General features: G+C 49.5%; 1 protein-coding gene and 1 pseudogene across 2 annotated transcripts in view; both read left to right on the top strand.

The window, feature by feature from the left end:
• LOC113889029 (tumor necrosis factor receptor superfamily member 10B-like) overlaps window positions 1–4,196 on the top strand; it is a 37,039-nt gene extending 32,843 nt beyond the window's left edge. Inside the window, exon 9 of one of the 2 annotated variants that reach the window (XM_027535914.1) lies at window positions 3,679–4,196. In XM_027535914.1, the coding sequence (XP_027391715.1) occupies window positions 3,679–3,797 (119 nt within the window). In that variant the 3' untranslated portion in view covers window positions 3,798–4,196. Of the gene's footprint in view, window positions 1–1,178; window positions 1,637–3,678 lie in introns of those variants that run through there. The other variant, XM_027535916.1, reaches the window with a different exon arrangement.
• Window positions 4,197–17,974: 13,778 nt separating this feature from the next.
• On the top strand, window positions 17,975–65,087 carry LOC113889028 (annotated as a pseudogene).
• Window positions 65,088–71,296: the final 6,209 nt, after the last annotated feature.

The following is a 71,296-nucleotide window of genomic DNA, read 5'->3' as shown; positions in this document are numbered from 1 at the left end:
TGTTGAGGGGCTTCCCTGGTGGCTCAGATGGTAAAGAATTCGCCTATAATGCAAGAGAACAGGGTTCAGTCCCTGGGTCAGGAAGGTCCCCTGGAGAAGGGAATGGCAACCCACTCCAGTATTCTTGCCTGGAGAATCTCATGGACAGGAGCCTGACAGGCTACAGTCCATGAAGTCACAAAGAATCAGACACACAACTGAGCAACTAACACTACATATTGCAGTGAAAAAAATTCTGAACTTACTTTTAATTGGAGGATAATTGCTTCACAATGTTGTGCTTGTTTCTGCTGTACAGCAACATGAACCAGCCATAGGTGCACATATATCCCCTCCCTCTTGAGCCTTCTTCCAACACCCCCATCCCACCTCCCTTAGGTCATCACAGAGCTCTCTGTGTTATCAAGCCACTTCCCATTAGCTATCTATATTACATATTGAAAGGAAATTTTTTAGAATACTTTGAGTTAGTACCATATTTTATGAAAACTAGTATTGTTATTTTTCATGTTTTCAGTGTAACTGTTAGAGAATATAAACTTGTGTTGGGTGCCCTCCTTATGTACTGTGGATGGTGGTGTGCACAGCATTTCACACACACAGCATTGAATCTGCAGCACAGTCCATGAGGCGGGTGGTGTTTGCTCCATTTTAAGGTTAAATTCTTGCTCGGAGTCTGTCCCCATCGAGCTGTACCGCAGTGTCAGGCGCTGAGGCCGAGCGGGCTCTGAGGCTGGAGACCTTCCTCCCTCCAGGCCTTTGCTTTGTCCCCAGTGCAGAGGTGGCAGCCAGGGGGCCTCACCCTCCTGAGAAAGGCAGGTGCCCTCCTCTGAGGTCTGTTGCCCCTCGCTGTCCCACCCTCTGTCTCCTATCACAGATGCCTTCTCCCTCTGTGACAGCAGTCTCCTCTTCCAGATGGGCCCTCATCCCCTGCTTGGGGCAGGACTCTCTGCTGACCTGGACTGCCCCCAACTGTTCTGGGTGCTGGCGAAGTCCAACGCCCAATGCAGGTGTGGCTTGTTTGCTGCTGGGAAGCAGGTCAGGGGCGCAGAGCAGCAGGCTTACCAGCAGGGGGAGCTCCTCAGGTTCCCATCCTGAAGTCTAGGCCTGAATTGAGGGTCCTTGGCCTTTGTGAAAGCCCGTTCCAACTCTGTCTCTGTGACTTTCCCCCAACCTAGGCCTGAAGCTATTCTTCAGTGACTTTGTGGCTATCTTTTCCTTGTGACTTCTGTGATTCGCTCCTGAGGCAGTTGGGCCTCACATGAAATGAGATCCATGTGACCAGAGAATAGGCCTGGGTCTCTTCGGATGCCTTGTGTGAAATACTGCCAGTCACCAAGAAGGGACAGGGGACCTCAGTCAACACCCCGATGGATGCCTTGGAAATGCTGGGGCAAAGGTTGACAAAAGAGACAGTTCAAGAGTGCCTGCGGAACTCAGGAAAGTATTAACATGTTTATGAAGAAAGTGAGACAGGCTCTGCTGTGCCCTGACCGTTTGAGGACCTCAGTCTTTCAGTTCAGGACACACTGCTAATAGACTTCTAGTTTTTATTTGTATTTGTTTGAAATTTGTCATTCATGTTAGTATGTATGCATTTAATGATGTAACTTATAATGAAGGTGTTAGTCACTGAGTCATGTCCAATTCTTTGCGACCCTATGGACTGTCCCCACCAGGCTCTTCTGTCCATGGGGTTTCTCTAGGCAAGAGTACTGGAGTGGGTTGCCGTTTCCTTCTCCAGGGGATCTTCCCTACCCAGGGATGGAACCTAGGTCTCCTGCACTGCAGGCAGACTCCTTACCGACTGAGCCACCAGGGAGGCCCCATAACTTGTAATATACATCATTAAAGTGCAAACATCTTGTATGTCTTGGTACTTTTATGTTTGTGCATATATTTATATGTGTAGAAAAACATTTTGCAAATATAATTTCTAAGTTTATGTGGGCTACCTGGTTGAGTGCTGGCAATCCAAAGTAATTAGAAATACAAAAGGAGGGCATTCCCTGGCTGTTCAGTGGTTAGGACTCTGCCCTGAGAGCCCTGAGTTCAATCCCTGGTCAGAAAGTAAGATCCCACAAGCCATGAGGCAAAAACAAACAAACAAAAACCTACAAAACAAGAACAGCAATAAAGGAGAGCAAGCCCACTGCTGGGGGAATTTGACCACTTTGGGATTGCCTGGCGACTTCTTCAGGGTCCAGGCTTTAAACATGTCGACTTTATAGTTGGGTGAATATTTGTATTTTTCATAGGCAGATGTTAACAAGTGAGCAGAGAAGGAGGGGAAGTGGCACCCCTGTGCTGTGTCTGGTGACCGTGAACTGGGCTGTCATTCCCCCGGCTTCCTCCTGTTCATCTGGGAGGTTAGGGTGGGATGTGGGTTAGATATGAGTGTCACATAGTTTCTGTGTCACGTCTGCTCTTATCAGTGACCTTCATTGCATCTGGGCTCAAGGAAGAGAGGACAGGGATCTGCCATAGTTTCTGGGAGGAAGAATGGACGGGCTCCTGGGTTATGTTCAGTGTTGGCTTGCTCTGCACTAGATGGGCCCCCCTTGATACTGGTGCTCTGAGCCCAGAATTGCCTTTTTGTGTTTGAATTGGCTGATTAAGGATCTCAGCCTCTCTGTAAGCTTTGACCTTCTGCAGAAAAGACACAGAAATGCTGATTCTTAAATACTGTGAGAACTGACCTAAAATGCCTGCTATATTAGGGTTTTGTATTTTTTTTAATTAAAATTTTTTTTTTTTTTTACTTCTGCTAAACCCTTCTCCATAGTATTCCAGTCACTGCAGGATAATTTAATGGCAGAAGCAATTCTCAGGGAGGTTTTTGGTCTAGTCCATCTCAAGGCTTGTATGTTGTCTTCCCTAAGGTTGATGTGACTGGTGTGGTCAAAACTGGAATTGCCTAAAATGTAGGTACAAATGGATACAGTGTGTGGAGTTCACTTGTGTTTTTAGAAGGGCCGACCCCCGTGGTCTTGGTGCTACATCCCTCTGGCCCTGATGTCCCTCCCTTTCCTGGAAGTCAGGTGTTTCCTGTCTTTGCTGTTCCTTCTGTGCAGGACACTCTGCCTTCATCCCCAGAAGGAGATAGAAATGAATTCTTCAGTGGTTAAGACTCTGCACTCCCAATGCAAGGAGCCCGGGTTCAGTCTCTGGTTGGGAACTGAGATCCCACACACCACAACTAAGCATGTGCTCCGCAACTGAGCCCTTGTGCTGTAGAGCCTGCACATCACAGGAGAGGAGCCTGTGTGCTGCAGTGAAGAGTCTGCACAGCTAAAATAAATAAGATACAATAAAATTTGAAACTGTCACCTACATATTACAAAAAGCATGTGCATTTGTAAAACAGTTTAAAAAAGTAAATAGTCAAGTGTCAGGTCACTTGTCCCTTTCTCAGAAGACTTCCTTGAGTGCCCATTAGAGTATCAGCCTTGTCAGTATTTGTCCTGTATATTCATTTGTACCCATTTATTGTGTGTTTAACTAATGAGAACCTTCAAGAAACGTGAAACTTGACTCCTTTGTTGCTTTCTGATGGGTGCTTAGTCGCTCAGTCGTGTCCGACTCTTTGCGACCCCGTGAACTAAGCCTACCAGACTCCTCTGTCTATGGGATTCTCCAGGCAAGAATACTGGAGTGAGTTGCCATTTCCTACTCCAGGGGATCTTCCTGATCCAGGGATCGAACCCACGTGTCCTGTGTCCCCTTCACTGCAGGCGAGTTCTTTGCCTGTGGAGCCATCCGGGAAGCATTACTGCTTTATGCCAGTGCAAATGTGACCATTTAAAGTTTTACTTGAAGACTGGATGTCTCTTCAGGTTTCTCTTCAGTAATGAATTTGTGACCAAATTAAATATGCAATGTCATATACAAATTTTATAATTTTATGTAAATGTGCAATTTTATGATTTTGAACCAAATAGATATTCGGTGTTATATACAAATTTTGCAGTTTTCTATAAACATGCAATTTAAAGAATTTGTGGCCAAATTAAATACGCAATGTTATATAAAAATTTTATAATTTTATATAAATAAGCAATTGGATGAATTTGTGACCAAATTACATGGCAGTTACATAAAAATTTTGCAATTTTATATAAATATGCAATTTTATGACTTTGTGACCAAATTAAATATGTGATGTTATATACAAATATTAAAATTTTATATATAATTTTATACATTTTGACAAATGTGGAATGTTATAAAAAGTATAAAAACTATCAAGATGTTATGAAATTATATAGTTTTTGATAAATATACAATTTTATAAATTTGTGACCAAATTAAATATGTAATTTTATATAAAAAGAGGCATGTGTGTGTTTTTCCCCCATCCTCTGGTTCTCTGGAGCAGTTCTGAGTGAAGGGTACAGGGATGTGTTCTTGCTGTGTGACCCACTCCTTCCTTCTCCCCTTTATGCCTCAGGCTCATCTTGCATGGGTGTGTCTTCTGCTCTGACTCAAGATTTCCAGATGCCAGATTCCTGGGGGACTGGAATTCAGCCCCTCCTCTGTCCACCTCCTCCCCACTCTTCCCCTGGGAGAGAGGCCCCAGCCTGGCCAGGCTCCTGCACAGCCTCCCCTCTGTGGTGTCTTTGAGTCCTGTCTGGGCCTGCTGGGCTCCCTGGAGGTGCAGACTGGCTCTGACAGAGCTGTTGGGAAGGGCTGGTGGGGCCCTGCGTGCTGGGGTTCTTCTGTGGCCCCTCACTTGTGAGCCTCCTGCCACTCTGGGGCCACCTTCCCCTTCTGTCCCTGCTGTCCTTTCTGCATCCTCATCACAGTGGGTCTGGTGGCTCAGCCCTGCAACCTCATGGAGACCCAACTCCCTTCCCCTGGACCTTAGGGCCTTAGGGAAGGATCCCCCACCCACCTAGATTTCCTGGGGAGCCCCGTGGTCCCAGCCCTGTCCCCTTTCCCAGAGCAAAGGTGCTCATGCAGAGCTGCACACCCCCTGACTGCCCCCACTCCTGCCTGTGAACGATTAATCAGGAGTGGGAAGGAAAATATTTTAGATCACAAATCAGGAAGAAGAGGTGAATGTATAATTACTTGAAAATAAATTCTTGAAAAGCAGTGTTGCCTGTGTGAGACCCCTATATCAGATCACCTAAGTTGTCCTTGAATGGAGAAGACTGACTGGGCCTCCATTTGTTTTTGTGTCTGTTAACACTTTATGAGAAGCTGAAGGGTGGGGGAGGTGAGGGTGTTAGGGGCAATATTATATAATCAACAGGCTTGAGCTTCCCTGGTGGCTTACATGATAAAGAGTCTGCCTGCAATGCAGGAGCCACGGGTCCAATCCCGGGGTCTGGAAGATCTCCTGGAGAAGGAAATGGCAACCCACTCCAGTATTCTTGACTGGAGAATCCCATGGACAGAAGAGCCTGGCAAGTCCCAGTCCATGGGGTCACAAGAAGTCGGACATGACTGAGTGACTAACATTTCACATATGGGATGCATCTGAGCAGTTTTACAGGATAGGTAAGAGCACGTATTAGTGGACATTAACCTAAAACTTAAGAGTTTTAAAACTACAGCCTTATTCTTGTTGTTCAGTCACTCAGTCATGTCCGACTCTTTGTGACCCCATGGACTGCAGCGTGCCAGACTTCCCTGTCCTTCACCATCTCACAGAGTTTGCTCTAACTCATGTCCACTGAGTCGGTGATGCCACCCAACCATCTCATCCTGTCGACCACTTCTTTTCATGCCTTCAATCTTTCCCAGCATCAGAGTCCTTTCAAGTGAGTCAGCTCTTCCCATCAGGTGGACAAAGTACTGGAGCTTCAGCTTCAGCATCAGTCCTTCCAATGAATATTCAGGGTTGATTTCCTTCAAGATTGACTGGTTTGGTCTGCTTGCTGTTCAAGGGACTCTCATGAGTCTTCTCCAACACCACGGTTAAACAAGCATCAGTTCTTCGGTGCTCAGCCTTCTTTATGGTCCTGCTTTCACATCCATACATGACTACTGGAAATACTAGAGCGTTGACCAGACGGATCTTTGTCGGCAAAGTGATGTCTCTGTTTTCTAAAACGGCGTCTAGGTTTGTCACAGCTTTTATTACATCACCATTTCTAATGGTTCAGTGTAGGTTGGTTCTCTGATACTGAGTCTCACCAGACTGGGGCTGTGGTCCCTTCAAGGCCTGAATGGAAAAGGATGTGCTTCCAAGCTTACACATGAGGTGGGGACTGGATTCAGTTCTTGGGGGCAGTTGGCAGGAGGCTGTCCTTTGTCCTTGTGATGTGGGCCTCTCCATTTATTGTTTAGTTGTCACTCAGGCATGTCAGACTCTTTGTAATCCCGTGGACTGTAACCTACCAGGCTCCTGCTGCTGCTGCTGCTAAGTCACTTTAGTCGTGTCCGACTCTGTGCAACCCCATAGACGGCAGCCCAGCAGGCTGCCCCGTCTCTGGGATTCTCCAGGCAAGAACACTGGAGTGGGTTGCCATTTCCTTCTCCAATGCATGCAAGTGAAAAGTGAAAGTGAAGTCGCTCAGTCGTGTCCTACCCTCAGTGACCCCATGGACTGCAGCCTTCCAGGCTCCTCCATCCATGGGATTCTCCAGGCAAGAGTACTGGAGTGGGTTGCCATGCCTTCCTCCAGGGGATCTTTCTGATTCAGGGATTGAACTGGCATCTCTTAGGTCTCTAGCAATGACAAGCATGTTCATTACCCTCAATGCCACCAGGGAAGCCCGGGCCTCTCCATAGAGCTGAACAAAACATGGCAGCTTGTTTCATCCGAGCAAGTGAGCAACGTGGCGAGGGGGGCTGGGGTGTGGGAGCGGGGAGGAGTCATCATCCTTTTACCCTGATCTTGAGACATCCCACTGCTTCTGTTGATCCATTTCTTGGTATTTTGTCTGAAATTCTGACAGGTCTGAGATCCTACTTGCGAGTTAACGAGTTACCTTACCACAGTTATTTATGTGAGTCTTTATGAGTGTGCATGTATACCTGGGTAGCATGTATATACCAGTATACAAGTGTATATGTATGCATACAAACATACATGCTAGCCAACTGTGCACACACCATCCTGTCGTGAGATCTGGATCAAGGATCAGACTGTTTCGTTGCCGAGTAAACATAGCCTTGGTTCCTCACAGCGGGAGAGGGTGGAGGCAGGTGCACCTGTGTGTGCAGTGGGGTTTATGCATCAATTCCAGGTTATGAAACTCAGAGCTTAAATAGATGGCTGACACATCTACTCCTGCTCTCCTCCTCAGTAAGAAAGATCCTGTATTTTCTTCTGGAATTGAAACAAAGTCTCTTCTGGAGGAAAGAAGCCTAGAATGTGAGTACACGGCCGTGATCGGCAGGGGACAACCGCTAGTCCCTACAGGGCAGTAGCCAACCTCTCTCTTCTAAGGCATGTCAACCATTTGTGCTTGTTGCATGCTAAGTCGCTTCAGTCATGCCTAACTCTTTGCAACCTTATGGCCCTTAGCCCACCAGGCTTCTTTGTTCATGGGATTCGCCAGGCAAGAATACTGGAGTGGGTTGCCATGCTCTCTTCCAGAGGATCTTCTTGGCCCAGAAATGGAACCAGCATCTCTTAGGTCTCCTGAACTGACAGGGAGGGTTCTTTACCACAAGCACCACCTGAAAAGTCCTGCTAACCAATCAGCCTTTAAGCAAAGTTGCCCACAATCTTTGCTCAAAAAACTTAAACTTTAAGCAAATCTGAAAAATATCATGTCCATTTTATAAATTGAAGATAATAGGATTAAAGGCCAGAAATTTGTCCCCAGTAGTAAAGATAAGCAGGGTGCACACAGTCCCTCTGCCTGGATGTTAAACATTCACTCTATGGAATTTCATTAAATACATATAAACTTTTAAAGATTTTTTGACATCCCCCAATAGTTTGAGTTGGACAAATAGAAAATACAAAACTCAGTTTTTGGAATAGATTTCCACAAGAACATGAAGTGACTTTTCACCCATCTCTTTCCTGGGTCCTGAGTCATCTTTGCCTGTTTTTTCTTGACTCCTCAGACTCAGGTTTTACCATGTCTCAGCACTTGACTGCTCTTCCTCTGGTTTCTTTTGTCTTTTCTGTCCCCTTGGGCACACCTCATGCTCTCCCTGCTGAATCACAGCAAAAGGTCTCTGGCTTTGACAGCTCTCTCTGTCCTCCATTATGCTATGATCCCACAGGAGTCTGGAATCTTCCTGATGCAAACCACTTCCCAGGATTTCCACCCCTCCCTCCCTGGAGAGTGTCCGGACAATGTCTTATTAAGCACTTGGCTTTTGCTCCGTTCTATGAGTTGCTGAAACCATTTCCACACTAATGACCATTTTAGTCTACCTATTAGCCTTCTTAAACAGTCATGGATTATAGAGACATTTGGGCTTCCCCGCTGGCTCAGATGGTGAGGAATCTGCCTGCAATGCAGGAGACCTGGGTTCAATCCCCGGGTTGGGAAGATCCCCTGGAGAAGGGAATGGCAACCCATTCCGATGTTCTTGTCTGGAGAATCCCCTGGACAGAGGACCCTGGCAAGCTACAGTTCGTGGGTTGCAAAGAGTTGGACACAACTGAGTGACTAACATACATATAGACATTTATGTGACAAAATGTTTTTGTAGTATTATTCAAATGTCAAAAACTTCAAAATAATTAAAATGTTCCCAATGGGATTCTGGATAAGTTACTGGTGTTAGACCTATTACAGTATTTTAGGGAGTTATCAAAAGTAACATTGTAGCAAAATAATTAATGAAATGAAAAAAATGTTTTTAAAAAGTGTTTAAAAATGTTAAGAGGAAAAAACAAGATTATTAATAGTATTTACCTGTGGTGGTTTTAAGGAAGGTGCACAAATTCTTTGATCTTTTTCTTTCATGATATATTGCTGAACATGGGGTGCAATTAGTGACTCATCTGTAATCATCAGGACATGGCAGAGGTGGCTATACATGACCAGCTGCTAGAACTGGGCTCTCCCTTCCAGATCGAAGGGCCAGCAACAAGCCAGCACAGCAAACAAGTCCTCAGGACTGCGCAGTAACCATCTTTTAGGGCACGCAGCCATGTCAAAGGGGTCCATGTCCACGTAGGGCATTTGGCCCAGAGTCAAAAGCTAGCTCCCACAGCATCACTCTGAAGGCCCACGGATCACTGACACTGGAGAACTCATTATTAACCAGACTTTCAAGGGCCGTCCACCAAACCCACCTGTTTTCATTGTCCCCCAGGCAATGACATAGTCCATGGGGAACAAGTCTCTGCAGACGGCATTGTCTGCGATCTTAACTTGAAGTATATCCCCAGCGATACAGTTCCTAACAGCCACATCTTGGTGGATGACTTCCCTGCTGGACAGACAGCTCATTCCTCAGGCAATCTGAACAGTCATGTGAACCAAGTCTTGTTGAGAAACTGCCTGTGGATTATGGGCCTCTACTAATTGGCACTGCCGTAAAAACAATCTAAGATTCCCCCAGTTCATGTAAGCCAGTATCCCCATGGGCTTTTCTCCTTCTATACACATCCTGGTGATAGGAAGAAGATTTCTGTGATGAAGACCTCATAGCTTACAACTCTCAGTGAGCATCATTATCACCTGAATTTCAGAAGCTTGATCTTTAACTGTTTTTACAAATACTTGCTTTTCTTTATTTGGATCTTTTTCTTTTTTTCCTTTAGCCACAGACTTTATTGTTTGAATATTTGCAACTATTATTCTATACACTTTTAATTTCTTCCAAAACGCTATGCTCCATATTGCTAGGTCACTTCACTCTCCATTTTATTCTACATTTCCATCAAGCAGTGTTTCCCCAAATCGCAATCTGCCTGATTGTGTGTTGTTGTTGTTCAGTTGCTAAGTTGTGTCTGTCTCTTTGTGATGCCATGGACTGTAGGCCCCCAGGCTCCTCTGACCATGAGATTTCCCAGGCAAGAATACTAGAGTGGGTTGCCATTCCTTCTCCATATTTGGATCTTTTTCATCTACTAAAACCCCATGGAAAATATGCTCAAAAGTACCTTATTGAAGTTCATCTTTTAGAATTATCCTCTCCCTGGATATTGCAATACCCTTCACCTTAGCGTTGGCCTCCAAAAGAGTGACACTTCTCAGGTCATTCTTCTGTCTTCTGTCTTCAGAACCCTTCTTGAGTGCAAATAAAAACAAAAAACCAAACTCTGTTGCTATGTCAGATTCGATATCATCAACATAGTTCAGAAGTGACAATGCAAAGCAATTTTTTAAACAAAAGCATGTTTATTATGCAATCTCAGACAAAGTGCAATCAGGAGGGAACCTGATTATACTTTAAAAGAAAATGCACTCAGGAGTGAGTCTGGAATCAGAAGCAGCTTTGGTATTTGTTGGACTGTGATCCTCAGCCACTTTTGCCAAAACACGCAGAATGGATGGGTCTGGTGCCCTGTCTGCTGGGCTGCAGGCCCAATTTCTTAACACAGGGCAGATTAACTGGGCCAACCACCCCCGTGCTCAGTGGGCAAAGCTAATCACTCTCCTGTCCTCGTGGGGCCAGCGGGAGGGACTGACTGAAGACAAAGCACCGTGGGTTACACTTCAGAGGGGTGTGCTGCAGGAGGACGGTGCCGGTTTTACTGATTGCAGCCCCATCCACTTCTTGTTCCATCTTCCTGGCTTCCTCCAGTTCTCCTGGATTTAACACCAATTAACCTCAACTTTGGCCCCTTACCTAGATTTCTCAAGAATTTGATCTGGCTATAAATAGGAAGAGGAAAAAAATAAATAAGAAAACCTTTTTGCTGTGCTCAAAGACTCTGCATAACCATCCTGCTTTTAAAAAACAGAGTATAGCACCAGAACACTACATCTTATTCCCTTTCATTTCCTTTTATAATCGTTGAAAATCTCATGAGGTGCTTTGGCCAAAAGTCAAGCTTGTTCTAGACCCGTGACTACCCTATAAAGCCACAATTACACGAAGGCTCTGCAGAGCTCCACCTTCTCACCCCAGGACACAAACCCCAGTTCCTAGCTAGAGACCTGGGCTACGATGCATTTCTTGGTCAGCCTGCTCTCTTACCTTCTTCTAAGCAAAAGCAGGAAATCTGGAAATGAGTTTTCTAAAATAAAGCAAGGCACGTTCAGGAGATGGTTAAAATGGCAATAATTTCATACTAATTATTTTTCTAGATCATTTGAGGTGCTGGAGAAGACTCATGAGAGTCCTTTGGACAACAAGGATTTCGGCCAACTGATGGGAAGAACTGACTCATTGGAAAAGACCCTGATCCTGGGAAAGATTGAGGGCGGGAGGAGAAGGGAGTGACAGAGGATGAGATGCTTGGATGGCATCACCAACTCAGTGGACATGAGTTTGAGCAGACTCTGGGAGATAGTGAAGGACAGGGAAGCCTGGCATGCTGCCGTGCATGGGGTAACAGAGTCGGACACAACTGAGTGACGGAACAACAGCAACAAATAAGGATTAAAGTCATGGACATTGGATGCTCAGTATATGGGACCATTGAATAAATTCACTCTGTTACTGTTGAATCACTGTGATTACTGCAAATGTAGAAACTGCCTGGAATTCCCCTTTCAAAAAAAAAATTTTTTTTTTAGGACTTCGATGTTGGGCCTGTGGTTAAGCATCCACCTGCCAATGCAGGGGAGACAGGTTCTGTCCTTGGTCCAGGGATATCCCACATGCCATGGGGCGACTACGCCAGTGTGCCATAACTACTGAAGCCCACACGCTCTGCAGCCCATGCTTCAGAACAAGAGAATCCACATCAATGAGAAGCCGGTACATTGTATCTAGATAAAGCCTGAGCATAGCAATAAGATCCAGTGCAGCCAAAAATAAATAAATATGTGAAAAAATAAAAAAAAGATTAGTTCATGTCTAAAAAAAAATTTAGCATTGTTCAAGGAAATGCTTGCTTACAAGCATTTGGTTTGCTGGGAGAAATAATTACACTAAAGTAAATTTTATCATATTAAAAAGGCCTCTCTTATAAACAGGGTCAAACATTGTATATTTTAAAATAATATTTATTATATGTTTTGTTAGATATATTTGCTGCAGAAGATTAAAATGATACATATATATAGAAACCTCACTGTTTTTCCATCATCTAGACATAGCACTCTCAGCACATTCAGTTCAGTTCAATTCAGTCGCTCAGTCATGTCCGACTCTTTGGGACCCCATGAATCGAAGCACGCCAGACCTCCCTGTCCATCACCAACTCCGAGAGTTCACCCAAACTCATGTCCACTGAGTCCGTGATGCCATCCAGCCATCTCATCCTCTGTCGTCCCCTTCTCCTCTTGCCCCCAATCCCTCCCAGCACCAGATTTTTTTCCAGTGAGTCAACTCTTCGCATGAGGTGGCCAAAATATTGGAGTTTCAGCTTCAGCATCAGTCCCTCCAATGAACACCCAGGACTGACCTCCTTTAGGATGGACTGGTTGGATCTCCTTGAAGCCCAAGGGACTCTCAAGAGTCTTCTCCAACATCACAGTTCAAAAGCATCAATTCTTCAGCGCTCAGCTTTCTTCACAGTCCAATTCTCACATCCATACCTGACCACTAAAAAAACCATAGCCTTGACTAGGTTTTTCTAGTAGTTATGTATGGATGTAAGAGTCGGACTATAAAAAATGCTGAGCACAGAATTGATGCTTTTGAACTGTGGTGTTGGAGAAGACTCTTGAGAGTCCCTTGAACTGCAAGAGATCCAACCAGTCCATCCTAAAGGAAATCAGTCCTGGGTGTTCATTGGAAGGACTGATGTTGAAACTGAAACTCCAATATTTTGGCCATGTGCTGCGAAGAGCTGACTCGTTTGAAAAGACCCTGATGTTGGGAAAGATTGAAGGCAGGAGAAGGGGACGACAGAGGATGAGATGGTTAGATGGCATCACCAACTCAATGGACATGAGTTTGGGTAAACTCCAGGAGTTAGTGATGGACAGAGAGGTCTGGCGTGCTGTGGTTCATGGGGTTGCATAGAGTCAGACACGACTGAGCCACTGAAATGAACTGAACTGAACTGAATAGATACACAGATGTAGAGGAAGGACTCGTGAACTCAGCTGGAGAAGGAGAGGGTGGGACGAATTGAGAGAGTAGCATTGAAACATAGCCACTACCATATGCAAAATAGCAAGCTAGTGGGAAGTTTCTATGTAATACAAGGAGCCCATCATGGAGCTCTGTGATGACCTAGAGGGTGGGATAGCGGGAAGTGGGAGGCAGGCTCACCAAAGAGTGGATAATATCCTTATGGCTTATTTGTCTTGTTGTATGAGGAAAACCAACCAAACATTGTAAAGCAGTTATTCTTTGATTAAAAATAAATAAATACAATCTGAAAACTATCATTCAACACATCTGTACTGTCATCTAAAGCTATATGGGATCATCTTCTATTCCTAGTTATTTTTCCACTATAAGTGCTTCGAAATGTCATTAAAGGTTTTGAAAATATGATTTTAATAGCCACAAAGTATTGTTTAAAATATCATACATAAATAATGAAATTTCAGTCTCAACATAGAAACATAATACCAAAAAAGGTTTCCATTTTAAACTAAAGCTTGCATTTTAATTCAGCTTAATGAGAATTCCTCTGAAGATCTAAAATTCTTAGGAAAAGTAAATTATGTGGAGTCCTTCTTGCTTTCATCTGTTATGCCTTATTGTCATTTATTTCTAAGGACTCTTGGACTTTTGACATTTTGCCTTTGACTGTAATTTTTGACTGAGATAAAGTCTTAAATTTAGATATTAAGAATGTCAAGAAGCAGTCTTGTAAGTGTGAATCACTCAGTCATGCCCAGTTATTTGTGACCCATGGACTGTAGCCCACCAGGTCCTCTGTCCAGAGAATTTTCCAGGCAAGAATATTGGAGTGGGTAGCCATTCCTTTCTTGAGCGGATCTTCCTGGCCTAGGGGTCAAACCCAGGTCTCCCGGATTGCAGGTAGATTCTTTACTATATGAACCACCAGAGAACCCTGACCCTGGTGGACATGGATGTAAAAATCCTCAAAAGAATATTAGCAAACCAAATTGATGAATACATTAAAGAATCATACACTATGATCAAATGTAAGTCATTCTGTGCCTTCAAGCATGATTTATTATCTGTACATCAATCACTGTGATACACAATATGAGCAAAATTAAGAATAAAATCACATGATCTTCGCAATAATTGCAGAAAAAGCTTTTGACAAAGGGAAACATCAATTTTGATACAATCTCTCAATACAGTGGTTATACATGGAACATGCTAAAGGGTACATAAGACAAGCCCACAGCTAACATCCAGCTCAGTGGCAAAGAGGTGAAAAGTGAAAGTGAAGTCCGTCAGTTGTGCCCGACTCTTGGCGACCCCCCTACCAGGGATTTTCCAGGCAAGAGTATGGAGTGGGTTGCCATTTCCTTCTCCAGGGGATCTTCCCAGCCCAGGGATCGAACCTGGGTCTCCCACATTGTAGGCAGACGCTTTACCATCTGAGCCAACAGGGGTTTCCCTAAAAGATTAGGAAAAAACAAGGATGTCCACTCTCACCAGTCTTGTTCAACATAGTAGTGGAAGTGTCCTACCCAGAGGAACTAGGCGAGAAAAGGAAATTAAAGGCATCAGATTAAAGGAAAAGATGAAGTTACACTGTCACTATTCGATTACGACAGGATTTATATGAAACCCTAAAAACTCCACCAGTAACAACTATTAAAACTAATAAACTCAGCAATATAGCAAGATATGAACCATCAGAGAGAGAACAAAACAGTCCCATATACAAATGCATCCAAAACAAAAAAAATACTGAAATAAATTTAACCAAGGGGCAGAAGCACCTGTACAGTCATGGGCTCCAAGACATAGAGTCTGGGTTCAAATCCCAGCTCACCTGCTGACCTGCAGAGTGACCCAGGGCAAATTGCACAATGATCTGAGTCTCAACATGTTCAACTGTAAAATGGACACAAACCCAGTATCTCCTCCCAGGGCTGTGAAGCTCCAAGGAAATGCTTATTTAGGCCTGGGGGTTGGAGTGTCTCCAGGAACCTCTCCTTGTATGAAACTCCTCTAGAACTGGGCTCTCCTGATCCTGTGGGTGAGGGTCAAGGGTAGAGCCTGGGAACCAAACGGGACTGGACAAGGACGAGGACAAAAATATACTAGCTCTGTGTCAATGAGGGAAGCCACCTCCTTTCCAGATCTCAGAGTGGGGTCTGCACTGAGGGCCCAGTGGATACACAATCAGAAGTGATAACTCCGAACCCTCCACAGCAGCGATGGAGCCTTCCTGGCAAGAACCTTCTCTCTGGTCCAGGCTCCAGTGTGATGTGGTGCTACTCCCTGAGTTCTCCATGTCTCCACCAGGCAAAAAGCTCTCAGGAGCTGGAGGTCTATTAAACCACAGGTGCCTGAGTGTCAGAATGACACAAGGACTAACAACATTGAAAATTAGCTATATAAAAAAAAATGACAGAAGTACAGATGAGGCAGGGGATGAGAAGCAGAAGGATTGACTACCTCTCAAGCTGTTAGCAGAAATATCTCCACACTATCTCAGCAGAGCCCACAGGAGGAAAATATAATGGAAAAGCAGGCTATGGGTATATCTCTACACTGCTGGACCCAGAGACCCAAGTCCCAATCCACCAACATTGTTCTGCGTATCCAGACACGGAGAGGAAGAAACACAGACCTTGCCTTAGGAAGTCTCAGCCAGACTTAATATTGGGGTTGCTGAGCCTAGTTACATGGTCACTATGGACTCAGACCCTCCTCCATGCTCACATTCTCTGTTCTCGCAGAAACATAACACGGTTCACTACGGAGAACCCTCTGAGGGTACTTGTGTATACTAGAGACTGGCAATGGTGAAATGCAAAGAGAAGACACAGAAATGGAAATATGCCTCTGTGGCGCTCTACAAATTAAAAAAATTCTGAAGTTCTTGATACTTGGCATTTTAAAAAAAGCTTCTTAATATGTAAACCCAGAAAGGACAGTTCCAGGAGAAAGGACAAAGGAATCGTCCCATTGGGACAATTTGGTATCCATATGGAAAAGTAAGTTGGATCCCTACCTCACAAAACACCACCAAACCAATTAGACACACACTAAGAACCAACATGATATCTGATCCTATCACTTCATGGCAAATAGATGGGGAAACAGTGTCAGACTGTATTTTGGGGGGCTCCAAAATCACTGCAGATGGTGACTGCAGCCATGAAATTAGAAGACGCTTACTCCTTGGAAGAAAAGTTATGACCACCTAGATAGCATATCGGAGAAGGCAATGGCACCCCACTCCAGTACTCTCGCCTGGAAAATCCCATGGATGGGGGAGCCTGGTAGGCTGCAGTCCTTGGGGTTGCTAAGAGTTGGACACGACTGAGCGAATTCACTTTCACTTTTTACTTTCATGCATTGGAGAAGGAAATAGCAACCCACTCCAGTGTTCTTGCCTGGAGAATCCCAGGGATGGGGGAGCCTGGTGGGCTGCCGTCTATGGGTTCGCACAGAGTCGGACACGACTGAAGCGACTTAGCAGGAGCAGCAGCAGCAGATAGCATATTGAAAAGCAGAGACATTACTTAGCCAACAAAGTCCGTCTAGTCAAGGCTATGGTTTTTCCAGTGGTCATGTATGGATGTGAGAATTGGACTGTAAAGAAAGTTGAGTGCCGAAGAATTGATGCTTTGGAACTGTGGTGTTGGAGAAGACTCTTGAGAGTCCCTTGGACTGCAAGGAGATCCAACCAGTCCATTCTAAAGGAGATCAGCCCTGGGTGTTCTTTGGAAGGAATGATGCTAAAGCTGAAACTCCAGTACTTTGGCCAACTAATGCGAAGAGTTGACTCATTGGAAAAGACCCTGATGCTGGGAGGGATTGGGGGCAGGAGGAGAAGGGGACGACAGAGGATGAGATGGCTGGATGGCATCACGGACTCAATGGATGTGAGCTTGAGTGAACTCCGGGAGATGGTGATGGACAGGGAGGCCTGGTGTCCTGTGATTCATGGGGTTGCAAAGAGTCGGACACGACTGGGCGACTGAACTGAACTGAAGAACCAACAATTGAAAGAAAAACTTTACAAAATTCCGAACAATTTTTGATGAAGGAATATCTTTTCTTTCAGTTGAGGTATTGTTGATTTACAATAATTTGTTTGTTTAAGATGTACAGCAAAGTGATTCACTGATTTCGCCTCTCAGGTGCTTCCTTGGACAAAACTCATTCCCTTTGGGAGGCCCGTGGGCCATCCCTCGACTCACAACAGCTAAGAATCCTGAATACGCAAAGCAGCATGTGGTGGTGCTTGTGGGGGTTTTAGACTGAAGAAATTATTCTAACATGACAGAAGAAACAAGGCCAGAGGTTAAGAGAGGATCTCCAAACCTATCGTCCAACAGGAGGACCTGCTCCCTTGAATGTGGGTGCGTGAAACGGCACTTGGGAAGGGAAGAGGTGTGTCATGAATATTGTGCGTGCAGAGGACGAAGTGGTGTGTAGAGAGGATGCGCAGGCACGTCCCAGGACACTGAGCACAAAGACACAGTGACTGGACTCTCAGCCCTGCTCTGGGGGTATCGCACGGTCTCCACCGCTGACACAGGGGGAGCAGCTCACACGTGTCCTGAAGAGTATGGTCACATGACCTGGCCCTGGCCAATCGGTGTGTTCTCTCCCCCCTGGCCACCGTGATTGGCTCAGCACTGGTGCGATGACCAATCGGGGCCCAGGGCCGGGCCTCAGGCGGGAATCAAGGGAAGAGGAGCTGGCCTTCTGCCAGAAGGGGTGGGGCTGGGTGGGGTCAGGCTACAGCAGTGGGAGGGGCGTGAGGTCAGCCTGGGGCAGTTGGTGGCCTTCCTGAGCCCATCAGGGCAGAGCTGCTGGCCTGAGAATGAGGCCACTGCTGAGCCCAGGGTTTGAGAGCGCCGGTTCCTGCTGTGGTCCCGGAGCTCCACCTGAAAGCGGAGGGAAGCCGTCTGCCTGTGAGTCCTCTCCTGCTTGTCTGTCAGATTGTTTGAACCGCGCTGGGTTTTCTGTCCAGCTGGCTACGTGGAGACCCTGGAAATGCAACTGTGTGGGTTTTGGCTGGCTTCAGGGAAGAAATGCCAGGTGACACTTGGAGACTCCAGTTTAATCTGGATTCAGGTCATATCTCTTGAAAGTGAAGTGAAAGTCCCTCATTCGGGTAAGATTCTTGTGACCCCATAGGCTATACAGTTCATGGAATTCTCCAGGCCAGAATACTGGCGTGGGTAGCCTTTCCCTTCTCCAGGGGATCTTCCCAGTCCAGGGATTGAACCCAGGTCTCCCACATTGCAGGCAGAGTCTTTACCAGCTGAGCCACAAGAAAAGCCAGAATACTGGAGTGGGTAGCCTGTCCCTTCTGCAGTGGATCAGGATTCCCAACCCAGGAATCAGACCGGGAACTCCTGCATGGCAGGAGGAGTCTTTACCAGCTGAGCTATCAGGGAAGCCCAGTATCTCTTAAGGCCAGCTATTCATTGATATCTCTTAAGGCCAGCTATTAATTGTAGGATTACCCTAATTAGTCCTCACAGGATTAAGGCAGCAACCTGCTAAGGTAGCAATCGATGTCTTTTTTCTAGAGGACAAAACTGGGGCTCAAAGAAGGGGGTAACAGGTAACACAGCTACAGCAAGGAAGTGTGTACCTAGACAAAATCCCCAGATCCTGCTGTTAGAACTCAGGAAAGCCATATGGTGTGGCCTGACAGGGGCTAAGGCACCCAGCCCACACTGGATACTGTGGGGACCTGACTTGCTAAGTGCCTTCTGGCAGCTCTGAGACTCACAAAAGCAATTTGCACTGAAGAGAGGAAGGATACCTCCCTTCATCCACCCCACCACACCCTCCAGGTACTCCCACACCCTGCCCCCTTTCTCTTGCTTTGTGAGGGAATAAGAGTCACACTCATGTGACCACATTGGCTGCCCACTGTGCACGAGCTACCAACTGGAGCTGCTACAGGAGAGGCCACGAGCCTTTGCCCCTGAGTACCTCTCTTTCCTTTGCAGTGTGGGGGCCCTCCTCCACACCTGCACACCAGAGGCCTTTTCTGAGACATGTAGGGACCCTCCCTCAGTTTGTAACAGGTTACATCCATCGCTGTCCTTTCAGTGCCTCCCTTGAAACTCAGCTCATGAGCTCCTTTGTTTACATCACGGCCCACCTGGCTGCCACAGGAGGGACTGAGCTGACAATGAATCCAAAGCTCAGATCTCACAGCCGGGAATCTGTGCAGAAAGGACCTGATTATTCACACTGTAGAGGCTGTAGTAGGTTCCAGGGATCCGTAACCAGGGCTTGGGCCAAAGTGACTCCACAGCTGTTTTAATGCCTGGGGAGGGTTCTGGCTATAGTGGGGGTGTGGTGAATCTCCTGAGGTTCTGAAGGCCCCCTGTGTGCAGGTTCATGGTGCAGAGAGAAGAGAAGGCGGAGTCCTTCCCTGGAGGTGGTCACAGCTTATGGTCAAGCCAGACAGGCAGGCAGGGCACGATAGCACCTGAGCTGCCTTCATGAGTGAATGGTGTGGGGGCAGAGGAAGAGCATCAGGTCTGCTCCCTTATGTGGTGCCCAGGGCAGGTTGTCACCAGAGTAAACACTATGGTGATGACCATCACTCCCGTCTGCAAAGGGTTTACCTTGGTGTGTGTCTACATCTGAGCAGTCAGGCCGTCTCTAAACTACACTGGCCGTGGGCATTGCCTCTGCTTAGAACTTGATATGGTTCATCTCTTCCTTACTGAACATTCATTGCCAAGAGGGTTTTTGGGCCACAAGGATGTTGGGTTGTTCTCTAGCTTTGTCTGATGAGGAATGCTTTTCCAGTTGTTGGTGTGGTTTGTTTTTCCAGCTCTCTTTCCTGGCTTATTTTGTGAATTTGTTTCTGCCAGAGGAAGAGCTTCGGATCTGCCTTCTGGCTGAGATGTGACACTTACAACAGCAGCACTGACCTGGATATCATGACCATATTTGCCAAAAGGGCTTTGTTTTGCAGAAGACATCTTGAAAGTACCTACACTGTCCTTTCAGATACCCAAAGGCTATTTGAAATGAAATAAAAAACAAGAATTCTCAAGTTTAGTCTTACAATATGTGGGGAGTCAGAAAAATCCCCGGAGAAGGGAAACACTACCCACTCCAGTATTCTGGCCTAGAGAATTCCTTGGAGTGTATAGTCCATGGGGTCGCAAAGAATCAGACAAAATCGGATGACTGAACACCAACAGCCATGAAGTTTCACCATTTGTCAAAAAGAGATACCAACAGTATTTGCACAACTGTGTGCATGTTCAGTTGCTCATTCGTGTCCAACTCTTTGCAGCCCTGTGGACTGTAGCATCGAAGATCCTCTATCCATGGAATTTTTCAGGCAAGAATACTGAAATGGGTTGCCATTTCCTCCTCCAGGGGATCTTCCCCACCCAGGGATTGAACCCAGGTCTCCTGCGTTTCCTGCATTGGCTGGCGGGTTCTTTTCTGCTGAACCACCTGGGAAACAAGTCAGTACATCACTGGGTTATCCTAAAGTACTTAACTTAGAGTCTGGCACTCAGGTCATTCTCACTGGTGATGTGAATATTCAGTCATATCATTATTGCTCATATGATAATGGAATGGCCATGCTCACAAAGGAGAAAGAATAGCCTTTCCAAGTCCATTTAAATCCTTCACCACACATACGTTCTTTAAAACTTCTGACTTTGAAATAAACATCAAGCATAAAGACATTGGTTATGGCCACCAGGAAAGATCGAGTTGTACTAATCAGTGACGAGGCTTCTTCCAGTTCCAACATGCATGCGTTGTTTCCCCAGCACCACCCAACACTTCTGTGACAGCAGCTGGGGGTCCTGCAACTTAACTCAGTGTGGACACTGCCTATCTGGGGGTAGTTCCAGACCCCACAGGTTAAAGGCCCAGCCCTACAAGACCTTCCCCCCACTCCAACCATCATTTGCAAGCCCAGATTGTCACCTGCGCTCTGACCCACCGGCTACCCGTTCAGAGGTTCTAATGACTTTGGGTTCTATTAATTTGTCGAGTGGTCACGGAACTCAGAGAAACATGTTGCCTAGTAGATCACAGCCTTATTGCAAAAGGTAATAAACTCAGAAACAGCAGATGGAGGGGTATCCCTCCATATATATCCCTCCACACATACACAGGACAAGGTGTGTGTGTGGGAGGCATGGAACTTCACACTCTCTGAGCCTCACTTTCCCCAAATTTGCCTGTGTTCATCAACCCAGAAGCTGCCCAGACTCTGTTTGGGGGTTTTTATGGAGGAGTCATCACACAAGCACAATTGATTAAATCACTGGCTGTTGGTGATTGCTTCAAGCAGAAGCCCTTCTGGCTTTCCCAGACATGGTGGGCGGGGGCAGGGGAGGGACTGAAAGTTCCAATCCTCTAACCATGTGCTTAGTTACCCTGGCAAGCAGCACCCCTCTTTGGAAAGCAGGCCCTCTTTGAAAAGTCACCTCATTCACCTAACAAGAGACACCTTGTCTGCTCTCCCCACTTAGGTAATTCCCAGAGTTTTAGGAGCTCTGTGCCAGGACCGGGGGACAAAGGTCAAAAATGTATTTCTTATTATTAATACAAATCACAAGATCACAGTGACCCCAAATTTCAGTGATGATTTGGTTCTGTAGCCTTAAAAGTTTTTCAGCGGTTGATTGGACCTTTTTTAAAAAAAACTTTGGGGCCACATCTCAAGGCATGCGGTGATCTTAGTTCCCCAGCCAGGGATTGTACCCACACTCCCTGCATTGGAAGGCAGAGTGTTAACCGCTGGACCACCAGGGAAGTCCCTGATTGGGCCCTTTTTAGGTGAAACTGTTATCGTGGCATAACTAAATGGTTTAAGATTTCAAAAAGCTGGAGCTGAGCATGAGCCATCTTCCTGTGGTGTCTTCAGATCATTACCGATTTTTCCATGGCTCCTGCAATCCCTAGCTTTGCCCTGAGATGAGTCAGGCCCCAGGAAGCCTGTTGCCTGCCCCTGCTGGAGACCAGAGTCTCTTCAGGGGCCGGCTGGGCACAGGCAGCGTGCGTGGTGTGTGCGGGTCCACACCAGCCCGATTAGCGGAGAGATGTCCTGGGATGACTCATTCCCGGGTGTGCTCTGATTCCAAGAAGTGAGAGGGTTTGGGGAACAAGATAGCCTCGGGAGAAGCCCAGCCACACGACCTTGCCCACTGTGAGACAAACTTGGGCTTATGAGTGCTTCCCCAGGGAGAAAGAAATCCACGGATTCCACTGGATCCTCAAACAATGACCCCCAAAAGATGAAGAGTCTTAAAGTGGGATTTCTCAGCCTTGGTGTTGTTGGCGTTTAAGATCTTGCAGCATTCATAAATGCAACTGAAAATGTCCCCAGATGTCACCAGTGTCCCCTGGGCCCAAACATGAGGGCCAGCTGGACAGGCTGGACCAGGAGCAGGGATGAATGAAATGAAAGTTGCTCCGTCGTGTCTAACTCTTGGAGACCCCATGGGCTACACACAGTCAATGGAATTCTCCAGGCCAGAATACTGGAGTGGGTAGTCTTTCCCTTCACCAGGGGATCTTCCCAACGCAGGGATCGAACCCAGGTCTCCTGCATTGCAGGCAGATTCTTTACCCGCTAGCCCCAAGGGAGGCCCAAGGGAAGCCCAGGAGCAGGGGTAGGGGGATGCAAAAGGACAGTGAAGCAAGAGGAATGGGGGCAGATAAGCAAGTCTGCCCTCCTGAAATGTCTGCTGGCCCGGTCGTCTGCAGTTCTGACTGGGCAGGGTGTGGAGGTCACAGAGGCTCAGAGGTGTGTGACCCCCTTTGCTCCCCCTGGGCCAGCAGGTGTGTGAGGCTGACCCGCTCCGAGGCAACATGGGCTTCGAGCCCCACACAGATGGGGCCTCTGTGTGCAGCGTGAGACTTTCTCCCGAGTCAGGAGGTTTATTGTTGAGAAGACATCCCATGATGACCAGGGGAAGACTGGCCTGGATGAGGTAGCGGTCGATTGGTGGATCTTAGGGACACAGAACATTGAGTGTCCCAGGTGGGGCTTCTGATACCGACGACCACAAAGTGGGGTGGCAGGAAGGCTTAAAACAATACTAATTGATTCTCTCCCAGTTCTGGGGGCCAGAAGTCTAAAGTCAAGGGTCAGCAGGACTGGGCCCCCTGACCTGGGCTCTGGAGGAGCATCGCTCCCAACTCTTCCAGTTTCTGGGGCTCCAGGTGTTCCTGGGTTTGTGGCCACATCCCCCCAGCCTCCGCTTCCTCCTCACACGGCCTCCTTCTCTCTGTGTGTCTCTCCTCTTCTTATAAAGACACCCATCATCCTGCATAAGGCCCACCTAATCCACTGTAACCTTATCTAACTTGATTTCATCGGCAAAGACCCCATTTCCAAAAAAAGGCCCCCTGGCAAATATGGGGAGTTGGGATGTGGGTGTCTCTTTTGGAGGGCATCATTCGTCCCGCCACAAAGCTGAGCCTTTACACACAAGCGGTTATCCCAGGAATGGGGGGAACTCACACGGGACCCCTCGAGTACAGCCATGGGTGGGGGAGGCACAGCACGTGGTTGGAGGGCTGAGAAGGGCAGGTGGTCTGGCGGGGACCAAGCCTCGGCCTGGCTGCCTCGGTGTAGGGTTCCGGGGTGTGCACGGAAGCCCCTGAGGTCATCAAGATGCAGGTTCTGACTTTTAGCAGGTCTAGGAGTGCCCCACAGTGCGCTTCTCACCTGCTCCCAGGGTGTATAAACTGATGACCCTGGTCCATGCTTAGAGGTGCGAGGAGCATGCAGGCCTGTTTCCCAGGAGCTGTCAGAAACTTCCCAAGGAGGCCCCCCCGTACAGTGTCCACGCAAGTCCCCGATCCCCTGTCCAGTGCCCCAGAGGTACCCCAGACAGAGACCTGTACACAACACTGGGTGCCCGGGCCAGGAACCCAGTGGAGGGGGAAGTGGTGGGTCTGGAAGAAACGTGCTCATAACTTTGCGTATAGGACAGATGGAGGCTGAGCCTGGCCGACTGGCTGTGACCACAGGTGATCCACTTGCCCCCCACCCTCCGCCAGGCACCATGGGCCCAGAGGAACTCAGCTTAAAAATTGCTTCCCCAGCCACCCACAAGAGGGGCCCTCATTGTCAAATTAGGATCTGACACCTTGATCCAGAAGACGGCCCCCAAAGTCAGTTTCACACATGAAGGTCCAGGAGGGGTGTCATGTCAGAGACCCCTGGGACAGCAGACAGGATGGAAATGGTGGGGAAAGGTCCTGGAGGCAGGTGGCCCAGGCCTGCCTTCTGCAGAAGCGCCTCTTCCGCCCAGCCCCCACTGCTCTGTCCCTCCGATGGCGGTGGTGTTAGCAGCCAGGGTTCCCAGGAAACGGACAAGAGCAGCTTGTGGCCAACATGTTTCCTTGTAACTGAAACCCATCAGCATTTTTCAAGCGTGAACTCAAAGCCAGGGCATTATTTATGTTCACTGGTAATTGCCGAAAAGGCCACACAGGAAACTCCTGGCTGTGTACTGGGGGTGACCGAGGCCCGCACCTCCCTGATGTTGAACTTGACTCCAGATTTGGCAGAATTGTTAAGGCTGCAGACACGTGAACCCTACAAGGTCAGTTTGCTTTCAAGCTGCCGTTCAGGGCTCGCCACCGCACCCCAGGGCTGGCAGGCTGTAGTTTCTCCTCATTCCTCCCCGGAGCTGGTGTGGGCCGTGGCGGTATCTGTTTCCCGTCTTCGTGGATATTGTTTTTTAAAAGCAAGCGAGCAACTGCCTGCTGGAGGATGGGAGCTGCCTCCACACCAGACTCCAGAATGGCTGGTCAGGCGGTGAGGGGACCTGAGCTCCCAGGGAGACTCAGACCACCCACAGCCCCTCTGAGGCCACGTGTGTGGGTCCAGACCCAGCCTGGCCACTTCCTGGGGGCTGAGCAGCCTCAGGCAAGTGGCTTCCCTACTTGGGACCTTGGTTCTTCCATCTTAGAATGGAGGGGCGTTCATCTGCTGGGGCATGGGAAGGGTTGCCATGGACATGGGACAGGGGAGAGGGGGATGTTTCTTGCAGTTTCCAGCTGAGGCCTTGTGGGCATGAGCTGGTGTCTGAGCCAGTTCCTAGACATGGCTGTGTGGTGATGAGCATGGAGTTGAGGGGCAGGGGTCCCTCCTCATAGCCTGGACATTGGGGTGGGGGTTCTCGACTTGGAGGCACCTCAAGTCTAATTTCAACAACTCCGTCTGTAAGGATAATGCAGCAACAGATGTTCTCGGGGACTTGTCAGCCTGGATGCAAAGCCCCATCCCCACCCCACCTTCTGTGGGCATCCTGACCTGACTTGTGGTACAGGGGTCAGATCCCTTTACTGAGGGAAGGAACTGAGGCTCTGAGAGGTGGGGCAAGGAGATCAAGGCCACTGGGCCGGACGGGTAGAGCCAGCACTTGAACCTGGGTGCTGGGTCCTCATGTCAAGACTCTTCGTCCTGAACCATGAGAACTGGACTATAGAGAGTGCTGAGTACCAAATAATTGATGCTTTTGAACTTTGGAGTTGGAGAAGACTCTTGAGAGTCCCTTGGACTGCAAGGACATCAAACCAGTCAATCCTAAAGGAAATCAACCCTGAATATTCATTGGAAGGACTGATGCTGAACCTGAAGCTCCAGTACTTTGGCCAACTGGTGTGAAGAGCTGACTCATTGGAAGACCCTGATGCTGGGAAAGATCGAGGGCAGGAGGAAAAGGGGGTGTCAGAGGATGAGATGGTTGGATGGCATCACTGAGTCCATGGACATGAGTTTGAGTGAGCTCTGGGAGGTGGTGAAGTACAGGGAAGCCTGGTGTGTTGCAGTCCATGGGGTCTCCAAGAGTTGGATGTGACTTAGTGACTGAACAACAATAAAATGTGGTCTTCAGCCCCCATCTCACTCCTACCCCCAGGCTTAATGCCTATGCCATGAGCCTCTCCTACAGTGAGGTTTCAGGGGCCATTGTCTAGTCCCGAAGCTATTCATATCTCTATTCATAATTCCACCGTTACACATTCATTTCTTCGGCCATAACGTTTTTATATCTCTTGAGTCTTAAGTGCTGAGGCTTTTATACACCCCACCTGGCTTCCTTTGGGCCTCTCTTGGTTTTGTGGAAGCGTACTTGTTATAAACTGGAGAAGGAAATGGCAAAGTTATAAAGTGAATTCTGGACATGTTATAAGAGTCTTGTCTTTAAAGTTCCCAAGGACGGCTCTTCCCGGTCCCAGGTAGTCGGGCTGACATCTGTGCTCCTCTGGTTGCGGTTGTGACATCCTCCCATGTCTCTAGGCCGGTTGTGTGCCAGAGTCAGCTCTTTCTGGCTCATCAGGAATTCTGCCAGCTGGGTGTTAACCCTTTGGTACATGAAACAGGCCACGGCGGAAGTATTTACACCACGGAAATTGGCAAATGACGCAGCTACAGATCAGGGTTGGTTTTTCTTCCTGGAGAGCAGGGGGTTGGGCAGGGGGCTGCATACGTTATCAGCATGCCCCTGCTGTGTGGCCACGTGTCTCCTTTTCCTGAAGAGGTCAAGTGTCTTCAAACGTGTCTGTTGTATTTTCGCTTCTCGTTATGACACTTTTTTATTGCTGCCCATTCTGTTTGGTTCTCTTCCAAGTTGGCTGTGTCATTTTCTTTAATGGTTTCCTGTCCTGTGCAGGACCTTTCTATCTTGAGGTTTATTTCTCTAAATAAGGTGAGCTTAGCTGATTGATTAGATTTATTATCCATCAGATCCTCTCAGAATCCCAAAGCTGAGGGGTTCACTTCTGCTGGTTCTCCTCCAGCTGTCTTTCATCCTGGTGTGCCTGGCGCTCTTCCACAATGGCTGCCACCCTTCCGTAACCCGTGGGGCAGTTCCCAAGCCTGGGAAGAAGATGTCCTTATCCAGAAAGACTTGGCACTTGCATTCTCCACTCATCTGAGGGTGTTATGGATAGGATCACCTTGAACCAAGGTGATATGCCTGGACCCACTGGGGTCCTCACCCGCTCCTTCTCCTGCTCAGCACCAGAACCACCTTCCTTGTAATTCCAGCGGCTGGAGAAGGGAGGTGGTTTCTGGGTCACCTGAAAGTGTCGTCTCCTGGGAGTCCAGCTCCATGGGGAGGGAGGTGTCTTCTGTTAGACTCCTCCTCTTGGGCAGTTGCTCCTCTGGGCCTTCTCAGGTCTTCAGCAACTTGAAGGCGTGACACTTTTTTGTTGTTGTTGTTTTCCATGAGAGTGTGGATCTGAGTAACCTACCCACCAATCATCAAAGCAGACTGTGAATGAATACATGTCTTTTATTCCTTCAACAAGCCAGGCCTTGGGAGCTAGACCCTATGCCGAAGCTGAGGGGTAAATCCGCCCCAGCCAGTCCTGCAGCCCCAGCTCCCTCAGAGACTGCCTTCTGGGTCCTGGCTCACTGGAGACAGTCGAGGGTACCACATCCAGGATGTGTAGAAGGCATGCTTATGCCAGCACCCCATGTGACTGCTCCTCCTGGGCGGTGCAGACATGGTCAGCAGAAACCACGGTGCAGAAATGCCTCCCTGCAGACCCTTGCCCAGGGACTGAGCACTTTTCTGTCCCCTTCGGGAGCCGTCCAGGTGGAGGGCAGGCGTGAGGAAGTCAGGGTCAGCCCCCAGTGGCAGTCCCAGCCTGCCGCCTCGTCCACGAGTATTAAAATGAACCTGAGGATGCTGCCGAGGTTGGGGAAGGACTGCAGGAGCATCCTCGGCCAGCACACAGTAGGAGCTCAGCAGGACTGTCCCCCCAGCCCCCTGGATCACTCAGCAAATATCATCAACCAAGGCTCCTGTGAGATGTTAAAGTGACCCAGAAAGGGCCCCTGTCTTCCTACTCCGGGAACTGGAAATAGGGTGGTCCTGGAGCCGATCAGGAGAAGGAGGGGGTGAGGCCCACCCCGTGCCAGACGCTCTCCCTCTTGGGGGACCCGTCGGTCACCTAAGCAGACAGACCCAGCCTGGAACCAGCATTCCAGCTCACACCCATGTGGGACCCCAGTGCCAACAGGAAGAGCAGGCAGGACCCAGGGCTGCCAAGAATGAACCCAGTCATTAGGGACTGACCAGGCATCACGTGCCTTCAACACATGTGCGGAGAACATGACCTCTCCCACAGAGCAGCCCTGGCATCAGAGACCCTCCGAGTGGTGGTATTATCCTTGGAGCTGAGGAAGCCGAGAGCACAGGGGGGAAGTTGACCAGGCCCCTGTGGTGGTCAGAAGTCTGGCCCAGGCCTCCCACCTGGCTCCGTGGCTTCCTGGCCCGGCGGTGCTCGGGAGCCGTCCTGTGTGTCCCTGCTGTGCACACACGCTCCCCACAGCTCCTGCTGGACCATGAGCCGGGGAGGGGTGCACACACAGGATGCCGTGGGGGCGCCCCCACCACCCTCGGGCCTGAGACTCGGCACCCCTAATTCCCTGATGGCAGTGACGGGGCCCTCTGGGGTGGGTGGCAGCTGTGGGGTCAGGATGGGCTGGGGAAGTGTGCTGCCCAGGAGCCCTCTAGGGGCAGCTAGGGACGCCAGGCTCGGCCTCACTGAGGCCAAACTTCCAACAACCTAGGTGGCTGCCCTTCAGCAGAGATGGGTGACCGTGACGCACAACACGCCGGCTCAGGCAATCGTGGGGACGAAGAGGGAACCTTGGCATCCTAGACCACCAGGAATCCCCCACAGGGACGTTTTTGCTTGCCCTGTGAGTCCCTTCTTCCTTCTAAAAGGAAAGTGCCAGGAACAACTGTGGTGAGGTCGCTGTTCCAGTGAGTTGAGCCGGGAGCAGAGGTTTAACCCCGTCCAGTCTACACTGGGCGAGCCTCCCCCCTCCCCTCCCCCACCTCGGACGGCACCATCCTGGTCACTCTTCTGGGCCTTCTTGGCTCTTTAGGAACTTTAAGGTGTGGTGTTTGTTATTTCTTGTCTTGGTCCAGCATTTGGTGGCGGTCCATTGCAAGGGCCCTGACCCTGTCCCCTCCCCGAGCCCCTTGGCCCTCCCCATGCCCACGCCAAGGCTCGAGGCCCCTGCGGTTCTGTGGCCTCCAGACTCCCCACCCGAGGGGCCAGTCCAGACAGAAGCCACCGCTCTGGGGCTTCCAGCTGGGGGAGGGGACCAGCATCTTATTGTTTCTTCCTCCCGGGAACAGACTGCTGTCAGGCTAGGCACCAGGGTTTAAAACATCCTATATGTGTAAGAACGAGGACATCCCATATGTCCACTGAGTCCCACGACCCTGTCCCGATCCTGCCAGATGTTTTTCTGGGAGGGACCCTGTCGCTCACGTAAACAGCTGAGCGTGTTTTCCCAGGGATGTGGCCTGGGCACTGCTTCATGACTAGTGTCGAGAGAAATCTCCATGGACTCGGAGGAATATATTTTGGGTCTTTGCGTGTGGTTGAACAGAGCACACAGAAAGAAATGGGAGCTGTAACAGGAAAGACCGGGTTGGCCGTGTGGGGCCATCCACGGTCATTCCCAGGGCCCCATGTGGTCATCCCTGCGCCAGGAGCCCCAGGCTAGAGGCATTGCTGCTTCTTGTCTCGGTGCCACAAGGCTTCCTATGGTAGGGGAAGCGGCCTCCAGCTTCTTTGCAAAGAGAGTCTGTGCAGGGGTAGTCTTAGTGGCCTCAAGGTCATGGAGAGGTGGCATAGCCCCAGCCACGGGGTGGGCGGGGTTGCTGAGAGCACCAATATCTCCCCCCAACTGTGAAGCAAGTCACGAATGGCAAAGATTTGCAGAGGAGCAATAGGTGGTCTCTGAGAGGCTGAGTCACTCGCCAGAGACAACACAGCAGCAGACTGGGACTCCGACCCAGGTCGTTTAAACCACGGCTCCCTCCTGTGCCCATCTGACCTGCCCCTTGAGGGCAGCAGGAAGATCTGGGCTCTCCTGGCCTGAGCGGCCATGCCTGCCTCCCTTCATCCATCCTGAGATGTGTCCATTCCCAAACCATGTGCTGTTTCCCCCAGCCCTGGGCCATCATGTCAGGCTCCAGGCTCCCTGCAGGTGAGCGCCACACCCACCAGCACACCTTGGAGCCCTGCTCATTTGGTCCCTGTGCCCGAGTGTCATCCTAACTGTCTTCTTAAGGCAGCCTTAGGACTGAAGTCCTGGAGCCCTGCTTCTTTGAAGCTCCCTGCACCAAGCCCAGTCAGGCTCTGCCCGGGGGCTTCATGACCAGTATGCTGGGCTGAGTGGTGGCCCCGAAAGCCATCCATCCTTCTGCAGCCCACAAAGATGACCTTATTCCGATGAAAAGTCTCGGCAGGAAGTAAGTTACTGACCACTGCACCAGATCACCCGGGACGCATGAGGACCCTAAATCCAATGACGGATATGCTTGGAAGAGAAGAGGGAATGATTTGAAGCACAGAGCCACCCAGGGGAGAAGGTTTGTGCAGATGGATGCAGAGGTCGGGGTGATGTGGCCACAAGCCCAGGGAGGCCTGGGGTCCCCCAAGAGCTGGACCAGGCCAGAGGGACCCTCCCCTGGAGCCTCTGGAGGGAGCTGAGCCCTGCCCACACCTTGATCACAGGTTTCTGACTCCAGACCTGGGGGCGAATGAGTTTGTGTTAAAACTGTCCAGTCTGTGGCCAGTGGCTGCAGCCACCCCTGGATACTGAGAGTGAACTTGCCGGCTCCAAGGTGAGAACAGTGGCAGGACCGGCCCCCCGCCCCACACACAGAGACACACAACCTTGTCATGAGGTTAAATGCGTTAATACGCACAGATGCCTGAATCAGGGACTGACACTTGGATCTTAGCCCCCTTCACCTCTTCCTCCTCGTCATCATCACTGTCATTGTTAGAGGCCCTCATCCACTCGTTCAGTGGACACGAGGTGCTCGTGCACGGCCCCAGAGTGTGCAGCGAGGCCAACAAGCTGGGAGGCTCCGCACAGGACTCACCCTGCCTGCTGGGTGAGTGGCCCGCACGGGGCCTGTGCAGTGACACGGAGGCCCTGGGAGAGGCTGAATCCTCTGGTCGTGGGAGTCACGGGGGCCTCAGCATCAGAGGTGGAGGGGTGAGCCAGGTTCATCCACGGGGGTGCAGCCCTTCACTCAAAGTGGGGGAAGAACGCCATGTGTCACCCAGTGTCCGGGAGGCTCCCCTTGCCCTGGTGGGCTGTGGGCACAGCCTTGGATGACCAGGAGTCTGCACCTCAGTAGGGGCTGAGGCTGGCACTGAGTGAATCTTCAGTGAGGTTTTTTCCTTAAAAACCATCCTAAGTGACTTTGGCTCCATTGCTTTTTGCCAGAAACCTACAATGATCCCAAGAACTTTGTACACTCCAAGAGTGGTGACTGGATGTGGAGCCCAGCACAGACCCAAGTCAGTCCTGCCCTGAGTCCCACGGGCCAGCCACACCATCCCCCTTCCATGGCCTGGCTTTATTCTGCCAGGACCTTCAGAATGGTGGAAAGGCAAGTGTGGCCTCAAGCTGGGGGTGCCCAGCGTGGGCTCCTAGCCCCTGGGAGTTCCCTTGGGACATCTGGTGGACCATAGTCCCCACTGCCGTCGGGCAGCTCTGTCTCGGGGAATGTTGTGTTTCTTTGCTTTTCTTTGTGATGCAGCACCCCAGTTACTCTCGGGGCAATTGGGAAGTCTGCTGGTGTTACATGCTCCTGCCTTAGATGGGGAACATTATTGCTGCATTGACGCTGCTCACTCCATACTGGGAATCTGTTAAACACAAACGGCAAGCGGAACAGAGAAAAACAGAAAAAGAAAAATGGAGAGTTGCTTGGTTGCTTCAGGTCTCACCTGTGATTAAGACTGTGTACAGCCTGCACATGAACCCGAGTTCCCACACCTGCCAGCTATAAGGTGCCAGGCCCTGATTTTAGAACCCTAGCTTCACTAAGGAGTCACTGACAGATACAGTTTTTGTGTATTTCAGGTCTACATTGTGATGACTTGATGCCCATAGAACCATGGAATGATTGCCCAACATATGCATCGCCTCACACAGTTAACTCTGTGTGTGTGTATCTTTAATGTTCTTATAATCCATGGAGAAGGCAATGGCACCCCACTCCAGTACTCTTGCCTGAAGAATCCCATGGACGGAGGAGCCTGGTGGGCTACAGTCCCTGGGGTCTCTAAGAGTCGGACACGACTGAGTGACTTCACTTTCACTTTTCACTTTCATGCATTGGAGAAGGAAATGGCAACCCACTCCGGTGTTCTTGCCTGGAGAATCCCAGGGACGGGGGAGCCTGCTGGGCTGCTGTCGACACAACTGAAGCAACTTGCAGCAGCAGCAGCAGCAGCAGATGGAGCTGGATGCCATGATCTTCATTTTTTGAATGTTGAGTTTTATGCCAGCTTTTTCACTCTCCTCTTTCACTTTCATTAAGAGGCTCTTTAGTTTCAGCCCCTGGAGGCATTTCTTATTCCCCTTTCTGTCTTTTCTCCACCATGAGGGGCCCATTTATAGTTTTTAACAATGTAGTTTAACAACAGGCTCCTTCAATATATTCTATACTTTTTTCCTTCTTATATATATATATTTAACCTATCTATCCTTCAGTTCACTGATCCTCTCTGCAGCTACGTCCAATTTGATGTTAAGCCCAAAGACTGAGTTCTTAAATTCAGTCACTGTTATTTGAAAGTTCTAGAATCGGTTTTGATTCTCAGACGTTTTTCCTTTTGTCAAGTATATTTTTGAACTGGTGAAGTTTGCATCTGATACCTCTAGCATACCTCTGATGTGCTGATATACATCTGATACCTCTGGATCTGTTTCAGTTCTTTTTCTCTTTCCTGTTTGTTGTTACACCCTTTTTGCTTTTTTTGGTTGCATGTTGGACATTATCTATGGAAAACCCTAGAGTTTCTGGTGATGCTGTCTTCTCCAGAGGTTCCTCTGAGGCAGACCTCTAGTGGGGACAGAGCTGTCTGTTCACTCAGGGCCTGAGTGACTTGAGGCTGGGGTGTCCTTGCAAGCTGAGTCTCAGCAGCCTTCACCCACCTTTCCCCTGACCGCAGGGAGGAGCCCTCCAGCGTGTCCGTCTGGAAGCCTGGGGTGCTTCCCGTGGCCTCCCCCGCCCCCTTCTCGCCCAGTCCTGAAGCCCACCATCTGCCTCCCGAGCACCAAGAGGTGATTGATACTCAGCGCTCAGCCGGTTTGGGCAGAGTGTTGGGTATGTTTTCTGTGCCTCCCTTTTCTTGGGGAGCTTAGTCTCTAACATCCGGACTGACTTATCAGGCCTGAGCTCGAATTTTTGTCTTCCCAGCCCAAGGAACCATCCAGAGCTGTGTTAGCCAGTACCCTCTACTTGACTTTTTCCCTGCCTTTTCTTCCCAGAGTCAGCTTTGTTCAGATGCCCCAAGGGAAGGAGTGGCCCTCTCAGTGTCCAGCTCCCTCACTGGGCTTTTTTGAAATCTTGGATTGTGGCTGCCTAAGGACCTCTTTTTAAAATGTATTTAGCTTCTGTAGCTCTTGGTAGGCTGACCCACAAGCTGCCTGCGTCTGTAACTGCAAGTGGGGAAGCCCTAGGTGTCTTCTCTCATCTGAAGCCACATGTAAAATTCACAGTAATTATATTGATCATCTTTGATACCGGGGAAAACAAGAACCAGAGGTCCTCGCTTAGTACCCACGGTTGTGTTTCTGATCAGAATCCCCAGCTTCCCCGGGCTGTGTCAGCGCCACTTGAACTTGGGAAGAAGGTGGAGCAAGCGGCCCATGCGGCCTGGGGACAGAGGAGCCGGTCTGCCCTCCTCCCCTGCCCCTGACGGCCCAGGGCAGGCCTTTCGATGACGGGCTGCTGGTGGTCGAGGAGAAGGCTGAAGAGCCAGGGGTTGTGTGAACTGTATTCTGTGACGTGGTCACGTGTGTGTTTTCTTTTTCAGTTTGAAAAAATGACTGCTTTTAGTCTTCCCTCCAGTTTGACTTTAAGGTTGAAAATGAAGATTTTATTCTTAAAGTTGAGCACAGTGATTTTACAGTCTTTTTGAAAGCAACAGTTGAGGTTTTAAAAAGACATCTCAGAGAACTCCAGCAGATAAAGCGAAACAAAAAGAGAATGTGTTCAGGGTGAACTGCGGGTGGGACCCCAAACTGTACTCTGTCCCTCCCAGAGTCCGTAATTGCTGAGAGGGGTGGATATAGGGCCCCAAGCACCCTGGGGACCGAGGTCCTCAAGTGACAGCTGAGGTCCCGGCTGAGCCAGGAGCAGTGTGGCCTGTGCCCTGGTGAGTGGAGAGCCTTGAGGCTGGGAGTGGGGCCAGGAGAGGGGGTGGGAGACTCGGGCGCGGAGGGAGGGGCAGCACCTGGCGGGGTCTGGGAGGCGCTGGCTGTCGCGGCTCGAGGCAGGGACACCCCTGAACCTCCACCGTGCAGCCCCCCAGGGGCAGAGTTGTCTGGCATCCCAGGGTCGAAGTTAAGAGGGCGAGTTCGCAGCAGATTGATGGAACTCCTGTACCCACTGTGGGTTCATTTTAAGTGCCTGGAGCGAGATTGGTCAAGCCCTTGCTGAGCTCGAGTGAGGGAGTCAGTCAGGGAGGACCGAGCTCAGGGTGAGAGTGAGGGGCAGCTAGCATGCTGAGTCCTCCTCACCTGAGTGGGTTCTGGGGACACCCTTGAGTTCAGGGGTGCCCTTTCAGTAGCCTCACTGGAGGCTTGTTTGCGGGGTGAAGGAGGCAGAAGCCCACTTAGAAGACGTGCTCATTCCTAGTGGTGGTGCTTTCTGAAGCAGTTTATATTATTTGGTTCGACTGTGAACCAGTATCCTTGCAGGGTTATGTTTGACGGTGGGCCTGAGCTGTGGGCACGGCTTTCCTTCTCCCACACACCACACTCACCTGACGTCTTTTTGGCAGCCCCTCCCCCCTCTCTGCACCCCTGATGGTGGGCTTGAGCCCAGCCCCCCTGTTACCATGGAGCCCTTGTGACTGAGTGGGTTCCAGGTTCCGGGCTCCTGGGAGACATGCTGGAGGCAGAGCCTTCGTGCCATTTCTTCTAGAGACAGCAGTGCTGATGGTCATAGTGTGAAAGCGGTGTGTGTGAGAGTGGTGTGTGAGAGCGTTGTGTGCGAGAGTGGTGTGTGAGATCGGTGTCTGAGAGCGGTGTGTGTGAGAGCAGTGGTCGTGGTGTGAATAGTGGTGGTCGTAGTGTGAGGTCGGTGGTGATAGCTCCGGTGCTGAGCTATCTAACCGTGAAACAGCAGTTGCCCCCGAGTGGGGGACTGCCCCCATCCGCGAGGATGGGTCGCAGAAGGGCCCGCCTATGGGCACTTTTCCAGTGCTGCAACCCCAAGCGAAGGCCAAGACAAGAAAGACCTCGGCCTCGGCCCAAGTTCTGGAAGCGGAGTGGACTGACGTGAGAGCAGCCGGGGGCTGGGCCCGTCGGATTGGCCCTTACCCGGTAAAGCACTGGGGCTGTGTTTCATTTTGTTTGCATGGCTGTGGGCCCTGCCGGGGGTCCCTGCCAGCCAGGGCGTTTTGCCCTTCTGGGCAGGATCCACCCCAGCAGGTTGACCTTGTAGGTGGTTGTGCAGGTGCTGCGTGGAGGATGGCCGGGGGCCCCACCAGAAGGGAAACGCTGGCTGGAGGAGTCACTGGGGCACGTGGATTGAGCTATAGAGTCAGTCCTTGAAGCAGAAAGGCTAAGCCCCTTAACGTCTCCCTTCTTCCAAAGAAGGGATACACTGGCTGGAGGAGTCTCTGGGGCATGTGGATTGAGCTATAGAGTCAGTCCTTGAAGCAGAAATGCTAAGCCCCTTATCGTCTCCCATCTTACAAAACACAGAACAGTGTGTCCAGTATTTTAATGACGGCTACCTACTGCTTACATGTATAACATATACCCTCATAGCTTCACATGTCTACTACATGCCTCTTACAAGTGTTGGGCACTGTTCTAGGTGCTGAATACTCAGTGTGTAGTAGGGGATATGCAGCCCAGGATTTTTTTATGTGTGCGAAGAAAAAGAGAAGGATGAAAGATGCCGTGTGGTTCAGTTTGAGCAAGTTCACCACATGGACGGCACCACGTGCACGAAAATTGTGATAAAATACATAAAACATGAATTTAACCTTTTAACCAGTTTATTGAATGACTGGGTGACTTCAGTAGAGTCAGGCTAACAGATGGCTGTGGGGTGCCATCAGCCTTTTTCCCAGAGGAACACTCCAAAGCCTGGTGGCCTTGTAGATCTTCCCTTTCTTCTGCCCTCTCCCCAGTGGTTCTAGGTCACTGGTCTGTGTGTTGTTTAAGAACCTCTTTGTCCAGTTTGTTGTTAGGTTTATGTTTAGGAAAGTTTCTCAGACTTCCCTGGGTCTTGAGAAGGCAGGCTTGGATTCCGGGTTCTCCCCTGCCGCATGCCTGCCAGGTCAAGGTGGAGGCTAAAGGCCGGTCTGAGTTGTGGTGGTCTGTGTGGTCTTGGGGTCAGCGGACCCCTCTTCTCCGGAGGAGCAGGGAGACCCTCTGTGTGGAGCCTGGAGAGACTTGACAGGGTCAGTCTTCAGTCTCGCTCTGTTTTTAATTTGTGTTTGCATTTAGTTACTTACTCATTTAACTGTTTTCTAGGAGTTGGCATCCCCTACGGAAGAACTCAGTGCATGCCGAGAGCAGCTTCTAGCAAGAGAAAAAGAGATAGCCGAAATGAGAGCCGAAAGGAACAACACCAGGGTCAGTAGGGGGATTCTCACGTGTTGACAGTTGCCCCGCGGGGGTCACCACTGGGTTCCGTGTTGCTGTCTTTAAACTCTGTCTGGTTTTCAAGTCATTTTTCACATCTTCCCACTGAGCAGACCGGGGTGGATCCGATCAGGGTTCTCATACTTTGCTTCAAATTTATGATGAGAGCTAATATAATTTTAGTACATTTGAGGGGGGAGTTCTCTTAACTTACATTTTTGTCCATGCTACAGTGTGTGTGAGGTCGTAGTTCCCCGAACAGGGATTAAAACTCAGGACCCCTGCACAAGTGTGGAGTCTTAACTACTAGGCCACTGGGGAAGTCCACTCTAACTTTAGACTGAACTGGCAGGATTCCAACTTGCCTTAGCATGGTTTTGGTGTTAGCATGAGGTTGAGAAGAGTTATCGGCCCTGAATTCAAGTATGAGGTTGAAGGTGCTCCTTTGGCCCTGCCCTGCAGCTGCTGCTGGAACACCTAGAATGCCTGGTTTCCCAATATGTGCCATCGCTCCGGATGACGATGGGCAAGCAGCAGGCGCGGTCCCCAGCCGGCATGAAGAGCGAGGTGGAGGTGCTCAAGGCACTGAAATCACTGTTTGAGCACCACAAGGCCCTGGACGAGAAGGTACCAGCCACCCGGCCGTCCTGGATTTGTACACTTGCTGCCTCGTTAGGGGGATGATGCATGTATTTATGTAACTAGTTGACTTTTGAGCTTCTTGAATTCTTGTAAATACATTTTTTCTGTAAGAAGTCAGAATTTTATATGGTTAAAAAGTGTTGCCTGTGTACATGCTCAGTCATGTCCAAGTCTTTGCGACCCTGTGGACTGTAGCCCACCACACTCCTCTCTCCCTGGGACTTCCCAGGCAAGAATACTGGAGTGGGTGGCCATCTTCTACTCCAGGGGATCTTCCCGACCCAAGGATCGAACCTGCCCTCTTGCATTGGCAGGTGGATTCTTTACCACTGATCCACCTGGGAAGCCCCAGGTAAAAAGTATTAGTTGGCATAAATGTCTCAAGATTTATTATATTCTGTATATCAATTTGCAATTAAAAACTAGGTAATAGAATTATTTTAGGAACATTTTTTTTCCTAACTTAAATTTAAAGCTGTTAATAAGCAGATCTTCTTGACGTTAAGGTCAATGAGATGCATTAAATGTCTTCTGTTACAGTAGCCGTGTATTGGGGTGAGTGTACACTAAGAAGTGCACTAAAGTATATACACACTTCAACACACAGTGACTCGGCCCCTTTTATTTCAGTTGAGAGTGATTACGAGGAGCACTTGAAAGGTGTAGTTTGTTAGAAGAAGAATTAGGTGCCACACATAAAGAGAGAGTTTGATCAGTCATCGTGTAATTTCAGTGAAGGGTTTGTCATTTGTATCCTTTCATTTAAAAAATAGTATGAAGGCTGTAGTGGACGTCAGATGTTATTTATCTTTCTGATTGAGGACCCTCCCACTTGGGTTATTTTAATGACTAGTAAACTAGACTTGTGGCTCAGAGCTGCAGGATCTCTTAAGTACCCCTTTGTCCAGTAGAAGACAAATTCTGACTCTAATCACCTGGTTCTCTTTGGGATGGATAGCATCACCATGTATTTTCTTTTTATGCTGTATTTTCAGTTTTGAGTTGAGTTTTTCCAAATGGAGTTTTGCTGTCTTTACTTCTTTCTTTATTCTGATTCAAACTTTTGGTTTTAGCTGATGATTCTTAAAGAGAAGAAAAACCCAGAAAAGATACTGATGGACGGGGTGCTTGATATAAATCCCAAGCAAGAAAACATGCCAAGTGCCAATGGAAAGGCAAGTCCTCAGTCTCACTCTCTGTCTGGTTCTCGTCTTACCATCCAGTCTGTGCGGGGCTGTTGGGACCTCTCACCAAAGCACCATGTAGTTCTGTGCGACTGTGAGGGTCGTGTGAGCTCCAGAGCGCAGAAGGCAGTTTTGACCTCACCAGTTGCCCGGAAGTGCTGTGTTCCCTCCCTCCCAAAACAAGGCTGTCTAAGGCTTCCTTTCCCCCTTAGAGAACCCGTGACGGCTCTCTGGCTCGGGTGATCCAGCTCCAGGAAATCATAAACAACCAGTTGCGAGATCAGAGCCAGATGAAGGAGCTCCTGGCAGCCCTCTCTGCGCAGGTGACAGACCTAGAGGAGGACCTGGACATGGCCAGGAAGGATCTCCTCAAGTCTGAGGAATTCAACGTGAAACTACAGCGGGACGTCCGCGAAGTGAGTGATGGTGGACGTGTCTGTCGTCCTGAGGTGGGATGTGGGTCCCTTGTTCTCCCGGTGGTCTCAGCCTTGGGATGGCTGCGTGAGCAAGAGCAGAGCTCTGGCGAGACCACGACTGGTGGCCTCCCTGCCTCTGCGTCGAGGTCTCGGGGTAGAAGAGGCCTGGTCCAGACGGTCCATTGCAGTGGACCAACATAAGGGCAGCCCTAGCGCTGTGCTGCAGCCTGGGTGTGGACTGCTCGTTTCTACAAGTTCTAGGGGCCTAGTGTGTTCCTTTTTAAAAATTCATTCATCCGTTCATTCATTGATTTGTATAGTTGCTTTACACTGCTGTGTCAATTTCTGCTGTACAGCAAAGTGAATCAATCATATATATATATATATGTACACACACATATCTCCTTCTTTTTTAGATTTCCTAGCCATTAACTTCACCACAGAGCACTGAGTAGAGCTCCCTGTGCTGTACAGTAGGCCCTTACTCACTGTTGACTTTATGCACAGTATCAGTAGTGTATGTGTCAACCCCAGTCTCCCAGTTCATCCCCCTACCTGCCTGTTGAATGTATTCCCGATGATGCTGAAATTTCCTTCTGATTCACTCAGGCGAGTCTGGTGACGTCTGTGGAGCCCGTTCTCTCGGAGAGATGGGAGCATGCTGTGTGGGCTCTGCTGAGGCAGCTTGCCTGGCCATCTTCTCTAGTTTTCTGAGGTTCCGCTCCTTGAAGGGATGTGTGACAGTGACACCGGCGGTCAGAAAAGACGAGTGGCCTTTGCTCACCCTCAGATCCTCAGGCCCGTGCTGTGTAACCATGTAGAATCATGTTTCTGGTGGTCATGTCTGCGGGTGTCATGATTTATGAGAAACTACCTAACAGTCATTGTGAAAACAGAAGAGTGCTGGGAGCTCAGGCCTCCTCCTGTGAGCCTCAGCTTTCCTTTGTACACAGGCAGACAGTGCCCACCCTGCCCCACCCCTCCACCGTGAGACCGTCTCAGAGAGAACCCCTCCAACATGTGTTCCAGCAGGTGTACTTGTTTAGTAGCTTGGTGTGAGTAATTCTGTGTGAGAACTCAAAACAGAAGTATTTGCACATATTTGTATAACCTGTTCACATTACTCTGGCAATAGGAGGAGATTAGGTGGCAGAGTTTAATATGTAGAGAATTCTGGAAAAAGCGTTTTTAAGACCTTTCACTTTTAATGTTAGGACAACACTGGTTACTTAGTGACTACGGAGGGACCTGAAGTGGATTTTGAGCTGGCAGACGGGAGTTGCACCAGCAGCAAGTTCTGGTCCTGGTGTGAGCATTTCAGACATGTGGTGTAACTCTGCTTTAGAAGAACTAGGCTTGAGAAGGCTGCTTCCAGTTGTGTTACACTTTGACTTCTGTTTCCACTCATTGATACTCTTACTTTAATTTTGAGGAAATTGCATGAGATTTTTTCCAACTTTTACCCGAGGAAATGAGCCTCAGAGCTCCCTGTTGGAGCTGTTGAAGGTCCCTCCGTGTTCTGGGTCAAGCCCGCCTGTATGGTGTAGGAGACAGAGGTCCTCATTTCATGCCAGATCCCTTCCCTCCTGGAATTCTTGCAATGACAGGGTAGTTTAGTGTACTTTTTGTTTGCTGTTTGGGTTTATTATGTAGAAAAGAAGCTTGGTAAATCGAGTGGCCAGACAGACATTAAGACAGATGGGTGCCATCGTGGCAAATGTGACATTTGAGGTAGGCGCGTTTTTGCTCACGTCTAAGAAAACTGCCATGTCTAGGAGTTTAATTTTGAGGATGCTAATTTTATGTTTGATTTGAAACTTAGGATTTAGTCCAGCATTTTTACTCTTAAGTGTGCTGGAGTATTCCACGATAATGACTTACTTTTCTCCTCTGTAATGCCCGGTGTAGGCCATGGCCCAGAAGGAGGACGTGGAGAAGAGAATCACGACACTTGAGAAACGCTACCTCACCGCACAGCGCGAAGCCTCCTCTGTGCATGACCTTGATGATAAACCTGAAAAGGAAATCACAAATAAGGATTCTCTGCATCGACAGGTAATGGCCTTTACTGACCTGTGTCTGACTTTTATAGTAGTGAATACTGAAGAAGGAAGGTAAAGACCTTTTCATGTGACTCCCATGTTGGAAATCAAGTCCCAGTGTAAAGTTCTTATGACCCGAAAATACTGTGTTCAAAAGTGTGGATGTACATCATGATAAATCAACTGTACTGAAAGGAAATCCAATGTTTAAAAATTGAGGGTGACTGCAACTTACAGGTTTGAATGATTTGGGATTTGGTTTAACCATGTTGTGGAATTCCACTCCTGACGCTTTTGTTTTACTTGAATCTGTTGGCTTGTTAGCATTTTTCCTGAAAGAGCAGAGAGCAGCAGGGAACTTCATGGCAGCTGGCTGCCTGTTGGGAACTGGGGTCAAAAGGCAGGGTTAGAGCTCCAGTCTGATTAGGGTTGGTACTTCCTATGGTTGGGTGAGCTTTACTCGCTCCTGTTCCCATGTCATCTCAGATAATCAGGACTTACCCAGGAAAACCAAATCTGGCTTCTCCAAAACAAAGTGAGTCAGTCTGGTGTGTGACAAAGTGTATCATTGGCCCCACCACAAAAATAGAATACTAGAAAGCCATTGAAATTTATGATGTGGAATGCTAAGTAAGAACATTACGATATACAAAATAATGGCTGTAAAAGGCAGATCAGAAAATACCACGTACCATATGCTTTTGTTTTCTGAGGGTTTTAAAGCATATCATATTGTTTATGTATGTACATAGAGTAATACATACAGAGAAAACATAAGAAAGCTGCTTAGAAACAAATGCTAACCTCTCAGGAACCCAAGCGTATAGATACTTTAATTTTTTTTCCTTTTCAAAAAAGAATCTGTCTAAATGTTCTACATTGAAAGTTTTTCAGAGTAAGAAGATCTGTTAAAAGAATAATCGTGCATTTACAAATATTAGTTGACTGGCATTTCACCAGGCACACTCTGATCAGATCTGTGTTTCAGAGGAGATGAAAGCCATGTTTTGGCTTACAAGCCCGTGGCCATCTGCGGTCGGTAGGGTTCCCTTCAAATGATGATTCTGGTGATGTTTTAAGAAGGGTCAGTACTGAACCCTTATTCCCTTAACTTGTCAATAAGAATGAATACGCTTCTACAGATAACTGATCTTCTTTAATATATAAGAACTTTTTTTTTAAGACTTCTTTGGGGACGTTTAGGAAAAGCAGATACTCTGGCAGGAGGTGTTCTGCCCACTGAGACCAAGCCCAGGAACACTGAGAGAAAAATTACCGTGACGCAGCTCACGAAACAGAACTAATCCAGTAGAGACGTGCATTTAGGTTTTGTCTCAGCTTACTAAAAACAGCAGAGGCTACACCACTTGGCCTGTTTGGATGCTCTGCTCTCCCTTTGTAGGAGGAGGATGAAAACCGACCATTGCAGGAGCACCTGGAGCTGGAGGAGCAGAAGCTGCAGCAGACGCTGCTGAGGGCGGAGACGCTGCCTGAAGTGGAGGCTGAGCTGGCTCAGCTGGTGGCTGCGCTCTCCAAGGTGCTGCTCTGGGTCCCTGGGGGGCGGGCGGGGGAGGGCCTGTTCCATGCTGTCCCACCGTGCCCCTCCCCGTGCTGCTCAGTCCACAAAGGAGCGCCGACGCGGGGGGCGTGCTGCCCGGCGGGAATGGGAGCGCGCCCTGAGTGTCAGACAGTCCCCGCTCCCGTGTCATCGTTCCGTTGATTTCCCTCCAGTTTTGTCCCATGTTCTGTGTGTCCCCAGGATACTTCAGCTCCGAGTCACTGCTGCTCAGAGTTCAGTCAGCAACTCAAAGCCTAGCAGGATAGAGAGCTAGAAAAATCCCATTCTCGTTTAAGAGATGGCCAAAATAGCTCTGTAATGAACACAGGTTTAAGTCTTTATTCATACGTTGTTGAGTAAGTCACAGCGGGGCATGGTGCAGACCCGGGGCCCCACTCCCAGCTTGCAGTCCCCGGGAGCCCGCGGCTGAGAGGCCATGTCCCGGAGACGTGGCGCTGCTGGGGGCATGGTCCCCATAGCCAGCCAGCCACCCCGTCCCTCTGATGGGAAAGGTGTGGCCCCGCACTGTTGGTGGGTACTGGCTGGGCATGGAGAGGTGGGCCTGTGCGGGCGCGGCTGTCCGGAGCGTTGCCCGGAGCTCAGTGAGCAGCTGAGGGGCTGGCCAGTCGTGGGAGGCCAGTGGTGTCGTGTGCTGGCAAACCCAACCAGAACAGGGTCACTAACAGCCGCCAGGGGGCACCCTTCTGCCTGTGATCTTCCTCTCAAGGGTTGGTTTCTTCTCTCCCCTGACATCTCTGCTGTCTGTCCTGGGTCGGCCTTGTAGTCTGAACTTTGGTCTTCCGGAAGCTCTGTCACTAAGGAGGCTAAACTGTTGGAACTTATCTCCCAGCTTAGGAAGGTAGAACGTGTGTTCTTGTGAGTCCCGTGCTTGCCACTGCCCTGCCCGCGCTGGCTCAGCACAGACAGTCTGAGGAGGGGGTGCAGCGGCCGCGGGTGTGGGGCCCGGGGCGGGGACGAGCACGTCTCCTCTCACGAGCCGGTCACCAGCACCCTCCGTCACCCACGTGTCACACGCGAAGCCGCGCTGGCTGCTTGAGCAGGCGTGCGGGCGTGCCCCCCACGAACCCGGGGCCAGTGGTCTGCACAGAGCATAGCCCGCTTGCGTCAGGACAGGGTCGTTGCGAGAGGAGCTGACGCTGTTCTTGGCCGACAGGTGGAAGAGAGACACCATAACATCAAGGAGAGGCTGCGCCAGATGGAGGCCCAACTGGAGGAGAAGAACAAGGAGCTGCTGTGGGTGCGTGTGCTGATGGGGAGGCCGCGTCTGGGCCAGAGATGCGGCTTGGGCGGGGGCCGCCGCTCCCGTCTCTGCCATTGAGTGTGTGTGTGTAGCCCTGTCTGCTGATCCAGGCACCCAACCTCGGGAGCAGGGCCAGATGTGGTCACCCGTAGGCTGGGGCCAGGGGGTCCCCACGTTCAAAGAGGCTGCTTGTTGCTCTGAACAGCCAGGCCGGGGAGCTGCTCGGGATACAGTTGGACCTTACGAGTGCCCCTCAGACAAACCCGAGGGTGCCAGCCCGAGGCTCATTGGTGCCCAGGTGTGGAGGTGTTTGCCTCGGACGTGTTGCTGGAGTCCCACATGCCCGACTGCTGGTCCAGACATGGTGTGTGTGTGTAGAATGGCTGCTCCTATGCAGGAGGAGAACCGTAGTTCCGTTGTGACAGAAGGCCCATCAGGAATGGGCGATGGTGGGGGCTCGCATCAGAGAGTCCTGAGAGAGGTTTCCCAGAAGGGTTGGCCACACGGTGATACAGACCATTCAGGAAATGGAGTGGGGATCCCAGGTCCAGCCTCAAGTGTCAGTACTGTCCCCACCATACCTGTGTTCTTGGGGCTGACTGCAGAGCCTCACACGCGGGCTCCCAGGGGGCTGTGGTTCTGACTCCCATCATGAGACCTGCAGTGAGGCTCCCTCCCTGCTTAGGCAGAGAGGTCAAGTTCTCCCAATCAGGGATGCACTTCCTTACTTTCAGAACTGCTACTCAGAGGCTGCTGAGATTGGGATGCTGTTTATGACTAAGCCAATTCAAAGTCAAGTTTTGTTTTGCTTTAAAAATATTGGAATGCCGATGCCTTATTGGGGAAGCTGTGACAGGTTTTATTTCCGTGGGCTCAAAAAGGGGTGGCCGAGCCCTGGGGAGGGGTCGTGACAAAGACAGAGGGCAAGGGTACTGGCCACGGGGGATAGGGAGCCGGCAGGCCAGCACCTCGAGGCTGCCCCTCGGTTGCTTTGAGGTCATGTCTGGGAAATCAAGGCAGGACCTGGGTGAGAGTGGGGCAGTGGGGGGAGACTTGTGGAGAGAAGGGTGTGAGAGCGGGAGGGCGGCACGGGGCCCAGCAGGCACTCTCCCGTGCGTCTCAGATGACAGAGCCGCCCTCGCGGTGTGAGGGGCCATCCCCAGAACAGCCCGAGGGCCTGTGCCCCGAGAGGAGAGCCGCAGAGGGGCTGGCCCTCCCGTCCCCTGGCTGCCCCTGCTCGCTCCTGTCTGTGCGTGTTCAGACCAGCCTGGGAAACGGAGGGCTGGGAACCCGCGAGGACGGCACTTCCCGGTGAACTAGTACCAGTGATGACTGCTGAGGGGGACCCAGCGGCTGCAGAGCTGAAGGATTTTTTTCTAATTTTCCTTCAGCCTGGCTGACAAGAAGCATGGATGTATTTTTTTAATGTTCGGTTTTTGTCTCTGACTCCATCAGCCCACCCTTGTGAATAACCTCATAGGATTGCCTTCCGTCCACACTAAGACCTGAGTGTCACCGGGCCATCTAGGAACTGGATTCTCCTCCTGCCCGTTTCTTCAGTGCTGCTCGCTTAAGAGATGGCAGTGTCTCATAAGCATGGCCCATTTGTCCAAAGTCAGGGCTTCCATGTAAAATTGTGTTCAGTTCCTGACAGACTTGAGCTGCCCAGAATGTCGCTGACGAGACGTGGTCCTCTCGTGCCCAGGTGCAGCCCCTGAAGGATCAGGACCGGGAGCACGGGCGGCAAGCCAGCGTGCTAGCCAACGTGGCCCAGGCGTTCGAGAGTGACGAGGGCACGTCTGACAGCGAGGGCGACGGGGTCACCCTCTTCAGCTCGGCCGCTCTGCTGTCGCCCAGCGGGCAGGCCGATGCCGAGACTCTGGCCGTGATGATTCAGGAGCAGCTGGACAAGATCAACGAAGAGATCTGGTGGGTGCACCTGAGCCCAACTCCCCGGAAACTCAGTTTCTCTGAAGAGCTGTCTTCTGCTTAGAGAAGTCTGAGTGTTCCATAGTAAGAAAACTGACTTCAGGTCTGCTTCAAGAAGTTTCCGTTCTGAGATTGCCCTTGATTATAGAGCTCAGTCAGCCAGGGCATTCTGTCCAACGTGTGGTGTCAGCACTCTGTGGGGGGTCGTTGTGGGGTGTCCCCCTCTCAGCTCTGGGCCCCAAGGTGGGTGAGGTGCCGAGGTGGTGTCCCCTGCGGCCCGTGCACCCTCTGGCACTGAGGGTTCGTCCTCATGTGTCCCTCGGAGCCTCCCACGTTCTGGTGAAAAGCCACCTGGAACAGAAAAGCTGGGGTTCTGGGGTTGGCAAATTCCCACTCAGATCTGCATTTCCTTTTTAACTTAATACAGTGTGAAGATTGGCTTGTTGTAAGATAGTGATATGTTACTGTATGTCACTCTCAGGACATGTGTTTGAGTTTTTCTCATCAGTATATATAAAGTGTTTTCTTTAGACACAGTCTTGGCAGTTCTAACAGTTTACAAAACAGGATAGAACCCAAAGGCCCGCCTCGTGGTGAGCAGGGGGCCTTGGGTCTGGGTGCAGCCGGGTGGCTGGGGGCCCCGAGGCCCGCCTGGTGCCACACCCGCGCACCTGTGCCTCCTGTCCCGAGTTCACATTCAGAGTGGCCGCAGGCCGGTGGCCCTGCACAGGGCCTGGCAGAGCTGCTGCTCAGATTGTTCTCGTCCCGTCAGCCCTGGCCGAGGTGCCCGTTCCTGCCGGTCGAGTGCGGGGGGCTCGGGCAAAAGGCAGGGGTGAATGCCACAACCAGCAAACACAGATGTGCTACCTGCACTTTTGACGCCGAGACAGACTGCTTTATGGGCCGTGTTTGAGCACAGACAAGCTCAGAAAGACTGTCTTTTGCATCCCCATAGGAAATTTGGAATGGTTATATATTAATATTTTTATTTTTACAGCAAGTTGTCAGGTAAAAGTGATTTTTCCTTATGCAACAAGTTGACTTGATGTAAATGGTAAATTCTGTCCATCAACTTGTCAACACTGAAAAACTTTCAAGATGTATAAGTAGAAGTGAAACTGGAGAGTTTACTACCTGTAAGGATCTTGTATTTTAATTTGAAAAGCATTTTATTTGCAAAATCATGTATTTAACCTGTATATAAAATCATCCACGACACATTAGGGGAGAAGAGCAGTAACTGAATTCTAGGTTAATGCAGCACATTGACATGAATCCAGAAACTCACACAAAGCTGGTGGAAAACTTCAAGTGATGCGTTTGTACATATACAACCTTAAAAAAAAAATTAAAAGATCACCTCAGCACTTCATCTGGTCTGGAGACTCGTGTTTAGAAACTCTAGCTTGCTCGTGAATCGCTGTTTTGGTTATACAGAGTTCCTGATTCCCAATGGAAAAGACTTGAGGCACTGACGTGCATCTCTGCCCTGAGAGCAGGGAAGGTAAAGGTTGTCAACTTCAGGTATCTCCTCACACGGAGAGAGTCGCCACCCAGACCCCATCAGAATGGTAGAGTAAATAAGTGAAATCAAACGTGAATGATCAGGGGCCACTTTGTAAGACTGAATGATAAATTATTCTAAGTTAGAGAATATTCCAAAGAGGGAAAGTTGAACCTTTTTGCTGAGATGTTAATTGAGCAACTGTTCGTGGAATTTGCTAATCGTGACACAGAATGCAAGCCCAAATTTGTTGTCCAGACACATTCCTCTGCTGACAAAGGCAGGTGATGATTTTCTTCTATTTTAGGTTGATCCAAGAAAAGAAGGAGAACACGGAGCAGCGGGCCGAGGGGATTGAGAGCAGGGTGGGCACGGGGAGCTCAAGCAACCTTCGTCGTTTTAAATCCTTGAACTCCCTCAACCTGAATGCCACCTCCTCGCATGCCGGCTCCTGCCCGCCCAGCAGAGGGTGCTCCAAGCCCCGAAGGAGGCGGCACAGCCTGGCGTGGAAGGTAGACAAGCTGGGCATCATGACTCTGGTATGTGTCGGCCTCCTCCCTGCCGCGTCCCTCCCCGAGCACACTACTTTTCTTTTGTTTGTTTGTTTTTTCTCTTTTTACCCAGAAGAAAGTCAGGTACATTTGCTACGCTCAGAGGTCTAAGATTTTTAAAACTGCCTAGTCTTTCATCGGGCTTCCCTAGTGGCTCAGACGGTAAAACATCTGTCTGCAATGCAGGAGACCCGGGTTCGATCCCTGGGTTGGGAAGATGCCCTGGAGAAGGAAATGGCAGCCCACTCCAGTATTCTTGCCTGGAAAATCCCATGGACCGCGGAGCCTGGTAGGCCACTGTCCATGGGGTCGCAAAGAGTCGGACACAACTGAGCGAAATCATTCCATAATCGCACAGCGACAAATTAGTCTTGATATTTGGACCACCGGCTTAGCACGTCATCATGAACTCAGCCAGAGCCTGCCTCTGTAACGCTGGGCCTGGCCTGTGCTGGACACAGCAGCTGCAGGACGTTGCTGTTCTCAGGGAGCAGACCGCTTCGTGAGAGTAACCGTAGGCAGCTCTCACTGCACGTGGAAACCGGGCGGCACATTTCCTACTGGGGATGCCTGGCTGCAGGGTGCAGGGCATGCGGCGGGAACCAAACCAAGAATCTACACTGGTCTTGCTGATGGGCCTGGCCGCGCGCTCAGGCCAGCTCTGCGTGTGAAACCAGGTTAAAAGCCCGGTGCCCCAGGGCCCCAGGGAAGAGGTCGGGCTTCTTCACTCTTCCGAGTCTGAAAACAGGATGACGACCTAGGGCTTTTGGTGACAGAGTGTGCAGCTCTAAAGCACGTGTTCCACCTTTCTTCCATGTTTAGCTTAGGTTTTGTGAGTGCATTGCTGTTTACCCCATGAAATCATGTTTACAGCACTCTGCTTTGTCACTGCACTTGTATTATCCCTTTTTTTGTTGTTACCACCCATTTCATGTTAGCTGCATTGTTAGTCAGCATATAATTAAATTAACTGTGAATCATTTTAGCGGCATGTGAAGTGGTAACTAGTCCATTTTGTGGTCTTTGGAGACACTGTTTTTCTAATTTGCATCTTTGGCTAATTAGTTGATATTTAAAATTCTTTGACGATTTCTCTGTGGTTTCATGCTTGATTTCCTTCCGAGGATTTGTAAAAGAACAGTTCTGTATATTTTGTCCTGTTGTTGGAGTTCTCTGACGGTGTGTCTGCTTTCATCATTGGTTTTGATTTCCTGGCTCATCCTGTTGTCTGCTTAGTGGTTGTCAATCCAGACCCCAGCTTCCCACCACTGCCCCCCTCGCCCCCCAGGCTGTAGTTTACCCATCCATCTCCCCTTCCCCGTCCTCCCACCTGCTCTGGTCATAGCAGTGTTGTGGGTGCACTTAGTCGGGTTTGTGCTTTGTCTTCATGTCTCATTAAATGGTGTTTTCCCCCCAGAGCAGTAAGTTTGAATTAGCCTATCACTATGCATTTACAAGCATAATGTAGATGGATCCTCAACTACATATCATGTGTAATTCATAAATGAGATTATCCTTACCTATAGAAATGATCTTCTTAAGTGTAGAATTAATGGACTTTTGACACAATATCCTTTCTGTTTTGGTGCTTGTATTTAAGACTATAAATCTCATCAGCTTTTGCACAGTTAATGTTTCTACTAGACTCTTTAAAAAACTATCTTCTATGGTGAATAAAATGTAAAGACTGCACCTGCTATTATGCTAGCTTCCATTCTTACATATTTTCACAGGGAACCTACTTTAATAAATTTATTTTGAGAAATTTTACATCAAATTCTAGGTAAGCATTTTACATTAATATCCAATAGGTGGTTAGATTTGTTCAGTGTTAAAATAGGTATTATGGTAACTTCCTCATCAGTTAAATCACTATTTTAAAGTATAACATCTTTTTTATTAAGAGAAACTAACTTATAGAGAAGTTCAGCTGAGAATAGACAACTGTTAAGGCCCTTTATTGTAGAGAATGCTGTGCTTTAATAAATCATGATGTTGTAATAGAACTGTATCTTCCTGAGTAATAATTTATAGTGTTTCTCTAGTAAATCTTGAATAGCTTATTTCACTTCTGTGGTCAAAAAAAATGTTCTGTTTCTAGTTACACGTTGTCTAAATCTTCATCTCACTTCTGTGTTTGCCATCGTTTTGGCTATACTGTGTTTGTCTATGCCGATTCTTGAAGTTTTAGCTTCAAAGTCACAATACATCTGGTTTCTCTTCCTTTCTTTGCATGCATCAATCAGCCTAGTGATTTAAGGAAGCATTGTTGAAAGGTAAACTATTTAGTAATTTAGCATGCCTTTGTTTCTCTGTGAAGTATTAGAGAGTCCTTATCATTTTATGTGAATGAACACTGTGTTTATGTACTGGTGAAGAACTGACATTTTAATGGAAGTAATGAAACTCACCCACCACTTAAAATATGTTGATGGTTCTGTTGGAAATAGGTCATTCGTTGGGACGATTGTAACAGTTTGCCTCTATCCCACTTGTTTGCCTTCTAATCATCTCATGCTTATTTATAGTAGACATAGTATTATTTATTATTTTTAAAATTTTCTTTACTTATTTTTTTGGCCATGCTGCACAGCTTATGGGATCTTAGTTCCCCAACCAGGGATCAGACCGGTGTCCCGGCAGTGAAAGTGCCAAGTCCTAATGTCTGGACTACCATGGAATCTCCGCTTAGAGTTTTTTTAAAACAAATGACTGACTCAGAGCCATAGATGTTAGATTTGGAGGAAGCCAATTTAATGATGGTGGGTAGCAGTGTGCAGGAGACTCTGTGCACCAGGCACCGTGTCAAATGCTTTCCAAGTCTGTCATCTAATCCCGCAGACACCCAGGTGAGGTCCAGGCTGCTGTTATCCCTATTCAGCAGACATGGACACTAAGGCTTAGAGAGGCCGGGCACCGTGCCCAGGCTCGCACACCCAGTAGCAAATGTATAAAGGAGACCTGTCTGGACCCCAAAGGGGTTAATCTGTTCCCCACACTGTTGCCACCACTGTCTCCTGTCTTCAGACCCAGGACCAGCGGAAAAGCTGGGAGTCCAGGCGAGATCATTTTTTTTTTAATTAGTTTATTTTTTAATTGAAGGATAATTGCTTTACAGAACTTTGTTCTTTTCTGTCAAACCTCAACATGAACCATCCATAGGTACACATACATCCCTTCCCTTTTGACCCTCCCTCCCGTCTCCCTCCCCATCCCACCCCTCTAGGTTGAAACAAATCAGTTCTAAGTGAAGACCTAGGACGGAGGAGCCTGGTAGGCTGCAGTCCATGGGGTCGCTACGAGCCGGACACGACTGAGCGACTTCACTTTCACTTTTCACTTTCATGCATTGGAGAAGGAAATGGCAACCCACTCCAGTGTTCTTGCCTGGAGAATCCCAGGGACGGGGGAGCCTGGTGGGCTGCCGTCTATGGGGTCACACAGAGTCGGACACGACTGAAGTGACTTAGCAGCAGCAGTTTACTTTATGTAAACCACAGTGAGCAAATTACACTCAAACTGCATGTAAGCACTTCAGTGTGTAGCCCCCAGTCTGTATCTTTCTGAGAAAGACAAGCCAGACACGTGGTGTTCGCATGCAGGGGTTAGGTACCTTTTCTACACTTCACTTGTTGTCATAGGTTCAGTAACCTGCATCATCACTAAACATGATCTTGGGTGGTGGTACAAGCTGTTTCCTTTTCTCCTTCAAACAGAAAGGTCTGGACGGCTTTGCTGAGAGGTTTCTTACTGTTGCTAGTGGTTCTCCTGAGCAGCATCTGGCGATGAACACAGTCCTTTCATCAGGGCAGTTCATGCCATGCAGGGTTCACAGTGCTGGCGTGGCTCCGCTGTCCTGCCTGGCAGGGCCATCTGGTCGCTGGATTCAAGGGAGAGTGGAGCCTGGCTGCAGGGAGGCTCCAGGCCAGGATCTGTGCACTCAGTAGGGTGTTCTCGCTGCCCCACGGCCCCACTTCTCTTGAACAAGACAGTCCTTTAAGATGGCATTAAGCTAGAACAACACATTTTTTTGTACTTGGTGGATAGCATCGCTACTATGTTTTCAAATAAGTTTCTGGTTATAATGTAAAGCCTGTGTGATTGCCTTTTTCGACACAGTCTATCGTTAGCCAGTTTCACACTTACCTCACTCCCTCAGCTGCCGCCTTTACCGGAAGAGGTACAAGATGACAAGACCGCCATCAAATGTGAAGCCTCGACCCCCGCCGTGCTGCGGTTCCTTCGGCTAGACCGGCTGGACAGGGGGTCACCGCACAGAGCCAGCTACGAGGACATCAGGGACGCCCGCAAGTAAGGGGCCTGCGCGCCTCGTCGTCAGTCTCAGGAGCCCTGCGCCTCTTGTCTTCAAAGAGTTGCAGAGATGATTGTAAAGGAATCCCACTGGATTCAGTGCCTGTGTTTAGTGGTGAACTTCAGGTGCTGGGGTAGAAGAGCTCAGTGACCTCAGTGATTTTAGAAAACATCCGTCTCTACGTATGGACTCCTGTGGGAGATTTCTTCCTGCTCTTGCTAGAGCTCTGCCCGGCCTGGGTGCATTCCTGATGGTTACGGCTCCATGCCTCTTGGATTTGCTCTTGAGGGTCCCTCCCTTTTTCTCAGGGGTCTCCTCTCAGGAGACTGTCTGTCACCTCCTGTGACTGACCCTGTCCTCATTCAGACCCCCACCTGCTGAGCTCCCGTTGTGAGCCAGGCAGCACTCGATGGAGGGCACATGTGGTCACCTGACCAGCAGCCCTGCACGGTGACCATCACTCTCCTGCCACGGCCGGGGACGGTCACCCTGCGGGAAGCGGGGGGAACTGCCCAGAGCAGGGGAGCTCGCCTTCTCTGGGAGGGTCATCACCTGCCGAGCAGCGACCCTGAGGGAGGGTTGGAGAGCCCTCTGCACCAGCTCGTCTGCAGTGAAGCCCTCCTCAGGGGAGAGCTCCAGGCAGAGAATCTCAGCTTCCTGGGGCCGTTGTTTGTGGCCGGAAGCCTGCATTGCTCGTGTGGCGTGTGGTTGGTGAAGGAGACTCCACTGTCTGCTGCGAGGTTGAGGCGCGGGTGTTGCTGGGTGGCCGGTTCTATCAGTAGGTCTTGTGGACGGGTGTGTGTTTGCCCAGGGCGCCGGTTAAAGGTTGTTTTCTCTCCCCAAAGCTTGACAGGCTCTCAGGACGGCCCCAGGGGCAACCCCAGCAGCAGCAGCAGCAGCCAGGACTCGCTGCAGAAAGCCCCAAAGAAGAAGGGCATCAAGTCCTCCATCGGCCATTTGTTTGGCAAGAAGGAGAAGGGCCGGCCTGGACACCCCGGCAAGGAGGCGCTAGGACCAGGTGGGTGCTTCACCGTTCAGAGGGAGGAGGGTCTGCATGCATGTCCCTTCTGTGTCTCCCCCGCTGTCCCCACGAGGCCCCTGTCACTCACGCTGGGTGTCCTCCTGGAAGGAGCAGAGGAGGCATCTGTCTTCTTTAGGGTCCGAGATGATCGGATCAGTTGATGAATGGATGTGTGGATGGATGGAAGAATTAAGAGTTAAAGGATGGATGGATTAGTGAGTGGATGGATGGATGAACAGATGGTTGGCCAGATGGGTGGATGAACAGAGCGTGGAATGAATATTGCAGATGTTTATACTCCAGTGCTAGAAACATACTCTACGAATTGATTGAGTAGGACCTGGGCAATGATTGTTTCCTCCAGAACAGTGACAAGTGTTTGGAAATGGCCTAAGTGCTCATCAGTGAGGGGTGAGGTAAAATCTGTGGACACCCCACAAGGAACAGTACCTCTCCTTCCTGCCCCTTTCCCCATCCCCAGGAGCTCATCAGGGGTTCTGCCCATGCTACCTACTCCATCCCACAACCACGCAGGTCCTCCTGACGTCTCCTCATCACACAGTGTTATCATCAGGCCGCCGTCTCACTCGGCTTCATCTCCTTAAGAACAGGATATGTTCCTGCCTCTTCAGCCAGAGATTTGTTGAGTGTCTTGTTTGTGCTGGGTGTGGGATTTATAAGGGTAAGTAAAACAGATATGGTCTGGAGTACAGTTAAGTGAGAAGAGAGAAAAAGGAGCAGATTATTAAATGCTATCCTTATTATTAATAAATATAACGCTGAGATGGATGGTGCATTGATTATATACCAGATGCTGTGTGTGCCCCTTACCAAACAGGTGCTGCCACCTCCCGATTTACAGAGGAGGAGACAGTGATGGTCATGCGGTTAGGGAGTGGTGAGGGCAGGTTCACACCCATGCAGTGGGACCATGCACTTTGCCGAGCCCCAGCCACCTCTCTGGTGGATGCAACAGGAATGAGATGGTTCTATGGCATCGCTGATTCGATGGACATGAGTTTGAGCAAACTCCAGGAGATAGTGAATTACAGGAAAGCCTGGAGTGCTGCAGTCCGTGGAGTGGCAAAGAGTCGGACACAACTGAGCGACTGAACTAAAACCTGAGTGTGTGCTGAACTGCTTCAGTCGTGTCTGACTCTCTGTGACCCCAGGGACTGTAGCCCACTAGCTCCTCTGTCCATGGGATTCTCCAGGCAAGAAGACTGGGAGTGGGTTGCCATGCCCTCCTCCAGGGGCATCGAACCCACATCTCTCATTATCTCTTGCAGTGGCAGGCAGGATCTTTACCGCTAGAACCACCTGGAAAGCCCCAGTGAACGCTGACAACTAGGAAATGCAGAAAATAAGGGCTGCTCCTAAGTTAAACTGGAAGAGCAGCAAGCACAGTGTGTAAAGAGGAAAACACACGATGACCGACAACAGTGCTGACAGAAACAAGCAGGGATGCGTTCACCCACATCAAGAAAATGTGCCATTCGGAACAGGAGCCCTTGGAGGGACAGTTGGAACCGGAATGAAAACTGAGGCCATGGTAGGCAGTGCCCACTCACACGGCCCGAGTGGAGTGGTGTCACTCACCGGGCTTTCTGCGTCCCCAGAGCTGCTGGCAGTAACATCTGGGCGCTGAGGCCGAGCAACGTCCCCGAGTGAGCTAAGGCACCCCTGCTCTCCTTCCAGTGCTGCTGCGGGGCCCTCTGTGGGCGGCCACCCTCATCCCCTGCTCTGCCACCCACTGGGGCCCGACTGTTCCCCTGGGATCCTTTCAGCCCTTGAGCTTGTGTGTTCCCAGCCCTCTGCCACACCGGACTGGGATGCAACTCAGGACTTGGGCTTGAGATATCGAGGAGACCGTGAATCTGGAAGGACACAGCCCTGGGGCCCTCGAGTGACCACGTGAGAGAGCTGGAGAGCAAAGCCCCCTCAGGGAGGAAGCAGAGCTTTGAAACATGCCCACACCCACCGCTGCCTCCGGCACAAGTGCCTCTCCTTTGCCTCTCCTTGGCCTGAAACAGACCCCAGCTGCTACTGCTGCTCCGCAGGTGATTGCTAAAGATGCACCTCCTGCAAGAGCTATTGTCCTGCTGCTCTGGGGCTGCCTAAGTGTGCTCAGGAGTGTCAGACAAGTGGGGCTGCCACGCCTGATGCTGGGGGAGGGCCTGATGCTGGACTAGGGCCTGATGCTGGGGGAGGTCCTGATCTTGGACTAGGGCCTGATGCTGGAGGAGGGCTGATGCTGGGGAGGGCCTGATGCTTGGGGAGGGTCTGATGCTGGACTATGGCCTGATGCTGGGGGTAAACGTCTGATGCTGGCGGGAAGGTGTGATGATGGTGGGCAGCCTGCTCCCAGATGTACGCAGAGTTATGATTATAAATATGAGAAATCTTTTTTTCATACTTTCCTGACCACCTTGCTATGTTCTTTTTTTCTGAAGCATAATTCTGTGCAATATAGATTTGATTTCTGCCATACATCAACATGAATTAGCCATAGGTGTACATATGTCCCCTCCCTCTTGAATCTCCCTCCCACCTCCCTTTGCTACATTCTTGTCTCTATGCATATATGAATAATAAAGACTTGACTAAAATAACATCAAAAGCTCCCACACACAAGCATGCACACGCACACTCGCTAGTGCATCATTCGGGTCCGCGTCAGGGTTGCCCTCGGCCACCCCGCCCTGGGATCCACGGTGAGCCTTGACACCTGCACTTTGTTCCCACCCTGGGCCCGCTGCCCACGCCTCAGTAGCAGAGGGGCCTTGTCCCCGCAGATGCTGAAGTGATGAAGCCTCTTGTCTCTGGAGCCAAGGGTACAAACACCTAGTCGGTCGTCCTTTGGGGACACCTATACTTCTGCCTTCTAGCCTTTCCATTGTATCCATCCGTTTCTCTTAACAGAATGTCCGTGTGATGACACGGGCTCCCATTACCAGCTCTGGTCTGTTCTCATTGAGAGTACAGCTTACCCTCGGCACTCTTTATTGGCAGCAGGAAATTTTGCTCCAGTACTTTATTGAAGCAGTGAGTGCAGTGAAGTCGCTCAGTCGTGTCTGACTCTTTGCGACCCTGTGGACTGTAGCCCGCCAGGCTCCTCTGTCCATGGGATTCTCCAAGCAAGAATGCTGGAGTGGGTTGCCATTTCCTTCTCCAGGGGATCTTCCCAACCCAGGGATCGAACACGGGTCTCCGGCATTGCAGGCAGACGCTTTATCCTCTGAGTCACCAGGGAAGCTCTGACTTTATTGAAAGAAAGCAATAAATAATACTGTGATTAAAATAGTTCAAAAGTAGACTGTACATACTTTGTCACATATTCAGGAAGATCACAAAAGATTAATAGAAAAACAGAATGGTAACAATGAATTGTACAAGGAAATTAAAGGCAGAACCCACATGTAGAGAGACATGCTGTCTCTGTCTACCGAGATATCAGCTGCATAAGGCACCATGATCTGAACGCATCTCTTACTAGCTTTTTTAATGTGCTGCTGAAAAAGTAAAAGTTACATTTGCTACTTATACTATCCAAAATGGCTATGTCATCAAAATCTAAAAATGTACGCCTAGGTCCATTCTTTAAACATGTTTACAAACAGATGTAAAAAGATGATTTACATAAGAAAAATAAGGCCTTTGTCAGAGCTGCACTATGCTGTCTGTCTGTCCGGGATGTGGTGCCCTCACTGTTCAGCTCGATGGCTCCGCAGCGGGTGCAGGGCACCGCGGTTGGTCCTCGAAGAGTCTCACCGGAGGCGAGGGATCCAGGGCCACAGAGACTAGGTTACCGGAGAGATTTTCATAGTCGTCTTCTAGTCATCCTTTCAGCCCAAATTTCATTAGAAGCTCACATTTAACACCCAGTACTTTTAAATCGCTTCACACTGCAGACAAAAAGCATTTCTTCCTAGAAAAAAAGTACAGTTTAGGTCAGTCGTTAAAATACAACAATTTGTTGAAATTAAGTTCGCTCATTTCAGAGTGATTGTTGGACAGCTTGGTTACATTCTGGAAGGATAATGCACACCGTGTCATGATGATTTTACAATCGCAGTAAAACCCCTTCTCTCATGGTTTAACATTTAAAAATTAAACAAGAATAATTACAATAAATGCATCATTTATAAAAGCCCTATATTTGTTCATAGGATTTATACAGACAAGCATTACAGTACATACATTTGAAAGACTAAAATCAGGTATCAGAACATGAACTGATCTGAAAGGAGATTCATAGCCCAGATATACAAGACAAAGTAAATATATAAATGAAGTCATAAGTTTACATAAATATAAGAAACATTAAATTTTAAAATATTTCCTCTATGGTATTCATGAATTTTTCACTAATTAAAAACTCTGTAATAAAATATCTTAGGGTCCATATACAAGTATTAACAGATTAACGATTGCATTGAGTTCAAAATGTAGTCTTTGTCATATTCTGGACACTGTATAGTCACCTGCAGAATTAGTGCAGGTAAACTGGAAACAAACAGACGAGTCAGTCCTGGGACGGCGACTGGTGCCCGAGTCCCTGCCCCTTCAGACACCCCCCCACCCCATTCTGGGCTTCAGCTGCTTTGAGAATCCAGAGAAACACGAAGGACCAAGCAGATCAAGGAGAGAACTCTGTGGCTGACTTTATTCTGACATATAGCTAAAAGCTGCTGGTAAAAAAACTTAAAACCCAATCTAGCTTTCCAGCTGAGCCGTGAACAGGACAGAGCAGACAGCCTCCTGCTCTCAGAGCGGCTCGAGCAGGGCTGGGCTCCCGGGCCGGACCCACCAGAGGACCACCCAGAGCAGCAGCTGCAAGGGACCGTGGCCCCTCAGCGGCAGCCAACACCCAGATGCCGGTGCACTTCAGTGTTAAACACTGGCCTCCAGACGGAGAGGCCCAGGGCAGGGCAGCCTCGTGAACCCTGATGCTCTGGGCCCTGTTCCCTCTGAGAACGTGCACGCAGGGCGTGGCCAGCAGCACTGCAGCTATGGGAGACACACCTGTGGGCACGGATGCGAGTGAGACTCGGGCCGTTCTCTGACTACTCCGGCGGCAGCCAGGTGCCAAGGTCATGTTCTCTGCTGCTGAGGGCTCTCCCGGGCCGACCTCCGGAGACCCGCTGACCCTCCACTCTTAGGGTGTGGCCTCCATGCCCCTGCGGGACCAGGCCGGCCTGTACTCACCCCGAAGCTCAGCAGGAGTAAGTCCTGACTGTAGCAGAATCCAGCCTCTGCGTTCCCGCCACGCTGCATGGTCCCATGAGCGCGGGAGGAAGTGTGCAAACACAGACTGCGGTTAGTCGTGCAACGTCACATGGGGCACGAGGACACACACACTCACACCCGCAGCAGCGCCCACTCCTACTGAGGGTCTGGGGAAAGTTTTAGAGGGTGGATGAGCCGGAGAGAGCGAGCCTGGGGGCTGTCACGTGGGGGTCCCTGCCACCTGGATGGGGGAGGCGGGGTGGTCACACTAGAGCAGCACCGGCACATTTGATGACAGAAATGCTGTCATGGGGACAGCTACTCCACGTGACCAGCTAGCTGCCAGTCTCTCCTGAGACCTCCAGATTCACAGAGCTCCAGATTCACATATTCGACACAGTCTATTGTTACCCAGTTTTACACTTACCTCATTCCCTCAGCTGCCAGCTTTACAGGAAGAGGTATGAGATGACAAGACCACCATCAAATGTGAAACCTTGACCCCCACCTCTCTGCGGTGCCTTCGGCTGGACTGGCTGCAGACGGGGTGCTGTGCATGGCCAGACACGAGGACATGAGGGACGCCCGCAAGTAAGGAGCCTGCGCTCCTCGTTGTCAGTTTCAGGAGCCCTGTGCCTCTTGAAAGTGATGGAAGGATAATTTTAAAGGAATCCCAGTGGATTTGGTGCCTGTGTCTAGGGGTGTGTGTGTGCATGTGTGTGTTTTCTGGTAGGCAGGTTTCTCTGGATCTGGTGTTAAGGTGGATGTCTAACTCTGTGTGTGTGTGTGTGTGCGCATGCACAAGTGGGTTGTTCTTTGCTCTGTTGCTATGCATGGCAAATTCTAGGATGTTCTGGTGGCTTCATAGAGAACAATTCAAAGTACGAGGATTTTCTGACCACAGTGGGTAATCTCAGTTCTGTCTGTCAATCAGAGACAACATTGACTCAGGGAAAATGCCTTATCTATAAAACGTGAAAAAATGTTTTAGTATTCCAGAAAAAATATCACTTAAATATAGTTTAACATTTGTGGCATTATAGATGTGAAAATCAGTTTGTTTCTCAAAACTATTTTCTTTCTATTAAGCCCCAATTTGTCTCAAAAGTATTTTTAATTGCTAAATGTACACAGCCAATGCATCCACTTTCAGAGCATTTTTGAGGGTTGGTGAATCTCAGATTTTCACGTTGCATGGAAACTCCCAGGGAGAGAACTGCGGGGTCAACCAGGTGCTGGACGCGCTCCGTGAGGAGGGGAGGCCGAGGCCGAGGGACCGTCCGCATCCCTGTTGGTCATTGCAGTGTCCTGGGTGTGCAGGGACTCCCCTCAGGCATCACGTACCTCCTGCTCTAAATGCTGTCTTTCCTCTTCCCCTTGGTGGACACTGTCACGCGCCAGCTCGCAGGGGAAGCCGAGTCAGCAGGTGTGCTGAGCTGTGTGTGTCCTGAAGCCTCCCCATGGGGCTCGTCCCCAGCTCCAGGCTCTGAGCTGAGCAGCGCTGCAGGAGTGGGGCATGGTGTTGGTGAAGGGGAGCCCAGCGAACCCTCGTAGGAGGTGCTGGGCTGTGTGGACGGTCAGTCTCGGAAAACAAGGCCACACCTGTTGTCTGGGTGGTGCCACGTGTGTAGCATTTGATGGGAAGAAGCTCACACAGCCATCTTGTTAGGAAAGACAGCTTGACCGTGGTGCTCATGTCCTGCTTTAAAGTGCCCGTTGTCATCCACAGATGGTGTGGCCCTCTCTCGGGCATGTCTGTTCCCCATAGAATTCACCGTATTTCCGAATGTCTTTCTGCTGTGACTCTAATTTTAAGGCAAGGAAGCATGCCACGTCAGTTTACTGCTAAGCAAGTGTTTTAACGAATTGTACTTGGGGTCGCAAATTTGACCCTCGAGGGGGCAGAGGAGGTCTGAGCTAAGTAGCCCCGCAGGGTGGCCCGAGCAGGGTCATCACAGCATTCCACAGAGCAGGCAGCCCCCCAGGCTCGTCTCTGAAGCTGTCTCTGTAAAGCTAGGTTTCAGATGAGAGTGAGCCAGTGACAGCAGAGTGATGCAATATCTTATAGCTGAGGAAGGAAATAAAGCCCAGCAGAAGCCAAGCGAGTCTTCCATTTGCTTCTGGATGGTGCTTGTGGTTGGGACGCGAACTCCAGGCACGTGATACATGCCTTGTTCCCCTGGGATATAGGAATTTAAAAAGTTTGCCTTTTTTAAAACCTCTCCCTGAGCTATTAAGGGGCTTCCCTGGTAGCTCAGACGGTAAAGCATCTGCCTTTACCAATGTGGCAAACCTGGGTTTGATCCCTGGGAGATCCAAGATCCCCTGGAGAAGGAAATGGTAACTAACCCACTCTAGTACTCTTGCTTGGAAAATTCCATGGGTAGAGGAGCCTGCTAGGCTACAGTCCATGGGGTTGCAAAAACTTGGGCACGACTGAGTGAATTCACTTTCACTTTCACTTTCACTTCTTGAGCTATTAAGATACCTGTTGTGTTTTCTGGTATAATTATTCCTAGAAAATAGAATATTTACTATTCTAGGAAACCTAAGGTTGACTTAAAGGAACAGTTACTTGAAATTTGATGTGAAACATTTCGAGCTTTAACCATACATAGACTTCACAATCTTAAGTCAAGTCTAATGCCATTTGAGTGTATTGAAAAGCCACTGTGTATCTTTAGGGAATTCCCTAGCAGTCCAATAGCTAGGACTCTGCACTTCCACTACATGGGGCCTGGGGTTTGATCCCTGGTTGGAGAACTAGGGTCCCGCAATCCACACAGCGGCCTAGTCAAAAAAGAATGACCAGTATCTTAATTTAGTACATGGCTAATTAGCTGAACAGCAGTGCAGGATAGAAACAGCCCCCATCCAGCCCTCTCCTTGCTTGCTGTATTAGAGTGTTCTGTGTTGAAAGTCTGCGCTGCTCTTTGTGTGTCTGTTGTGAAATGCTGTGCATCCCTGAAGCTCTCTCAGGGACAGGTTCCTCTGCTCAGACCCCAGTGTGGTTTCCTCTTCTACGTATCTGTCCTCACTGTTTAGAAAGGGAAGAGTGGATGTTTTTCCTTGACTGCCCTCCTCCCTTGGATGTGCAGACTTCTGAATCCTTTAAGGTTGGCGATAACTCTTTCATCGGGAAGGAGGTGATTCTATAAGGAATTGTGGGAACTCATTCAGCATTTCATGACTCAGGTGTTCTTTGTAATATGTCTGAACTCTCATTAAGTAGATGGTTTAGAAGATTAAAGGAAAATGATGAGATGCATACTATTTCACTTTTCAAATTTATAAAGAGAATAAATACTTAGGTTAACTTGTTTTATACCCGTGTGTAGTAGTGATTCTTGAATTTTGAATGTTTCCTTACTTGTAGGCATGAGTTGCTGGAGGAAGCCGGGAGACAAGGCGTGCCTTTGCACAGTGGGACGGGCCAACAGTTGTGGTCTGGCTGGAGGTGTGTATGCACCCCCTCACCTCCACCCACACCCGCGCCCGCACCTGCGGCCGGTGCATCAGTCCCTCCACAGCCACGCATAACATCCTGCCTCCTGTCTCCCGTACCCAGCTCTGGGTCGGGATGCCGGCCTAGTAGGTGGCTGCTTGCCGAGCCAACGTGAAGAGCGGCGTCATCATGTCTGCCCTGTCACACGGAGATCCAGCGTGAGATCGGCATCAGCAACCCGCCGCATCGGCTGAAGCTGCGCCTGGCGATCCAGGAGATCATGTCCCTGACAGGCCCCTAGCCCCTCCCACGTCCAGAACGGTGCACCTCCCTCCTTCAGTAGGGAGAGATAGCACCCCCCCCCCCGCCCGCCCCGGTTGTGTCGCTTGCGGGGTTCTCTATACAGATCTCCTCTGTTCCTGCTTAAATAAAGTTCTAGCATTCAAAACCATGACAGCTTTTCATTTGCGGCAGTTGTGTTGTTAAAAGATAGATGATGAATACTTCATACAGATTATTTTTGTAACAGCTGGGCTGCAGTGGCAGTGTAATACAGAAATGGAAGTTTTTGAAAACATGAAAAAGGGACTTTTGAAAATGTGAAAAGTGTAAAAAGAAAGGAAGTTTTTGAAAATGTATTAAAAGAAATGTAAATATAAATGTCAAGAAAGTGAAAGAAAAGGCTTAGCCCCCAGGCTGCATTGTTTTTCCCTCATTTGACTTGTCAGGCCTGTCCTATTCGGCAGATTCCTTTATGGGAGCTGTAGACCCTGGGCTCTCAGGGTTTTAAGAGTCTGTACATCCGCCAGGTCACACCAAGTCCTATCGTGCTCATCCAAGTTTCCTCCACGTGGGAAGACCTTGAAAGTCCTGTAAGAGGGTCCTCCTAGTTGGAAAAATTAAAACGAATCTGGTGGAAACGTGGATTGCTGCCAGGAGCTCAGGGCCGGCCAGCTCCTCATTTCTCGAGTGCAGACTCAGGACACAGCTCAGTCCCCACACTCGGTGTGTCCACTCTGGAGAGGAACCCTGGTGAGGAGACGTGACCTCCCAGATGTACCTGCCCTGAGGAGCAGGTGGAGCCTGACTCAGGCTCACAGTTATTTTACACAAAAAGAGTGAAGGCTTTCTTGTCCGTTTGTCTTCCTTGTTTCTAAGTGTGAGCGTGAGGGTGGTCAACTCACCCCGCACTGATGCGCTTGTTCCCAGCGTATCTGCTCTGCTCTCTGTGCCCCAGAGGGTTCACCAGAGCCACCTTTTTATAAATGAAGGTGCTGAGGGTTCCCCGGAGGTTTTATTAAAGTATCTCAGTAAAGGGAGCTTCTTATGAGTTGAGTTTAACAGGTGGTAAACTCAAGCAGCAACCCCCGTGAGGATGGGGTTCGGGGTGGGGCATGGGCAGAACCCCTGATGAGCTCCTGGGGATGGGGAAAGAGGCAGGAAGGAGGGTGAGGGCTGTTCCTTGTGGGATGTCCACAGACTGTACCTCCCCCCTCACTGATGAGCACTTAGGCCGTTTTCCAAACACTTGTCACTGTTTTGGAGAAAACAATCATTGCCCAGCTCCTACTCAATTGTGTAGAATATGTTTCTAGAATTGAAGTGTAAACATCTGCTTTATTCATTCCATCCTCCGTTCATCCACCCTTCCAGCCAGCCAGCCAGCCAGCCATCTGTTCATCCATCCATCCACTCACTAATCCATCCATGCATCCACTCAGTAATTCATCCATCCATCCATCCACTCAGTAATTCATCCATCCATGCATCCACCTGTCCATCCAGTCAGTCAATCATCTGTCCATCCATCTGTCTACTCACTAATCCATTCATCCACTCATCCATCCATCCTCCATCTGTCTATCAATCTATCCATCGATCCAACCACCCATCTGTCCATGCATCTATCCAACCACCCATCCATCCATCTACCCATCCACTCATTAATCCATCCAATCATCTGTTCATTTATCCATCCATCCATCCATCTGTTCATTTATCCATCCATCCATCTATACAAACTTCCTTCCTCCCTCCCCCGATCCCTTCCTCCCATCCTTCATTCCTCAGGAGAACTTTACGTTTTTGTGCATATTGGTATTTTATTCCTCTTAAGTTTAATCATAGGGTATTTCTATTTCTCCCAGCACCTTCCTTTTTGGATTGCATCCTTTCTCCGCTGCAGTTTCCAGCAGGTACACTGATTCTTTTGCCAACAATAACTCTGGAGAGTTGTTAGCATCTGACTCCCTGACAGAGCTGTTCTATTATCTACCATGTTTCAGCTGATACTTTTGATTTTTTCAGGTAGGCCATCATATCATCTTCAATCAGTGGCTATTTTATTTCCCTCTTTCAGCAACTACAATTATTATTGACTTTTCTTGTCTGATAGCACATTCTAGAACTTTCAGAGCATTGATAATTAGCAGAGGTGATCACAACATCCTTGACTTGTCCCTGACTTTAATGAGACCACTTGTAACACATCACTATTCAGTGCGATGTTTGGCCCTTGGCTTGAAATAGATGTTTCTAACTCTGTTTCAAAGCTGTCTTTTTTGCTTTTAAAGAGTTTTTAGCAGGAAGATGTTCAGTTCTATCCAGTGAAGTGGGAGACAGAGGATGAGATGGTCATGTTGCATCACAGACTCAATGGACATGAGTTTGAGCAAACTCCAGGAGATAGTGAAGGACAGGGAAGCCTGGGGTGCTGCAGTTCATGGGGTTGCAAAGAGTAAGACACGACTTAGCAACAGAACAACAATAACAACAGCGGGAAGAGGTTGCATTCTATCCAGTCTCTTCTTCAGCATCAAGTCAAGAAGACCACGCATGGAGTAGATTGTAGGAGGCCATGATTCTCCTGCCCTGGCCTGTAACTGCCCCCTTTGCCACATTACTTTGCAACATTTCCTGTCAAGAGGCATGGCATATTTCTACAGCTTCTGGGCTGGCCTTGTGACTTGGCTTGGCCAACAGAAAGAGGCAAAGTGACAAGCTTCCAGGGCCTTGAGAGCATTGCTCTCTGGCCACTTCCCTGTGAACTAGCCCAGGCCAGCCTGCTGGAGGACAAGACTCCCATCATTATCCCTGCCAACAGCCAGCTTGTCCATCATGAACCATGGCTACCCTTGAGCAGCCAACCTCAGCTAACCCACCAGCTGACTGTGGATGCAGGAGTGTCCCCACTGGAGATCGACCACACATCAGGCCCCAATCAGCCCCCCGACCCACAGCCTGATGAGAGATAATGGGTGGCTGTTTGCAGCCACTAAGTTCTGGGTGGTTCACTGTGCAACAGTAGATAACCACACAATGGCTGTTCTCCTTTGGCCTGTTGAACATGAACTGATGTTTACTGTTGTGTCCTGGAAATCAGAGAATGAGTCTGTACGTGTGATCGGGCCCAATTTTTTGACATGCTGCCGAGTTGCCCAAAACTCAGCAAATGTGACCAGGCACTCTTTATCAGAATTGGCTGAGACTTTATAAAATCAAAGGCTCATTTTGTCTTATTGCTTCAAAAAATGATGCTACTGGGATTTCCCTGATGCTCCAGTGGCTAAGACCCCATGCTCCCAATGCAAAGGGCCTGGGTTTGATCCCTGCTCAGGGAATTAGATTCCACGTGCCACGACTAAAGATCCCACGTGCTGCAACTAAAAGATCCAGCGCAATGCAGCTGAGACCCAGCGTGGCCAAATAAGTAACTATTTAAAAACTGGTGCTAAGACCCAGCGTGGCCAAATTAGTAACTATTTAAAAACTGGTGCTAACACCCAGTGTGGCCAAATTAGTAACTATTTAAAAACTGGTGCTAAGACCCAGCGTGGCCAAATAAATAAATATTTAAAAACTGGTGCTGGAGCCAACTTGTGGGAGAGGATGGGGTGTGCTCCCTGGGGTGCTCAGCATGCTGGGTTCCAGGTGTGCGATGCTTAGAGGAGAATGAGTGTGATCTCCAGAGTGAGGACACGGTGGCCGACACCCAGAGGTCTTAGGCCCCATAGACACAGCCAGCTGAGGCCACTTTCTGAGTGGGGAGGAGAGAGGGGGGCTACCGACAGTTGATACCGTCCCATAGTCCGTCACAAAGTCTAAGTCGAAAGAAGCTCCCAGAATACTGCTGTCCCTGGGGTTTTGCTGTGGTGGTTTTAAATTATGTCCTCAAGTTTTGGGGTGTTTCTCTGCTCAGAAGGGAAACCAATCTCCCTCCCCTTGAGTATGGACCGAGCTTAGTGACTCGCTTCTAATGAATAGAATAAGGTAGAAATGACAGCATGTAACTACTGAAAAGAGGGCCGTCAGAGGCATTTCAGACTCTTCCTCACTCTCTCTCGGACTTCCTGCCCTGGGCAAAGCCAGCTGCCATGTTGTGAAGACACTTAAGCAGCCTGAGGAGAGGTCCATGTGGGAGGAGCTGAGGCTCCGCCAACAGCCCTGTGAGTGTGCCATCTTGCAGGCTGTTCTTCCAGCCCCAGAACCACCTTCAGAAACCTGCAGCCCTACATGACATCTTGACGATAACCTCACGAGGGACTCCCAAGCCAGAATGGCACAGCTAAGCCATTTCTGAATTTCTGACCCCACTGAAAGAACCTGAGATAATAAATACACGTTATTTTAAGCCACTAGGTTCTGAGGTTGTTTGTTACACAGCACAAGCTAACTAATATACTTCTTATGGTGGCTCTGGGTGGTGAGTTCATCCATGTCAACTTGTTCTCTTTCATGGACTCAAGGTTCTGGCACAGTTTTCTCTGCTCTAAGATCCCACTAGCATAGACGTCTTAGTTTACTGGATACCCTACTTAAAACGTATGCCAACTCTTTGCTTGATAAAGAGTGAGTTTTGGTTTCTGAGACTGGTGTTGTACCTGAGAAGCAGGTCTCTGACCAAGGCTCATCTACGGACCTCTGCAGGAGAAGACCCCAGAAGCTGCCTGACATCTGTCCTAACCACCCTGCTGTTGGTCTCTCACCCTTGTGTAGGGTTTGGCGGCAAGCTCAACACAGGATACCCCATGTAGACAGAAGCCATGTCATGGATAATTCCATGGTGGGATTACATGGTTGGTGAGAATGCCAAGGTAGATTGAAGCAGGGGTGGGTTCCAGCACTGCCCTCTCCTGATGTCTTCAGACCATCTCGTGGGAGCTTCACACACGTGCCAGAGACAGGCACACAGGATGCCTTTTTGGTAATGAAGCACTTGCACGCGGCCAGCACCCAGGAGCCCCCTTCCTGACCCCCAAGGGGAAACCACTACCCCGATTCTTGTCTGCTCACAACGCTTCACTCACCTATTTCACTCACCTGTCCACCTGGATGCCAAACTTGCCTCCAAACCCCCAGATGGAGTCAACCTGCAAGCAGTGCTTGGAAAGCTTTGACTGGTGTTCATGGCCGACAGCTGACTGGAACAGGGACAAAGTGAAGCATCAGACGCCCACCAGCATTGCCACACTGGACCCGCCCCCCCCCTACCCTGAGGCAGCCTGCACTTCTGCTCAGTGTGGGTGATGCAAACAAAATCACTCAACGTGGAAGCCGGCCCAGAGGGAGGTAACTCCAGGGGGCATCGCAACACCAGGGCCCCCAGTCAGGTGTTCCTGAACCCTCTCCACACCAGGCTCCCCAGAAGTCTCCCAAGAACCCCAGCCACAGGGGGCCTTCTGAGGTGCCTGAGCATGAAGAAACAGGAGGCCAGCCCCGAACCAGAACCACAGAGCCAGCAGCCTGCCAACGACTCCTAAGCCCACTTTCAGGAAGACTGCTGGCCGTGATCACCCTCTTCAGATGGGACACTGCCAAAGCACATGACCCAGGAACCAGGGCACAAACTGGAACACGGATGGCATGCTTCAGGCACACCATACATTCAGTGTCAACACCTGCCACACATCCAGCCCGTCCAGGTGTGCAGTGGGGCCTGCCACCGCCTCATGACCACCAGTCAGGGAAGTGGGTCTGGTGACCTCTCAAGGCCACCTGCTGACCGAGCAGCCCACCCTGAGCTTTCTGCTATGTGGTCAGCAAGCCATGGCCCATGGCCCACGGCCCACATCCAGCACCGAAGTTCTTTGTAAATAACGCTTTCTGGAACATACAGATGTTTCTGAACATGTGTTCATTTACAGAAAATCGAAGCCTAACTTTGTGTCAAGACACTACAGCTAGTTCAGGAGCCAACCGAGACCCTGTGATGTCCAGGAAGCTAAAAATATTTATACCCCGAACTCTGAGCGGCCCCGTGCAGCTCTAGTCACCGAGGCCCGACCCTTAGAGGAAGGCACCAGGCTCCCTTGGCAGAATGGAGAGTGGTCACAGACCTCTTTGTGGACACTGAGGACACAGGACAGATGACTGACGCATGACCCAATGCCAGGTGAGGAGGCGGCTCGGCCAAAGCCCAGTTCCTACTCAGGGGGTCACCCCCACCTTGGCTCCCTCCTAAAATAAAGCGAGGGGCCTGCTGGCACACTACCAACTCCTCTCCCACTTGTTTATCTGGAACTTCAGCAGTAGCGTTTAGGGTCCAACCCCCACAGGGTCACCACCACCTCTGACAACTCTGCAGGCAGCTCAGGGCGCATGTTCTTCCACAGCCGGGGAGCAAAGCAGGTTTTACTTTCCAGTCTGGAGCTGTTACTTTCCCTCCAGGCTGGATCCAATGCCCACAGCTAACAGCCGATCCAGAGCACCGCAGCCTCCAAAAACCTGTGGCAGAGACCACCCATCTGTAGCTTCAGGGGTTGCACCCAGAAAATATCAACAAGGGAACATGGAGGCAGCAGCAGCCAAAGGATCCCCCAGCATGACTCTTCATCACTAAGAAGTCAGAGAGAACTCTTCCAAAATGTGGCCAGAGTGAAAGCTTAGTGATTCTCCCAACTTTGTGATCAAAACAGCTTTCTCCCGTAGATTGGCCTTGGTCCTACGCTGACGAGATTCTCTTTCTTATTAGACAGTCAGCACCAGGCAGAGCACTGCAGGAAGCAGGGATGACACTCTGGTCGTGGGGGGCGCCCCTCTCTCAAGCAGGTACTGGCCTGCGAGTGACAAGTCCTGTCATTCTGGGATTAGTCCGATCTGGGCACAAGAGGGACAGGGTGGAATTACAGAGGAACCCGACCCAGCTGATACCTCAGCACAGAGTAAAGGCAGACATCTCAAGTTACCCAGCCTGGGAAACGTGCACCCACTCCACTGCAGACGCAGCACACCTGCTCTGGTCTACTGTCCTCTCTGCTGGGCGGACACAGCCCCAGCTGACTCAGCCCGAGAGGTCCAATAATCGCCATATGGGAACCTTAAATAGACCCAGGAAATGAAAAATGTCTCCATAAAATCAAGATATATGATCACTGAACAAACTCTGTGTTAGACAACATATGTAAGACACAGTATGGAAAGAAAATGACCTCTGAAGTAAAAAATGGGAAGGGAGAATAAGAAAGCTATTATATTGACAGAATTGTCTGGTCAGAATACAAGCAGTCTACAAAACGAAAATAAAATAGAAGGTAATGCACAGTTGGATGACATCATCCACTCAACGGGCATGAGTCTGAGGAAACTCCAAGAGATACTGAAGGACAGAGAAGCCTGGTGTGCTGCAGTGCACGGGGTCACAAAGAGTTGCCCACGGCTGAGCACCTGAACAACAGCAACAACACTACATGCTTGTGTCAAGTGAGTAGCAGAGATAATAGCTGTTGTGTGTGTGTGTGTGTGTGTGTGTGTGTATCTGTGTGTGTGTGTTAGTAGATTAGTCATGTCCAAGTCTTTGTGACCCCATGGACTGTAGCCCACCAGGCTCCTCTGTCCATGAGATTTCTAGGCAAGAATACTGGAGTGGGTAGCATATACTTGTATGAGTCATACATGTATGTGTATTGTCTATTGGGTAAATCCTTCGAAGTGAAATTGTTGTGTCAGTGGGGTAGAGAATTTTATACTTTTGCTCAGATAATGACCAAGCCTCAAAATAAAAAGGCTGGATCATTTTAACTCACACTAAGAGTAAACATTCAGAAAACTAAGATCACGGCATCCGGTCCCATCACTTCACGGAAAATAGATGGGGAAACAGCGGAAACAGTGAAAGACTATTTTTTGGACTCCAAAATCACTGCAGATGGTGATCGCAGCCATGAAAATTAAAAGATGCTTATTCCTTGGAAGGAAAGTTTATGATCAAACTAGACAGCATATTAAAAAGCAGAGACATTACTTTGTCAATAAAGGTCCATTTAGTTTAGGCTATGGTTTTTTCCAGTAGTCATGTATGGATGTGAGAGTTGGACTATAAAGAAAGCTGAGCACTGAAGAATTGATGCTTTTAAAACTGTGGTGTTGGAGAAGACTCTTGAGAGTCCCATGGACTGCAAGGGATCCAACCAGTCCATCCTAAAGGAGATCAATCCTGGGTGTTCATGGAAGGGCAGATGTTGAAGCTGAAACTCAATACTTTTGGCACCTGATGCAAAGAGCTGACTCATTTGAAAAGACCCTGACGCTGGGAAAGATTGAGGGCAGGAGGAGAAGGGGACAACAGAGGATGAGATGGTTGGATGGCATCCACCGACTCAATGGACATGAGTTTGTGTGGACTCCGGCAGTTGGTGATGGACAGGGTGGCCTGGCGTGCTGAAGTTCATGGGGTCACAAAGAATCAGACACAATTGAGCGACTGAAGCGAACTGAACTGTACTGAACCGTGAGGTTTACAGAGGCAAAGCCAGGCTTGTTAATATTCTGTTCAGGCACTGCTGTTTTATGGAGGACGTTCCCAATCTCTTCTGTTCCCTCTTCCTGATCCTTCCTGCGCTAGGCTGGATTAGGTGTCGCTCCTATCCTTCTGTAACCTTGTTTTACTTCGTTTTAGTGTGCCAGGTTTTGTTTCCTTTATTTATTTATTATTTTTGGCTGCACTAGATCTTTGTTGCTGGGCGGCTGGGGGGGCTGTTGTTATGGCCAGTGGGGGCTACTCTGCTTTGCAGTGCATGAGCGTCTCACTGCGGTTAGGTGGCTTCTCTGTTGCAGGGCATGGGCTCTAGGGGCGTGGGCTTCAGTAGTAGTTGCAGCTCCTGGGCTCTAGAGTGTAGGCTAAGCAGTTGTGGCACACGGGTTTAGTTGCTTAGAGGCACTTAGGATCTTCCCAGACCAGGGATCAGACTCATGTCCCCTGCATTGGCAGGCGGACTCTTACCCACTGTCCCACCAGCGAAGACCCCACGTTGTTTTCTAAGTTTCCGTTTCTGTGCCTGTATCTCTGACTGGCTGAAGTGCCCTCCTGTTAGGGACTGTGTTCTTAATTATGTTGTTTTCTAGCACAGTGCCTGGCATATCCGGAGGACTTTGTTGAATGAATAAATTACGAATTTAATTGGAACAAATTCTGAATAAAGAAACAATTTAATCAAAGCCTATCCTTTATTGCATAACAATATTTACC

Source organism: Bos indicus x Bos taurus, unplaced genomic scaffold, assembly GCF_003369695.1.
Source record: "Bos indicus x Bos taurus breed Angus x Brahman F1 hybrid unplaced genomic scaffold, Bos_hybrid_MaternalHap_v2.0 tig00003474_arrow_arrow_obj, whole genome shotgun sequence".
Classification (NCBI taxonomy): domain Eukaryota; kingdom Metazoa; phylum Chordata; class Mammalia; order Artiodactyla; family Bovidae; genus Bos; species Bos indicus x Bos taurus.
Note: the sequence above shows the minus strand (reverse complement) of the source record. Positions and strands in the feature narration are given on the sequence as shown.